Genomic DNA, 72,089 nt, shown 5'->3' with positions numbered 1-72,089 from the left:
TGAATTGAGATTTTGGGGTGGAGTTGCGGATTGATTTGGTGTGGGAGGATTTTGATATGTAGGTTTTGTGTGTTTTGGGGAGGTGCTGGGTTCTTTGTGTTCTGTTGGTTGATGTCGGGGACATTTAGGGTGAGTGACAAGTTTGTCAAGTTGCGAACCTGCTCAAGTTCTCCTTGTAGTTCCAGTATCTTTTGTTCCAGTCTCAAGACTTGATCATTTGGGGCCGGAGTACTACGGCCATCTGAGGTTTCTGCATTCTCAACATTCTTCTTTTGGATACCACTTAAGTCGTCCATTTTTGCTTTTTCTCTACCTTTTGTGTTGCTTGGAGGAGGAGGAGGTGGAGGGCCTCTAGATCTGGTATGATACGCTGACGAGGCCAGTATGAGTGAACCAACCTAAGGGGATGGGAAAAATAAAAATAAGGAAAAACAAAAAAAGGTAACAAGTTAGTGAGGGTTTTGAAATGTTTGCATTATTTAAACACATATTGCGGAAATGTAAATTCGTGTCTTAATTTGGGAGCCTCGTTGTGCCCGAGGTAGGCCTAGCGACAAATAGATTTGGAGAACTTTAAATGCCAATAAATGCTTTATTTCATAATATAAAAATAGATGAATCCCAAAACGACACTAAGATAATGGAAAAATAAGTCACTACTGGCACTTGGCCTTATTACATTTTAGGAAGCAAACAAATCTAGCCTATTTGGTCCCAGAAGGACCTTCCCCAGATTCGATCTTCCTGACTCCATCATATAGGTCCCCCAGCTCGCGCAGACCCAGCAGCAAGTAGGCTCTGGCCAGATGTCCTCCTTCAGCTCCTTCAGCGTTCTGGCAATCCTCGATCCTCTGTATGACTTTACCTTCCAGGTCCACTATTCCTCGCTCCAGATATTCCAGTTTCCTATTGGAAGTGACTGCCATCTCTTTCCATTCTTCAATCAACCTCACGTTCCTCTCATGTATTTCCTATGCTCATTCTCAGAGTCGTGGACCCTCTTGCGCAACCTGTTGTATTTGACTTGAGCTCCGGCTTCTTTATCTATGATCCTATTCCCTCGACCGACTCCTGGCATCATCATTCCTCTTAGATTTTCCTCCAACCATGTTGGGTAGAGAGGCTCACACCCTACATGATACCTTTCTAGCTCAACGGTATTCTTTTCCACAATGATTTTGCAATGCCACATGTGCTGAGCTTGGCACTTGTAAGGGACGCCGTCGTCTTGAAAGTCTGCCTTGAAATGACTTATCTTGGCAACCCTTGGTACAACCTATTTCCCACCTACTTGCCTCATAACTCAGATAGGGACATAAGGGTATTCAACCCAATCAGTACCAAGTGTGGAGCGTCCCTAGATCTAATAATAAATTCGTCTGTTGGGAACCATTCAAACATCCATTGCACTTGTTCCTCGGTCAGATTGTCGAAGAACTCTACCCATTCTTTGGCACTTTCCAGCTGAGCAAATCTGTCCAGAATGTAAGTCATCCGCTTGGGGTGATGGAAGGCAATATGGTCGTTCCAAGCCCTTCGCGACAATTCTTGGCGATAGTGACCCTTTTGAAAATGTTCTAACAACCACAACTACAGCAACAAGTTACAACCCTCGAAATTCTTGACCCCTCTTTGACAGCGCTCCAGAGCCCTGTAGATGTCGGCTATGATCATGGGGACAATAGTGTATATCTATCCATTGATCCCTTCCATCAAAGTCTTGGCGACCATGGCCAACCTAGTGTGGATTCTTTCCCTTTTCATTGGGAATACTATCAGACCCAAGAAGCATACAATGAACACGAACACTCTGCGGTGGATGTGGCCCAGAGAAGTGAGAGAGATCTCGTCATGGTAGGTATGGCAGGACTTGCTATGGCCATACCTCTCATACAGATATTCGAAGGGTATGTAAGATTCCTTCAAGCATACCAGGTCAGCATTCTTCTTCAACCCCATCATCTTTAAGAACCCTTTACCGATACGGTTCTCCGGTACCAATAACTCGGGACTATCCCAAGTCAATCCCGCAAGTCCTCCAATTTCTTCTAGAAGTGGTGTCATTTCTATGTCGCCGAAATGGAACACAGACCTCTCACTTTCCCAGAACAAAGTAGCAGCCTTGATCAACTTGTTGTTAGGCTCAATGTCTAACAGGGAAGGCAAGTTACCCAGGTACTTTTTTACATGTTTCTTGTCACTTGAAGAAAGGTCCTCCCACCAATCTAGCAGCAATGGTGGAATGTTGCTAACCATACCGAATTTGGGACCTCATGCCTCATTTTTCTGCAAAACAAAAGGGTTAGGCCTTTCTGCCCCACCAGACTCGATTATTTATACATTCATGATTAGCATTTTGGCATTTCGTTCTCCAAATTAATGCACATAACGTGGTTGTGTCCTTTAGGATTATGGAAACCCCGGTGGACTCTTGGATAAGGCTCATCTTAAAGGATCATTATGTGGACAATATAATTGATCCGACTAGGTTTGACCATGATGCATGCACATCTTTTATCAGAGTAAGGTTACTATGGGGGTTTAGACTGGTACCCTCAAGCGGACAACTTGAGGGGGAAAGGCACAGAACCGTCGACTGCACCGCTGATTGACTGGTTTTACCGCAAATAAGCCTTTCCGAATTTAAGGGTAATAAATAGGAAGAGCGCAACCACTCATCAAGCGTTGCTATAGGATTTGATACGCACTACTAGAATATGATGTGTAGCATAATTTATGCAGCAATTAATAGCATGTAGTCAAGTATTTGCATGTAGGAAAAATAAATGCGGTATTTAAATAATTGAAATACAGTTAAGGAAAAAGAAAACAAAGAAACAAGTCAGTTTTAGGAATAAAAGAATCATAAATGCTTAAAATAGGTAGTTAAATTCAAATAGGGGAAAGGATACGGGATGGAGCATGATTGGACTAATTCACAAAAGATAAGTTCGTTATGGTAAGAGCCTAAAGGTATCTCCAGCAGAGTCGACATACTGTTGTACCCCCCTTTTTTTCTCTGTGGAGAAAGGTCCGGGTTCCGACGTTCATGGGGGTAATAACTCATTTCCTTTTGGGATTTATGTATTTGAAGAGTCGCCACCTAACAGATTATGGTGCGTTAGGGCACCTAGAGTGATTAACTCTTAGACTAGTTTGCATTACCAGAGATTTAGGGTAAGGGCTCGAAATAACCTTAAGGGGAAGGTGTTAGGCACCCCTCTTGGTCCACAATGGTGGGTCCCAGCTGAACTTATACTTACAAATTCCTTTAACAAATAATTAGTTGAAACACATAATTGCAAATAAAAGTATGTCGGACATTGTATGATAGTTTACCGTGAAAATGGTAACAACCATTAAATTTGTAAATGGGATTCTAAAAATACGTGATCTATCTTTATGCTAGTTGTTAGAGCAGATGATGCTAGGAATATGAAGTTTAATGATGAAACGCAAGCTAAAATGAGGCAGTAATCAAACCAAGAGGCATGCTTCCCGGGTATAGGACTGGTCGATGGAGGACCTCGAGGTCGATACCTGGGCTCGATCTCGAGCTATCGGGGGTGGTCAGGAATGGGATAACAGTTAAGATATGATTAAGCAAGGATCTTTATGGCCAATACCAAACAATAAAGGAAGAACAAATGGGAGAGTAGTAAGTGCTAAAGTCGCCTCGAGCCAATAAGAACAAGCGAGTTAGAGAGAAAGGAGAGAGAGAGATATATTATTGCACTTGAATAGAAATAGTTGGAGCAATATCAGCCCTTTACAAGGTGGTGTGGGTTCAATTTATATAGGAGGAGAACCCGGCTATAGTACATGGGCATTAATTGTAAAGTATGGTGATGTGACGTCTAGACGCCATGCTTCGGTGTAGGCTCTGGATAGGCCGGCCCTGTCAGACTCAGCCGTGTGCCTAGGGAACTTCCCTTTCTATTCTAGCCTTGTCCTCCGTCTTCTTCGAGTTGGGCCTCAACAAGCCCCGAGGGAAGGAACTCAGTCGTGGCTTCACGTCCTCGAGGTCTCGAGGCATTCTTCTGAAGTGTCCTGATAGCGAGAAATCAAGTCCTCTGATTTCACCGCATATAGATAGTCTCTATGTTTCCCAGTACGAAGCGATGGAAAATGATTTTGACACCTGACTCCTTGAGCTTCTTATGGTGACGTGAACCCAATGATGCAACCTGTGGCACGAGCTTTTATGGCAACTGGGGTGCCCCACGACTTGTGCATTTGTCATCATTTAATGTGCTGCCAATTCCCATTCTCCGAGGTGAGTGTACCGTCGTCGATTCGATTCCTTAAGAGCGCAGTAATTGCATCCATCGGTCAGTCTCCCAAAGCCTCGATGACCATGTCGTTACCCCCTATAAATGGGGGTGCCTTGGCGCTGATTTTTCTATCCCAGTACCTCTGTTGGCTTATTTACCCATTTCTTCTTGTCGTCTTCCTCCATCCTTGAACATCATGTTTGGGTCTCACGGCCTCAATGTCGTTCGGTAGAGCTCACACAGGCCATGTTGTGGTCTGTTGCCGGAGCTTCCCTTCGTCGAGCATGATCATGCTGTCTTGTTGTTGTTGTGGTCGTTGCTATGTTCTTTGTTGTTGTTATCGTTGGCCCGAGATGATGTCGGATAGGGAGTCGGTCTTCCCCTTTCGTAGGCAGTCATTCGGACTATGCATCGCTGCTCACTCTCCTACCTGGGCCTATTGCGACACTTCATCCCTTGAGCTTTTCCTTTCCCAAGGGATAAAGCGGCACTACAGGTCGTTGTGGCTGGGTCCCACCGAATCTTTAACCTTTGTCTTTGGCGGGTCATGTCTCTTTTCTCTGCCTCCTCTGTATCCCCTCCTTTTCCTCTTCTTCATCTTTTCCCCCAACGGGGACCCCCCAGGGGATTGAGCTGGAACCTAGAGGAAGTGGCGGTAGAAGGAATTGCCCTCGAGGATGCGTGCTCGAGGGGGTGGCGCCCGAGGATGCTAATATCGGAGATGGATTTTTGAGGATGGACCGAGCTCTTGGGTTTCATCACATGTACATCCTTCCGGTCCTCCATTTTTGGTGTAGAGATCCTCTGTAGGCATTTGTAAATGTCTGTAAGGACCCTTCGAGGGCCGTTGTATATGGATTTTTATGAATATGAATATACTTCCTTGACTTCTGTTTACGATTCTTGCCTTATTATTGCATGCTCTTGTGCCCTTCGAGGTCTTCGAATGTTTTCCTTTGTTGTTGACCGCTGATTTCTAACTCGGATGCGAGCGTTCTTTCCGATCCTCTGCTGATTGACATGTCTCTTTTCCGAGCCCCTCGTCGTTCCTTGGACCAAACCTGAATTGATCTGATTGGTTTGGGTTGTCGTGCCCTCTGAGTTGCATGGAGATAGTATGCTGAGTTTTGGAGCATTCAAGAGCGGTAACCTAAGCGAAGGTCATCTTTGGGTACCTAGGGCTCTTTTTTGAACTTGACGCAGATAGCTTTTTGAAGCGTAGGAGATAAACTTCTATTGAGGGGTTACCTATACTCAGGTGCTGCCTCGAGCCTTCCTGGAGCCTTCGTGATCGGAGCTTCACGTGCTTATTTTTCTTTTTAGAAAAGGAAAATATGATATCGGGTACTGCCTTGAGTCGAGTGATGGCGTTGAAAGCTTCTCGAAGCCCGACTTCTTTTTTGGCGGAGATCCTTGAGGTAAGATGTTGCCTTGAAACTAGAGACAACATGGTTGACTCTTTGAGGCCTGGCTTCTCGTCTACGGACGCCTCTAGGGTCGGCTATCACCCTATTGATCTGTATCGAGGTCGTTCGCTTCCCGGGGATCACTTTGGATAGGTGAATCGTTGTTGTTCCCCGCATATATATGGGGAGGCTTCGGCTTCTTCAAAAGGCCTCACTATTTTAGATAGCTACCCTTCCGTCTTGGCATAGGGTTTTTCATTTCTTCAGGCAAAAAAAAGCGTTGGCGCACGTTCTTGCTTTAGTTTGTAAATCTACCATAGCCATGGCAACTACTTCGGGCCGGCCCGGCAAAGAGTAGGGAGTGTCACTCCCGGCGCTCAGGATCCGCAGGAATTCGCTCTGAAGACCGTGTCTTTTATAAAAGAGGAACATCTGGAGATGGTGAAGAGATGTTGCGGATGGAGCGAGGGGGTAACGCTGCAGGTGCTTTCCCCGGATGAGAGTATTACGGATTTTGCTAATGGATTCTTGAGCGAATACCTATATCCTTTTGCATTTGGCCCCCTTGATAGGGTCGTGCTTGATTTTTGCTTGAATTATTGGGTTACTTTGGCTTAGATACATTTGTCATTTTGGCAAGTGGTGCTGATGATGAGGTCCTTTGCGGAAAAGGCTGGGCTTGAATTCATGCTCAGTCACCTCGTCAGGCTGTATCGGCCCTTCCATCACCGAGGCTTGATAACCCTATGGTGCCGTTCATCCACGACCTTCATCATCGACGATGAAGAAGATGGGGATCAGGAGTAGGCCAATTGGTTCATCCGGGTCCGGACGGCTAACATCATCCCCGTGGAGCTTATTCCATTTCCTGAGGGATGGAATTACGCACGTGAGTGGAGTGTCTGGCGCTTTCTCAGATTTTGCTTATAGTAAAAAATTAGTTGAGTAATTGTGTTTCTCCCTTTTTGCAGCAACTTCATGGACGCTGGGTGAAGTTCTCGATCTACCCGACTGGGTCCGGAGGTTGGTGACCCATTTGACCTGCGATGAGCATAGGTGGCGAGTTGTATTCCGTATCGGATGGGGAGTGAGATACCAAGGTATGCGCGCATGCTGCCCTTTCCTTGGCCTTCGTATATTTGAGATGACATTTTCCCCTTTCTTTGTATCGGCTTTGCCGTTGTAGGTACCGGGCGGTTCCTTGGGATGAGGCAATGCTCTTTCGAAGAAGTGGAGGAGTCATAGGCCTCCGAGCTGGGGGATGATGGCGATAAATGGGATTTGCACCAGCAATGTGGTGGAGCTTTTAATGGGGCTCAACGGGCCCGTATCTTGGAGGAGAGGGCATTGCCCGAGTCTACTATTCCCGGAGTGTTTGATTCCAGGATGGTGGTTCCTCCGAGTGGATATGCTTTGCCCAATGTTGATTCTTCCGGGGCAGAAGAGGCAGGACCGATAGGAGTGTGATCCGCCTTCGAGGAAGTCCGCCGGCTTCACTTCATGGTGAGTTTCGGCGCAGTCATCCCGGTATTTCGCGTCTTCCATTCTTTATCGAGTTTTTCTTTTATAGGCCTTTGATAGGCTCGGATCTGAACTATTCCATCAAGGGACCAGGCTTCGAGAAGCTCTGGATGAGGGTGAGTCCTTTAAGATCCTTAGCGAGGAGAAGGATATTGAGTTGGAGCATTGGCGATATGAGGCGTACCGGAGCTCGAATTACAAGAGCTACTTGATGGAGCAGGTAACCTTTTATAGTATGTGTTTCGCTCCTTTTGACCCTTAAGGTAAACCCTTTTCCTATCTCAGCTGCAGAAAAAAACGGAGGCTTTAGAATACCTTAAGGGCGAAGCCGACCGCATCAGGAATGCTTGCGGTAAACTAAGGGCTCAAGCGCAAGCTCAAGCTTTAGAGGAGAAAATCGCCTCGGCCAAGGTTCCTACCTTCGAGGTCCAACTCCGTTTGGCTCGTCACAATGCTTTAGTTCAAGCATATATGATCGCGAAGCTCGAGACCGATCTCTCAAAGTTCAGGGCTGAGATAACCGATGCCCGGGCTGAAGCGTCGTTGAGTCGAACCAGGGCTGATCAGGAGATGGAAATTCACGTGAAAGATGTTGTTGATGCCTAGGCTGAGTTGAAGCGGGCCCTCGGTCGTAAGAAGAGGATCAAAGAATATGTTCGTTGTAGATCCCGCAGAGAGGTACTCGAGGAGGTAGGGGCTAGGGGCTTCAATCTCTCGGAGGAATTGGCTCGTGCAAGGACGGACGAGCACAATGCTCGGTTACTTTTTTCTAATGTCTCGGAGAGTGAATCTGGGTCTGGCAAGCTGTAGCCTTTTGGAGCAGAGCATAGATTTCGTCGTTTTTCAATTTTGTATTTGATATCTGCAGAACATGTTTGTAGATGTAGAGCGCGCATTTTGCGTATATAAAATAAGGGAAAACTTGAAGCTTTATCTATTTCGTATCCCTTTCTACATTGTTTTTGACCAGGCGGGCTGGTTTCGGTGTTTGACGGGAACCTCGTGGGTCCGGAGCTAATTAGGCAAGCCCGGAGGCTTTTAAGTGCGACTTTTGTCGTAAGTAGGCGTTGGGACCTCTCTGTTTTGCTCAGCTATTTAACCTCAATATTTAAGCCCGGCCTTGACTCGAGCTTACCAGACCTCCAGTCTCATGTGCCTGGATGAGCGGATGATAATCATTTTTATTTCTCGCCCTTGGTCATTTGTTGTTTCAACTATTTTGTGTCTAGTCTCCGAGACGCGTTGCAACTTGAGCTTCAATTGACCCTCAAGTTTTTTCGATTGTCAAGCTGGCGACAGTGGCTTTTACACTGTTTGGTTATTGAGACCTTTTAATATGCGGCCCGGAGGCTTGTATAGTTAACTATTTTGAATCCGGTCTCTGAATCGGGTTATGACTCGAGCTCATTTTAATCCTCAAGTTGTCAATTTTCAAGCTGGCGATAATGGCTCTTATGTTGTTTGGTCGTTGAGACCTTTTAGTGTGTGGCACGGAGGCTTATTTGGATGGCGACAATGGCTCTTACGCTTTTGCCCGTAGGCATTTTGTAGGCTTTGTATTCCTCTCGTTAAGGTCTTTTTGAAATAATTTTGCCTGACCCGTCGTCGGTTCGAGAAGAACCTAGATTTCAAGTCGTTAGCGGCGATGTTCGAGCACCTCGGAAGGTTTTTAGCTCATAGGCTGAGTAGGTTGAAACCTTGTGATTTGGATCTGACATGGTCGAAGCTCATTTGCCTGTTTAGGGAAGCTTGTTTTAACCGGTTCTTTCCGAAGTATATTCGAAGTAATGGCCTGCGATTTTGTTTAGCGACGGTCGGGTGTCCCCGAGTCGCGTTATTTTGGCTGGATCAGCCATTTTGACAGTAGTCATATGTTTTTGGCCGGAGCCATTTTTGATCCCGAGTGATAGTTTAGGCGTCTACACCGAGGGTATGCCCTTTTGGGATTCTTACAAATACAACGTATAGCCTAAACTTCGGGATTTTGAGTTTTATGCCTGTAGTAAGGTCTTACAAAATTGTTCATGCCTGTTGAGGTCTTACAGTTTGTCATGCATGTTGAGGTCTTATAGTTTGTGTTTCTATGTAGAATAGATCTGGTTATGCCGAGTCTACCTGCTTGGGGTCTTACGGCCCCGGGTTTCCCAGTGTAAGGCGATTGGCGATAGTCTTCGAGTCATTGAGTTTGCTTGGGCTCGAAGGCTGTTATTCGTGAGCTCGGAGTTACCTTGTTGGGGCTTTATGAGCCCAGATCTCCGACCCTAGGGTCGTGCGGGTGCCAAATTATCGACGTCAAGTCTCCAAGTACTTCGGGACGTATTCGGTGGAAGGATCCTTGCTGAGAGTATACTAAAATTTCCTCTTTCGGAGTATGAGATGCTGAAAGATGTTCTTTTATTGCTTGGCATAAATGCATATCGTTTCGTTGTTGTGAGCTCGGCCCGCGCGGGCACGGATTCTTGGACCGTTTGGTCTGGTACATGATTCCCCATTGAAACTCAGTCTGTCATTCCCCGGCCCTTCTGAGCGGTCGGCGCTTTTCAGAGAGAGGGGGGTGTCCTTCATCGTTTGATTGCAGAAGGAAGGATTGCGATCTTGTCGGATCCTCCTCAAGGGGTACGCTGCTCTACTAAGAACCTTGCTGGCGAGACCTCCTTTGGGGCGGAAGTTCAGTCGAGAGGAAGGAGAGCGACGGGCTCTATTAAGGCCTTGGGGTCCTCGGGTAGAGTTAGCACTTCCGAATGCCCTGGGTGGATGTCTGCGTACAGGTTAGTAAACAAAACAATGAAGGAAGGGGTATTTTTCTTTACCGCGGGGTGTGTAGGCGATGTTCCGGGGTTTGATAGGTTCCTGCTGTTTCGGAGTGTGGATTCTAGTACGTCCCTCCGCCGTGTTTAATCGAACTTGGCCGAAGATGTGGTTCGCTTACCCTTTGATCATTCGAGAGTGGGGGTATTGATGACGGCGATGTGTCATATGATGAGGAATTTCCTCTTGCCGCGTATTGCTTTCCGCTCATGGTTTTAATTCTATCCCTTGCATGGAATTTCATCCCTTGGGCGAAGCGAGGGCGGCGTTGTCTTTGTGTTGTGCGCTCGTGGTTGTCTGAATAAGGCGTCTGTGCTTTGACGGTATAGGACTCAGCATTCCCGTCTGACCAAGCCGTGCGGTATCGAGAGAATGGTCTTTCTCCTTGCTGTAGCGATCGCCGTCTGGAATTTGTTAAAGATTCTAGGGGTGGTCGTGTTTTGACCCGGCGTTCCAAGCCGCAATATTAACCTCGGCCCGATGATGTTGATGTGTTGATCGAACCACCTGAATTTATGAGCACATGTTTTATTTGAAATACATCAAATGAGGGAGAAGGTTACCAATGTGTTAGTGTGAGGCCGAGGCAAAGTCTCAGCATCTTTTTTGCTGGATGTAAGGGTGTCCTCTGGAACATATCCCCGGAGCCGCCTTTTCCTGGTAACGAGCATTCTTACTTTCCATTTTATGACTCCTTGGAGGGTGTCGCCGCTCCTCTACTATCGTGACGATACGTCGCGGTCCATTTGCTTCGTTTTTCCTGGTTGCCTTTCTCCCTCAGGGCTGAATTCGAGCATGATCGCTCGACAATACTTGGCGGCGATTTTTATTGAGTAGCACAGCTATTTTCCTCCTGAGCTGGTGGCCAATTTCGATCATGTGGTCGTGCGCGCCATGCAGTTCCCATGTCGGGTTGTGATTCCTTTGAGGGGGATTCGGTTAAATAGATCTGAGCCATTTGGCGTCCCTGGATTCGCTTACGGTGAACACGATGTTTGGTATAGCAATGCTAAAATTGTACTCTAATGGGCGAGGTGCCCCTGCCGGCCGTGCGTCCTCATCGATTCTAGCATTGTTAAAGATTCCTCATGGATGTTGCCCTCAGGCCATTTCCCAACCGTCACGAGGTATATTACATCTTGGGGCATTCCTCCTATCTGCGGCACATGGGTGGTACCTCTCTCTGTTTGGCATTAGTTTCTTTGCCGAGAGCCTCCTCGATAAGGCTCCCGAATGGTCATCTACGACCTTGATTCGTGGCTGGTGTGGGGCACGGGCATTCGACCAGATCTTGGTTGGGTATCTGATCAAGTTTCATTTGACCTGCCCCAAAGTCGTTGGGCTTGGTTTGTTTAGGCTTTGGGCGAAGGCCTGTGTTGCCCAGCCACCCAAGACCGGGGGCGATCTCGTTCATTCCTTTGGGGAATGAGGTGCGAATTCCCGTGGCATTTCATTTTCCCTTTGTTCGGCACTGCATGTGCCGGGCTCTCCCATTGCTGCTTCGATGGCATCGGTGCATGTCTCTATGGAGGAATCTGCCAGCACGGTGAGCGAGTTTGTGGGGTCGGGTTCTAGGTCACGACGCCACATCATGGTTCCTTTTGAGAGTGTTTCCCCAAACCTTTTCGATAAGACGGGCTCGGACTCATCATCTTGAGGGTCGTTGCTTTTATCCGTGCACGTATAAGCGATGATGTGACCGTCGGGATCTGAGGTCCCATTGTACATAGGGAGTTTTGGCGTTCCGGACTTCTTTGAAAAGGGTTCTGGGACCGCTTCCTCGGGGGATGGCCGTTGCATGAACTTCCACGAACCTGACTCGATCCTTTTGGAGAGATCCCCAAGCATCTTTGTTATGGCAGGGTCGGTTGTCGATCCGTTATTGCTTGATATCTCGGGTACTTGTTCGGCGGGGGGAGCTATTTCCGGTGTTACTGTACTGGGAGTCTCCGGATGGCTTTGCAACTTAACGATAGCCAACTGCTATGCCTGCAACATTTCAAAATTATCGTGAAGACTAACTTCTTGTGTTTCCCGAATCGGGTTTTTTTGGGCTTCTTGTCGGTCAATATGTTGTATACTCCCGTTGGTGTGCGAGGTTTCGTCGACCTGCTGCGCATCTTGCGAACCAGCGTCTGCTAGAATCGGCCAAGTATGTTATCGGGGTTATACGACATCGCGCCAATGACTGGAGTAGCCACACCTTCGCCATGAACTTCGAGGTTGTTGTTCTCGACTCTGTTTACCGAGCCAGACATTTTGACCTGAAATCAAGAGATATTGGACAAGAAAAAGTGTGAAAGATAACTTGTGTTTGAGCAATGAAACTAGCAAGAAAATAATCACTATTATTTTTAGCCCCACGGCGGGCGCCAAACTATTTACCGTGCAAATGGTAACAATAATTAAATTTGTAAATGAGATTCTAAAATTACGTGATCTATTTTTATGCTAGTTGTTAGAGCAGATGATGCTAGGAATATGAAGTTTAATGATGAAACGCAAGCTAAAACGAGGTAGTAATCAAACCGAGAGGCCTGCTATCCGGGTATAGGACTGGTCGATGGAGGACCTCGGGGTCAATACCTGGGCTCGATCTCGAGCTATCGGGGGTGGTCAGGAATGGGATAACAGTTAAGATATTATTAAGCAAGGCTCTTTATGGCCAATACCAAGCAATAAAAGAAGAACAAATGGGAGAGTAGTAAGTGCTAAAGTGGCCTCGGGCCAATAAGAACAAGCGAGTTAGAGAGAAAGGAGAGAGAGAGAGAGATATATTATTGCACTTGAATAGAAATAGTTGGAGCAACATAAGCCCTTTACAAGGTGGTGTGGGTTCCCTTTATATAGGAGGGGAACCCGACTATAGTACATGGGCATTAACTGTAAAGTATGGTGATGTGACGGCTAGATGCCATGCTTCAGCGTAGGCTCTGGACAGGTCGGCCCTGTCAGACTTAGTCATGTGCCTAGGGAACTTCCATTTCTATTCTAGCCTCGTCCTCCGTCTTCTTCGAGTCGGGCCCCAACGAGCCCCGAGGGAGGGAACTCGGTCGTGGCTTCACGTCCTCGGGATCTCAAGGCATTCTTCCGAAGTGGCCCGATAGCGAGAAATCAAGTCCTCTGATTTCGCCGCATACAATGACCCAAATAATAAGACAAAGAATTTGAACAAGTTGCATATAAAAAGTAAAGTTTAAACATCGGGAATTGGGAAAAGGGGTCCTAGGTTGGTTAGCCTACAGGATCACCCCACACAATGCCCGGTAAACACTCCTTAAGAGGGGATACACGTGACATTAGTGCGTAGCCATCATATCCTTACTACCCAATTTCCCCTGGTCATAGCCTAAAGTGTTCTAGCAACCTTAACAATGTCATATGCGTGCACTACCTGTCCCTTCCTCGTGGCCTTAGAGGTATTTTAGGACCTCTACTTTTGGACAGTTCTAGACCCTCCTAAGGTTTAAAGGATAAAAATCTAGGCGTCAATCAAGAACAAGTAGGACTGCATTTAAGAGAACAGATTATAGGTTCACAGTCACCTCCACAAATAGAACAAGTAAATGCACGTCTTCAAACAACAGGCAGGTATTTAAGAGAAAATTCTAGAACATGATATCTAGGTGAGCAGGAACTATGCAGTATTGACTTAGGACAAAGTGTCAAAATCCTATTTAGCTTGCTTACTGATTTAAACCTGTTAAATCTGGACAATTTTAAATAACCAAAGCACAGTTTCAGAGTTGTAGAATTTAAATCGCCCTATAGGCCTACCTAAATGCAGAACAATGTTGTACTAAGAGCATGGTATCTACATTGATGCAATAAAACAGTGAACAACCTTTTAAACGGACACTTGAGATCCTATAGACATGCTTTCTAATGATAGTAAATTAGGGCAGTGTTTGAAAACTCATTAAAGAAGCGGGCAGTTTATTAAACCAGTTCAAAAGGAACTAATATGAATTAGCCTGACTTGTTTAACTACATTGATTTTAAACTCTATAGGCAGGATTTCTACTAGAACTGATTTTAATTCCTATCGGCATGGTATCTAATTGTTAAGAGCTGATTTTGGAACTTATAGGCATGATTTCTAGTGAAACAAATGTAAATAGATGTTACAACAGAAACTTAATCAATTTACACTCTATAGGCATGATATCTAATTATAAAGCCGTTTAGATCCTATAGGTATGATTTCTAGTTATAAAGCCAATTAGATCCTATAGGCATGATTTCTAATTATAAAGCCATTTAAATCCTATAGGCATGGTTTCTAGTATGGTGGAAGTAAAGCAACCATAGCAAATGCATTAACACAAATCCTATAGGCATGGTATCTACCCGATTTATCCAACATATATAACTACCCACCCCTTTTTCACTAATCACCCCAATGTTGTTTACAAATAATTATTACAGACCAGTTGAATGAATTACTTAAATAAATAAAGAAAAAGAAGAAGTTAACTATAAGGAGCCTGAAGCAGGCCCAAATGACTTCCCAAGCCTCCAATAGCCTCAAATGCCAAAGTTCCATAGACAGTGTCTTATCTAGGTATGTCAGAGTTCCCTAAGGACCTCAAGGATCCCGGGCAGTGCTCACACCTAGACTTCTTCTCAAACAAGAACTGATTTTAGTGCAGTGTGGAAAGGCCAGCTCTGACATGCCAGAGTTCAGAGAAATCTCAAGGATCTCAAGGCAGTCACATGCCAGAGGGGCAGAACCTAACATTCTAGGAGTAGTGTGGGAGTGCTTGACATAGTTTTGTTTTGAAAATAGTACAAGGATGGCTTCAGAAGTAGAAAAGTTTTTTTAGAAACGGGAACAACTTAGTGGTAAAAGACAGTTTGAGAAGAGTACCAAAATAGCAGACAATCAGTTGATCATAAGAGACATTCAGATTCAGGAAAGGAATACTTAACAAACAGATCTCACATGAGAATGGTGGCATATAAGAATCACATTAGGGCACATGGATAGGGATAAAGGAAACATATACTCACAAACTGCATACAGCACTTAGGATCTTGGGGACTCTAATAGGTTAGTCAAGCTAGGCAAAGAAATAAGCAGGAAAGAGTGCATACATTGAACAGGACAGAAATTTAGACATGCTAGGCAAGAAAGTAAGCAAGAAAGAGTGCAGAATGTAAAGAATACATTGAACAGGCAGATTTTAGACATGCTGAGCAAAGAAGTAGGCAGGAGATTGAACTCATAACTGATGAACTAGTGCAAGAATGAAAACACATAGGGTTTGAATCTCAAAACTTAATTAGAGACATACCAGTTGAAGAAAGGTGCAGAATATGAAGCAAATAAAGTTCCAATATCTAGCCTTGGCTTTTAGCCGGCTAGATCAGCAAGTATCACAAATAGCAGAAGAGAAAGAGAACTTTTAGCATGTAAGTGTGCTTTTTGTGAACTCAATCTTCTGTCTAATGAGAGTAGAAGAAAGCATATAAATAGTAGTTTGAAAGCTAGGTAAAGCATATAAATAGTAGTTTGAAAGCTAGGTAAATAAGGTAAGAATCAAATTGTTCAGTAATTGGAGAATCTCGGAATCAATTAAAGTAAAATCAGTTCAAGTCTTCCCTTAATTAAGGGAGTCCCTTCAAACGCTAAAGAACAGGTGCCAAATAAGGAAAGAGTTCAAAGACCTAGGTACAGAATAGGCAATTAGGGATAGATACATAAAGTTCTAATTAAGGAAATAACAGTAAGAATCATGTAATAATGCAGACAAGGTAAGGCAAAATTAATTAAGGCAAGCAAATCAATCAAATCGAGTAGAAAGGTAAGAATCGAAAGTTTAAGGGAAAGTGTTCAAACTAACCCAAGACATAAGGAATTCAGAATATTCAATGGTTCAATCAAAGAGAAAGTCATGAAAAGAGTCAGCATGTTTAGCATATAAATAAGGTAAAACATGGATGTCACACCTCCTTTTTCCGCGCCCGCGGCGCAGGGGGAGTTTTTTCCAATTAAAGGACAATCGAAACGGGATTTATTTGTTTATTTCAGAGTCGCCACTTGGGAGATTTAGGGTGTCCCAAGTCACCAATTTTAATCCCGAATCGAGGAAAATAATGACTCTATATTACAGTCTGCGTACCAGAAATCCGGATAAGGAATTCTGTTAACCCGGGAGAAGGTGTTAGGCATTCCCGAGTTCCGTGGTTCTAGCACGGTCGCTCAACTGTTATATTCGGCTTATTTATCTGATTTTTAATACAATTATGAACCATGTGCAAATTTTATCTTTTACCGCTTTATTATTATAATTATTATTTTTTAGGAATGTGAACATCGCTTAAAACATATCTTTGGATTGTGTCACATGAAATGCACCCACAATACGAAACATATTTTATTTGATGTTTTAGGATTTAGATTTGGGTCGCATGAAATGCGCATCCGAGTTTAAGAAGGTAAAATTAATTAAATCGCGCCTAAAGAGTCTAACGCGTCATTATCTTTGGGGAAGGAAGTGAAATTCACTAAACAATCCATCCCAAATTCTAAGTAATTTTTTTTAAATAATAAATGAATAAATGAGATTGGAGAATCCTGTAATTCTTATTTTTTTTTAAAAAGAATTTGCAACGTCATGAAAATGCATCTCGGGCCACGCCACAATCAATGCGCCCGTGACTAAAGACATATTTCGACTCCGTTGAGATTTGAATTTGGGTCACATAAATGTGCACCCGAGTTTAGGGAGATAACATTATTAAAGGCGCGCCTAAAGCAACTAGCGCATTATTATTTTGGGGAGGGCCGTGAAATTTGTTAAACGGCCCATCCCGGAATCTAAGTATTTAATACATATATTTTGTGAGGGCCCCGCAATTTGTCCCTTTTATTCGGCGAGGCTAGTCTCATTTTATTCTTTATTATTACTATTATATTTTTTTTATATTTTTATTTTTTTAAAAGGATGCCATTTTTATGTCTTTAACAATACTAAAACTTACGGCCTCTTTACAACTAAAATCCCACGACTTGTTAAAAGTTTAATAAAAGGAGTTTAGTGAATGAGTGTTTCGGTAGTAGTAACAGCATGCACTAATACTATTTTTCGAATGACCTAACCGAAGGAAAGGACGAACAGATTAACGTCAAACTTGTGTCATAGAACGACTAGTCCAACTTAATTAAACGACATCAAATAAACAAGAATAACATAACATGAAAATGAACCAAAATGCAGACAATGAAACATAGGCAGAAAATTTCCATACCAATTTTTATATTGCATCTCAAACATTCAACGTAAGTTTATTTATCTAATACATCGAGGTTTACTAACCTTTGCACCTCGACAAACTCAGAGCGACAAACACGATTCCGACGGAACTTAAGCCGGACCTCTCTGACCGAAGAACAACGACGGAACCTCGGACAGCACCTCGATGTACCGAACCTCGACGAACCAAAGTCGACCTCTACGGAAAACAGAAAACTCGGAAACGCCACAACGACTGCTTGGTACTCGGCGATGGCTGCTTGTTGGACTGAAAATAGCGGACCTGTTGGTTCTTGTTCGGGCTGTGCGTGGGGATGACGAACTGGTGGTGGTTATGGCGGATGACGGAGAGGGTGTTTGGACGATGCAGTAGCGATGGCTACTGCTTGACGGGTAGTTGTCTGGGTGTTGCTGGGGTGCGTGGGATGGCTGGAACTGGTGGTGGTGTTTGGACGATGGTCGTTTGGTCGCGGGGGAAAGTGACTTGGTGGTGCAGCTGTTCCGGCGAGGAAGAAACAGCAGCTGCTGCAATGATAGCAGCGGATGTGGGGGTCGTTTGACTTGAAGAAATCGGAAAGGGTGGTTTCAGCGATGGTTGTGGTCGTTTGAGCAGTTTGGTGGTCGACGGACTGGTGCGGGAGTTTGACGATGGTGGGGGGCTGTTCGGAGGTTGACGATGGTGGGGCTGGTTTCGTTTGGATGGTTTTGGCGTTGGGCAGGTGGTGTGACGACGAGGGGGGGTGCTAGGACTGGTCGGAGGTGGTCGACTGGTTTTCAGTAGGGTTTGCTTTCTTTCTTCTTATGAAGAAGAAAGCGGAACAGTACCCCTTTCCAAAAATTCCCAAGTCCTCTTTTTCAATTCAAAAATCCTCCTCCTTTCATGTTTTGTCCGTGTATTTGTAATGTTTTGCCCTCAAAAAATGAGCCCCACGCGTGGTGGGGTTCAAGGCATATGTCCCCCACGCGTGGTGGGGTTCCCCACGTGTCCTGGACACGGTTTATTATGGGCTCGGTCCGAAAATTAGGCCTAAAACCGGGTAGTTTAAACCCGAATATTATTCTTTTGCCAGGACCCGAGAAATAGGAACACGTTGCTTAACTAGTCCTATGTAAGCAAAATAACTACCAAAAATAAGACTAGTATTTAAACAAAACTATATCTTTTTGAATATTTTCCAAGATTTAAAATAGCTACAAAATATTAATAAAACTATATTTTTTGTAATTTTCGTTTTTTAAACATTAAGATAAAATATGAGATAATATTTTTGTATTTTTTCCAAAGTTAAAAATGACTATAAAATATTAATAAAACCATTTTTTTGTAATTTTCGAAATTATATAAAGTACAAAAAATAAAGTACAAATTTTTTGTATTTTTCAAGTTTATGAGAAATACATAAACTAAAATTTATATATATATTTTTTGAAATTTTCTTTTTGCAATGAAATAAAGTAAAATAGTTAAAATAGCTATACTAGACCCAATTTCACATATTCACGCTAAAAATGTGAAAATTCTCGGGGAGGGTCAAAAATCACGTGCTTACAGCTGCCCCTCTTTGACTGGAAACACGAAGAGTTTTCCGACAAAGAACGACTAGCCGTGTTTTTGACCCGACCATTACTTGGACGGACTACACTTCAGGAAAGGGAGGGAATGTGACCGAGCCCTGGTATCCGAGCTGCCTACATATCCTTGGTTATACAGGAATCAGGCCACGTGTAGTTCGGAAATGAGAGAGATGGTAGAGTGTACCGAGGTGAAGAGCCGATCGAGGTGCCGTTCCGTTGAGGTTCCGGTCCGCGGTCCTGTCATTACAACAAAAATGAAAACTGAAAAAGACTAACTAAGCCTATCAGCTACTTGTTACAAGGATTCCTATCTCTTAAGTCTTCTGAAACTTGGTCTTGAGTCTTGAATGGTGCTTCATGCAGACTTTGGATCTGAACCTTGATACTTGCTAGTTGTAGGTGCTAGTTCTTGAGCAGACCACATTTGTTCTCCACTTCCGTAATTTGGGTTCTTTTTTTTTTCTTTTTCTTCTTGTTTTTTTTTTGTTTTTTGGTGACCAGCTTTTGTTGATCATCCCAGACTGTTGACTTGCATTCTTGGGGCGAGCTTCTTGTTGCTTCTATCTTGGATTGAGTGCTGGGGATTTTTGTTGTAACCTTCTGCTTTCCAGTGGGTCACTGCTTGATCTTGAAACATGCTTCTCCGTTCTACAGGCGGACTCCTGACTTCTTCTATCTTCGACACGCAACAACCTCCGTTCTACAGGCGGGTCCCTGACAATCAAAACAAACAAAACAAACAAAATTTTCTAACCCAGTTTGTACTGGGAAGATTTGTGAGTCGTTAGCAAAATTGTAACTCACTTACACTACTGATGCAATGATGAGAGTAAACTAAAGACTAGGCTAGGATGTGCATCTCCTCTGAGTAAAACCAAAACTCTTGCTAGAAAATGTGTCTGCAAAAATAAAAACCTCAATGACTCAAACTAGAAAGTGTGTCTTCTATGGTTGAATCGGAATGAGCTAAACTAGGAAGTGCGTCTCCTAAGGGTGAAAACTTCAGTGACTAGAAACTAGGAAGTGCTTCTCCTATGAATAAAATCTCGATTAGGAAGTGCGTCTCCTACGGGTAAAACTAAACTTTGAGGAAGTGCGTCTCCTGTGGGTACAATAAACTTAGGAAGTGCGTCTCTTATGGGTACAATAAACTTAGGAAGTGCGTCTCCTATTGGGTGAAACTGTTCTTAGGAAGTGCGTCTCCTACTGGGTGAAACTATTCTTAGGAAGTGCGTCTCCTATTGGTACAATGGATCTAGGAAGTGCGTCTCCTATTGGTAAAACTTAGCTTAGGAAGTGCGTCTCCTATTGGTGAAATCAACTTAGGAAGTGCGTCTCCTATTGGTGAACCTATTCTTAGGAAGTGCGTCTCCTAATGGTAAAACTGAACTTAGGAAGTGCGTCTCCTATGATAGAACTAAATTTTTAGGAAGTGCGTCTCCTATTGGTACAACTATTCTTAGGAAGTGCGTCTCCTATTGGTGAAATTATTTTTAGGAAGTGCGTCTCCTATTGGTGAAATTATTTTTAGGAAGTGCGTCTCCTATGGGTGAAATGAACTTAGGAAGTGCGTCTCCTATGGTGAAACTGAACTTTAGGAAGTGCGTCTCCTATGGTGAAACTGAACTTTAGGAAGTGCGTCTCCTATGGTGAAACTGACTTAGGAAGTGCGTCTCCTATTGGTGAAACTGAAACTTAGGAAGTGCGTCTCCTATGGTGAAACTTGCTTAGGAAGTGCGTCTCCTACTGGTGAAATATTTCTTAGGAAGTGCGTCTCCTACTGATAAAACTTGCTTAGGAAGTGCGTCTCCTACTGGTGAAACTTGCTTAGGAAGTGCGTCTCCTACTGGTGAAATATTTCTTAGGAAGTGCGTCTCCTACTGATAAAACTTGCTTAGGAAGTGCGTCTCCTACTGGTGAAACTTGCTTAGGAAGTGCGTCTCCTACTGGTGAAACTTGCTTAGGAAGTGCGTCTCCTACTGGTGAAATATTTTTAGGAAGTGCGTCTCCTATTGGTGAAACTGAACTTAGGAAGTGCGTCTCCTACTGGTGAAACTTATCTTAGGAAGTGCGTCTCCTACTGATAAAACTTTCTTAGGAAGTGCGTCTCCTACTGGTGAAACTTATCTTAGGAAGTGCGTCTCCTACTGATAAAACTTGCTTAGGAAGTGCGTCTCCTACTGGTGAAACTTGCTTAGGAAGTGCGTCTCCTACTGGTGAAACTTTCTTAGGAAGTGCGTCTCCTACTGGTGAAACTTATCTTAGGAAGTGCGTCTCCTACTGATAAAACTTGCTTAGGAAGTGCGTCTCCTACTGGTGAAACTTGCTTAGGAAGTGCGTCTCCTACTGGTGAAACTTGCTTAGGAAGTGCATCTCCTACTGATGAAACTTATCTTAGGAAGTGCGTTTCCTACTGATAAAACTTGCTTAGGAAGTGCGTCTCCTACTGGTGAAACTTGCTTTAGGAAGTGCGTCTCCTATGGTGAAACTGAACATTAGGAAGTGCGTCTCCTATGGTGAAACTAACTTAGGAAGTGCGTCTCCTATGGTGAAACTGACTTAGGAGGAAATGCATCTCCTATGGGTAAAACTAAAACTTAGGAGGAAATGCATCTCCTATAGGTAAAACTAAAACTTAGGAGGAAATGCATCTCCTATGGGTAAAGATGTGGAATGTATGCCTCTGTTATCTGGGCGGGCTCCCAATTTCAACACTTAAAAGTAAAGATTGAATGTATGCCTCTGTTATCTGGGCGGGCTCCCAACTTCAACACTTAAAATAGAAAAACTGAATGTATGCCTCTGTTATACAGGTGGGCGCCTAGTTTCAACACTTGAAAGTAAAGACTGAAATGTATTCCTCTCGTTATACAGGTGGGCGCCTGGTACATAAAATGCAAATACTGAAATGTATTCCTCTCGTTATTCAGGTGGGCGCCTGGTACATAAAATGCAAATACTGAAATGTATTCCTCTCGTTATTCAGGTGGGTGCCTGGTAGTAAAGATATGAAAATGATATGCCCGCATTATACTGGTGGGTGACCTAGAACAGAAAAAGACAAAAATATATTCCCGCATTATACTGGTGGGTGACCTAGAACATAAATGAAAAGACAAGAACGTATTCCCGCATTATACTGGTGGGTGACCTAGAAAAGAAATGAAAAGACAAAAATGTATTCCTCTCGTTATTCAGGTGGGCGCCTGTCTTCAGCGGATGAACCCGACAGATCCTATTTGAGGGCGGATGAACCCGACAGATCCTATTTGAGGGCGGATGAACCCGACAGATCCTATTTGAGGGCGGATGAACCCAACATATCCTATTTGAGGGCGGATGAACCCGACAAGATCCTATTTGAGGGCGGATGAACCCGACATATCCTATTTGAGGGCGGATGAACCCGACATATCCTATTTGAGGGCGGATGAACCCGACATATCCTATTTGAGGGCGGATGAACCCAACATATCCTATTTGAGGGCGGATGAACCCAACATATCCTATTTGAGGGCGGATGAACCCGACAGATCCTATTTGAGGGCGGATGAACCCAACAGATCCTATTTGAGGGCGGATTAACCCGACAGATCCTATTTGAGGGCGGATGAACCCGATAGATCCTATTTGAGGGCGGATTAACCCGACAGATCCTATTTGAGGGCGGATGAACCCAACAGATCCTATTTGAGGGCGGATGAACCCAACATATCCTATTTGAGGGCGGATGAACCCAAAATATCCTATTCGAGGGTGGATGAACCCAAAAATATCCTTAAGACCCGAATACTTGCTGGGGATTGGGATGGATTTCCCTTTCTACCTTCCCCATTTTATTATTTATTCTTTTTTTTTTTAATTTATTTATTATTATTATTATTATTATTATTAGCTTCCTCCTTTGAAGTCTAACCGCTGAGGATACCGACTTTCCAACCTTGTGTTGGACCCCTCGCAACCGCTAGGGATAACACTGTTGAGGAATTATTTACTTACCTGCTAGGGATAACACTGTTGGGTAAAATGTTATCAGCTGGGGGTACCTGACTTCCAGAAAATTTTCTAAATGGAAGGAAAATTTTCTGCCCCAGTTTGATAATATCCCTTGTGGCATGCAGTTCTGGCATCAATGCCATTTCCTTTACCTGTTTCAAATCAAACAAAATTGTTAGTTTAAAACATGGTGGTTGGTTGTGATACTCCCAACGGGATGGCTTTTCCTCTTTTCCTTCCTTGCTTTGCGTTGCACAACTTGTTGGGGACGATTTTATTTGCTGGGTACAATCCCTTTCTGATGGGGATATCCCTCTTCTTTTGTGGCATAGCTCGGAAACTGGCATTTCCCCGACCTTTTAGTCTAGTATGGATTTCGCCAAATCATGCTCACTGCTCTCCTTCCTCTGTTCATGGGCCTTTTGCTGGGGATATATATTTTGACACTGGCCTCGCGCTTGTTCCTCGCTGACTACTCTCATTTTGGAAAGCTGATGGCCTATTTTGAAGTCATTTCATACTTGTTCTGATCGGACAGACTCTATTGGGAAAAACATTTATGAAAGGAGAAAGATAACACATGACTTTTTAACAAAAGAAACTATAAATAAAAACCCTATCAAATGCAGACACCGATTCTAATGGCCATGACATGCGTATGTGGCCTATCCTCTACCGTCAATCATCTTTTAAGATCTTCAATTGGCGATTCCCCCTCTGACTCTCAATCTTATTTGACTTGTAGTGCCCGAAGGGTTTTCACTATCAAGTCTCTCTCATTTTTGGGTTCTTCTCTCAGCTTTCATCGCCTTATGGTGCCTGTGAAGGTTTTCACCAATAAGACTCTCTCATTTGTATCACTTTCCAGCTGGGGATTTGGAGTGTCGTCGGTATGACTCTTTCTGCTAGAGATTAGAGTCCTTTCTGCTGTGGAACAGAATGTTATGTTCGCCGGTAAGACTCTTCATTTGTCTGACTTGACATCTTTTAAAGACTGATCGGAAGGTCTTTCTTTGGACCGTAATGTGGGTTTTGGATAGGGCTAGAAAGAAAGGGTATTAAAGGCTCAAAAGATGCATTAATTTTGGGTTATTAATTACAACCTTCGGAATTAGATTTATTTACAACAAACGCAACTTTTGCCCCAGTTTCTTGCTTGGGGATATTTTAATTGATTTTTTTTTCATTTTTCAAAACTATGACCGAGCCGTGAAGCGCCTACGTATCCTCTTTGAGGAATCAGGTCAAACGTAGTTCCCAATTCCTCTTTTCATTTGATTTTTTTTCTCTTTGTTATCAATTTTCTTTTCTCTTTTTCTTTTCTCATTTTCTTTTGTTGTTTTTTTTTTCTCTCTTTTTCTTTTATTCTTCTTCTTCCATTTTGTTGTTTTCTTTTCTCTTACCCGCCATGCTCGCGTATTTTATTCGTTGCTGCTAATTCCGAACGAGGGGTATGAAAGAAAAATAAATAAGGCTCAAAAGGGGTAACGAAGGATAAAGTGTTTAGGTAGTAGAACAAAATGCCTTCGTCATTCCAGTCTTTAAAACATGGCAAGTGCAAACAACACAATTTAAACTTGTAGTCCCTTCTGATGGTGCTGGACTTGACAATTATGTTCATCATTTGATTGTTCATTTGTCACTTCTAACGCACCGTTGGGCGACACTCTAACTCTCATTGTCTTGAAAAACCCTCATGCCAGCTTGGCGAATCTTGCTTTTAACGGTTTTCTTTGTGCTTAACTTGCCCCTAGTTCCACATGACTCGGGCCCTGAATAATCTCAAACCGTTCTTATTTTCTTTAAATGGTCTGATCGCCTTTACAGGGTTTTATGATTAACTTTAAAGACTAGGCCCAAAGTGTGTGAGCATGTCATGTCGCTAGAATCAGTGCTGAAAAAAAATGACATAATGACTAAACAGAAAGATGACTGGGAATAATCAAAGACTGAATTTTTCGCATTGGACTGAACAAATGGTTTTAAAAACAAAGCAAACCGGAATAAAATCCTAAACAACTTGGACAAAACTTAAACAAAATCGCTATGACAAAACGGAAAGATAAGCGGAAAGACATTGACACAAAACAAATCCGAATTACAATCCTAATAATCCGAACAACGGAAATGACAACAAAATAGACCATCAAAGATCCTCTCCGGTTGACCCAAAATGGAGTGTCTTTCCAACTATCCAAGCACGGCATCTCCGGCTGACCCAAAATGGAGTATCTTCCAACTGCAAAGCATGACATTTTAGCCATTGAGCTCTATATCAACATTGCCAAGACCATCCCCAACTTCAGTATTATCAACATCAATCAACAAGTTCTCAAGATGATTCGCCTGCTCCCTGTCACTGTCGTCGATCACAATTGCCCCTTCCTGAATCATTCTTTCGATTTCCTTTTTCAAAGAACGACAATCTTCAATGCTATGTCCTTGGACATTAGAGTGGTACATGCATCGTACAGCAGGATTGAACCCTTTTGCATATGGATCTGGAGTATAGCCAAGGAGCGGCTCAATCAGTCCTGAAAGCTTTAGCTTTTCAAACAAACTTGCGTAGGACTCCCCAATTGGCGTGAAATTGTTTCCTTGCCTTTGTTTTCCCCCATGCCCCTGTTTTCTAGGGTCGTTGGGTGCTTGAAAACGTTGTGAAGGCAAGAATGCATTACGTGGTGCTGGCTCTCGCCAGCGGGGGTGACCTGATGGTTGACCCTGCGACCGGACCTTGTTCGGAGGATAATATTGAGGCGGATTATATGGAGCTCGGGGGCAGGCTTGGGCATGATGGTCTGAAAAGAGTGGCTCTGATGGTGGATAGTAGGGTTGTGGAAGGTTGTATGGAGTGTGGGGCCTGGGCTGGTAGTGAGGGGAAGGACCTCTGAATTTGGACCCAGTACCTGCTTCGACTGATGCGACCTCGAGCACACCTCCCGCGCCGCTCTGAATAGCTTGGGTCGTTGCCTTGAGCGCTGAGTAATTTAGGATTTTGTCAGACCTTAGGCCCTCCTCTATCATGACCCCTATCTTTACCACTTCATTGAAGGATTTCCCAACCGTTGTCACCAAGTGACCAAAGTAAGTTGGATCAAGTGTTTGCAAGAAGTAGTCCACCATTTCTCCCTCTTTCATGGGAGGATCAACTCTGGCCGCTTGTTCTCTCCAGCGGAAACCAAACTCACGAAAACTTTCCCCGGGCTTCTTTTCAGTCCTCAGCAATGTGAGACGGTCAGGGACTATCTCGAGATTGTACTGGAAATGACCTGCGAAAGCCTGCGCCAGATCATCCCAAGTATACCACCTACTGGAATCCTGCCTGGTATACCATTCTAGCGCAGATCCGCTCAGACTCTGGCCGAAATAAGCTATTAGCAGCTCATCCTTGCCGCCTGCCCCTCTCATTTTGCTACAGAATCCCCGCAAATGTGCCATGGGATCACCGTGCCCTTCATATAAATCAAACTTAGGCATCTTGAACCCAGCCGGGAGTTGGACGTCTGGGAAAGGGCATAGATCTTTGTATGCTACGCTGACCTGGTTGCCCAAACCGTGCAGGTTCCTGAAGGACTGCTCCAGGCTTTTGAACTTTCTCAACACCTCATCCTGTTCAGGGGCTTTAACCGGCTTTTCGATCTCTGCCGGTACCTCCAAGTGTGGATTGTGAGCATGTGGTTCGAGGGCATGGAATGTAGGCTCAGGGGGATAGTATTGCGTATCGTGAGCCTGAAACAATGGCTCGCTGGTCGTTCTGTGCAAGGGGGCTGATGTGGGTCCCACAAAAGTGGGAATATCGGGTGTGGGGAGAGGTTGATGGGGTGGTGGAGCCTGGGAATCATGAGGGCTTCTTTCTTGATGGTAACGGGGATTTGGGAGGCTTGTTGAAGGGCCGGAGTGAGGGTATTCCGGCATGTGCCCCAATGGCTCAGGGCTCTTTTGTGCTTTGGCTAGAGCTACCTGCATTGCATTCATATCTAGTCCCATCCTTTCTATCTTTCCCATCGCTTCCTTTAACAACTGGCTCATCGGCCTTTCTTCCTCGGTACTATTCTCTGAAGTAGCCATGCTTGTTGTTATCGGTCCTTTGGATATAGTTTGGTAAGGGTGTGTTGCCAGAATTCTTTAACAACTAACTGTTTGAGATTCGGAAAACAACAAACTTGTTAGCGTTTAGAGTTTAACAGATTTGACAACAACACATTGAGGATGCAATGCCCCTAGGCAGTTAACCGTTTCTAACATGCTTTGCTTTAAACAACATGCGTCACCCCGACTTGTTTATTTGCCCCTTTGAAGTACTTTGGGAACCCCTGTATTTTATTATTTTTGGCTATTTAGCAAAAAGGTGGGTTGGACATCACCCGACTTATTTATGACAAGATTAAAATTTTGATTTTTGGCTATTTTAGCAAAAGGTGGGGTTGGACCCGATGAGGGTTGCCTACGTATCTCACATCCGGTGAGAATCAAACCCGCGTAGTTCGGGCGAATAAACTATTTTTGAGAGGACCCTTTTCCATTTCTATTTTTTTTATTATTATTATTATTCTTTCACAACAATCAAATAGACTATTATTTTTCATTCATAACAAACAAACAAATTAACGAAAAACATAAAACATTCCTTCTTTTTTGAGAAAGTGGGGTTGGACCCGATGAGGGTTGCCTACGTATCTCACATCCGGTGAGAATCAAACCCGCGTAGTTCGGTCCAATGAACTACTTTAAAAGAAGAAAGGAAGTATTTTTTTTTTTTTTGATTGATTTTCTTTTTAAAAGAAACATTTCTAAGATATATTTTTGAATTTCATTTGCTTTTTTATTCTAAAGAAGAAGAAGAAAATATTTGTTTGGAATTTTACCTTTAATAAAAGAAATGCTTCTAAAAATGTTTTTTTTTTTCTGAATTTTCTAAAGAAGAATCAAAATATTTTCGGATTTTTTTTTTTTTTATCTATTTTATCTTTTTGAATTTTGAACTTTCTTTTGATTTTTTTTTTTGGATTATATATATACTTATTTTTGGAACAAATAATAAAACTCTTTTTATTTTTATTTCAGGCATTTTCATAGACAAACAAAAATAAAATAAAATAAAACATTTTTTTTTAAAAAAAAAAAACAAACTCTTTTTCATTTTCATTTAATGGCAAAACAAACTATTTTCTTTAATATTTTTTAAAAAAACAGACAGAACAATGGTGATTTTTTTTATTTTTCCTTTGCTTTTAATATAACAAACTAACAAGACATTTTTTCATTTTTTAAAATTTCGGCAGAGTTTCGACTCTACTCGGACTTCTATGCTGTTATTTTCTCCTCTTTTTCACGATTTATTTTTAATCTGTGGAAAATAATGAAAACATACAAAATCTTTTTGAATTTTCATGCTTTGTTTTATTTGTAATTTTTTTTTTTATTATTATTTCTTTCAAAAATGTGGCATGGGAGACATAACGATTTCCAAGAAGCCTTGGAATTCCCTATGTCCCCCACGCTTGCTTTTTGGGAAAACACATGGGGAACATTTGTGGAATCCAAGAAGTCTTGGAATTCCCATATGTCCCCCACACTTCATATGTTGGAAAAAGCGCATGACGGCTCGGTCATAGTATGCATCATAGCAAATATAGGATGCATAATGTACATAGTGTGCACAATATAGCACAATGTGCGTAACGCACGTAACTCAACATAAGCGTAAAAAAATAAATTCCCCAAGCAAGAAAACCGGGGCAGAGGTTATGTTTTAAATTCCAACAAAGGTCTGATTCCAAAAGTTGTAACACATCACCCTTCAAGTTGTTTTCAATTTTATAGCCTTTCTTTAACCCCACACCAAAACCAACATCAACGTCCAAAAGACCTCCCGATCGATGTTCAAGAGATGTCGAGTCAGGCGAATAAGACCGAGAATAATACACCAATCCCCAGCAAAGAAGAGGATCGTAAGACTGGGAACGAATTGATAGTCAAAGGAATCTCCAGAAGAGAGGGTCGTATCTACAACGCCCCGATTCCTCGAAAGAAATAAAATGAGAGAGTCTCATCGGTGAAAACCTTCGCAGGCACCGAGAGGCGATGTAAGATGAGGGATATGAAATGAGAGAGTCTTATTGGTGAAAACCTTCACAGGCACCATAAGGCGCCGGGAGATGAGAGAAAAGAGAGAGTCTCATTAGTGAAAACCCCTCGAAGGGCACTATGAGGCGACAAGATAGAGCAGCAAAAGCTACCACATTCGCAACAAGATGAACATCCATTTATCATCCCCAGCAAGTCAGACCATCGGACAAATCGTTTTTCCGCGCCCGCGGCGCAGGGGGAGTTTTTTCCAATTAAAGGACAATCGAAACGGGATTTATTTGTTTATTTCAGAGTCGCCACTTGGGAGATTTAGGGTGTCCCAAGTCACCAATTTTAATCCCGAATCGAGGAAAATAATGACTCTATATTACAGTCTGCGTACCAGAAATCCGGATAAGGAATTCTGTTAACCCGGGAGAAGGTGTTAGGCATTCCCGAGTTCCGTGGTTCTAGCACGGTCGCTCAACTGTTATATTCGGCTTATTTATCTGATTTTTAATACAATTATGAACCATGTGCAAATTTTATCTTTTAACCGCTTTATTAATTATTATTATTAAGAAATGTGAACATCGCTTAAAACATATCTTTGGACTGTGTCACATGAAATGCACCCACAATCCGAAACATATTTTATTTGATGTTTTAGAATTTGGATTTGGGTCGCATGAGATGCACACCCGAGTTTAAGAAAATTAAATTATTAAAGACGCGCCTAAAGCAACTAGCGCATTATTATTTTGCGGAGGCCGTGGAATTCGCTAAACAACCCTCCTGAATTCTAAGTAATTTAAACAAGTATTTACTGAGGGCCCCGCAATTTGTGTTTTTATTTGGCGAGGCTCATCTCATTCTTATTTTTTTTTTTAAAAAGAATTTGCAACGTCATGAAAATGCATCTCGGGCCACGCCACAATCAATGCGCCCGTGACTAAAGATATATTTCGACTCCGTTGAGATTTGAATTTGGGTCACATAAATGTGCACCCGAGTTTAGGGAGATAACATTATTAAAGGCGCGCCTAAAGCAACTAGCGCATTATTATTTTGGGGAGGGCCGTGAAATTTGTTAAACGGCCCATCCCGGAATCTAAGTATTTAATACATATATTTTGTGAGGGCCCCGCAATTTGTCCCTTTTATTCGGCGAGGCTAGTCTCATTTTATTCTTTATTATTACTATTATATTTTTTTTATTTTTATTTTTTTAAAAGGATGCCATTTTTATGTCTTTAACAATACTAAAACTTACGGCCTCTTTACAACTAAAATCCCACGACTTGTTAAAAGTTTAATAAAAGGAGTTTAGTGAATGAGTGTTTCGGTAGTAGTAACAGCATGCACTAATACTATTTTTCGAATGACCTAACCGAAGGAAAGGACGAACAGATTAACGTCAAACTTGTGTCATAGAACGACTAGTCCAACTTAATTAAACGACATCAAATAAACAAGAATAACATAACATGAGAATGAACCAAAATGCAGACAATGAAACATAGGCAGAAAATTTCCATACCAATTTTTATATTGCATCTCAAACATTCAACGTAAGTTTATTTATCTAATACATCGAGGTTTACTAACCTTTGCACCTCGACAAACTCAGAGCGACAAACACGATTCCGACGGAACTTAAGCCGGACCTCTCTGACCGAAGAACAACGACGGAATCTCGGACAGCACCTCGACGTACCGGACCTCGACGAACCAAAGTCGACCTCTACGGAAAACAGAAAACTCGGAAACGCCACAACGACTGCTTGGTACTCGGCGATGGCTGCTTGTTGGACTGAAAATAGCGGACCCGTTGGTTCTTGTTCGGGTTGTGCGTGGGGCTGACGAACTGGTGGTGGTTATGGCGGATGACGGAGAGGGTGTTTGGACGATGCAGTAGCGATGGCTACTGCTTGACGGGTAGTTGTCTGGGTGTTGCTGGGGTGCGTGGGATGGCTGGAACTGGTGGTGGTGTTTGGACGATGGTCGTTTGGTCGCGGGGGAAAGTGACTTGGTGGTGCAGCTGTTCCGGCGAGGAAGAAACAGCAGCTGCTGCAATGATAGCAGCGGATGTGGGGGTCGTTTGACTTGAAGAAATCGGAAAGGGTGGTTTCAGCGATGGTTGTGGTCGTTTGAGCAGTTTGGTGGTCGACGGACTGGTGCGGGAGTTTGACGATGGTGGGGGGCTGTTCGGAGGTTGACGATGGTAGGGCTGGTTTCGTTTGGATGGTTTTGGCGTTGGGCAGGTGGTGTGACGACGAGGGGGGGTGCTAGGACTGGTCGGAGGTGGTCGACTGGTTTTCAGTAGGGTTTGCTTTCTTTCTTCTTATGAAGAAGAAAGCGGAACAGTACCCCTTTCCAAAAATTCCCAAGTCCTCTTTTTCAATTCAAAAATCCTCCTCCTTTCATGTTTTGTCCGTGTATTTGTAATGTTTTGCCCTCAAAAAATGAGCCCCACGCGTGGTGGGGTTCAAGGCATATGTCCCCCACGCGTGGTGGGGTTCCCCATGTGTCCTGGACACGGTTTATTATGGGCTCGGTCCGAAAATTAGGCCTAAAACCGGGTAGTTTAAACCCGAATATTATTCTTTTGCCAGGACCCGAGAAATAGGAACACGTTGCTTAACTAGTCCTATGTAAGCAAAATAACTACCAAAAATAAGACTAGTATTTAAACAAAACTATATCTTTTTGAATATTTTCCAAGATTTAAAATAGCTACAAAATATTAATAAAACTATATTTTTTGTAATTTTCGTTTTTTAAACATTAAGATAAAATATGAGATAATATTTTTGTATTTTTTCCAAAGTTAAAAATGACTATAAAATATTAATAAAACCATTTTTTTGTAATTTTCGAAATTATATAAAGTACAAAAAATAAAGTGCAATTTTTTTGTATTTTTCAAGTTTATGAGAAATACATAAACTAAAATTTATATATATATTTTTTGAAATTTTCTTTTTGCAATGAAATAAAGTAAAATAGTTAAAATAGCTATACTAGACCCAATTTCACATATTCACGCTAAAAATGTGAAAATTCTCGGGGAGGGTCAAAAATCACGTGCTTACAATGGATAGTCAGGAATCGACATATAACTTTAACAAACAAAAGTTAAACAATACTGATTCGATGAGAAAGATACAGGTTTTGATGTGAATAGTCAAGATGAACACAAGCACATAGAATCAGTGAAAGCTCAAACTAAGAAACTCAGTAGAAGCATATTAAGGAAAGATAGTTACGAGAAATGACAAAAATTCAAAGCAAGAACCAGTCAGATATACTAATACTCAGAAACCAAACGAAGAACCCTAAAAATTAGGGCTTTCAGCACAGGCTAGTTAAGGTTATAGTAGACTCATAAAATTAGTCAAAATGTGTGAGAATCGGAAGTTTAAACCAAAGAATCATTAAACAAAGTTCAAAAAGAAATTCCGAAAACCCTAATTTTAGAAAAAGATGAAAAATCACTTGAAATCATATGATTCTTGTAAAGAATCTCAAGGCTATTGTAAAACACACAAGAAACAAACTCAAATCATCTTATATCTGTATAGATCTAGGAGGTTTGGAAAAGAAATTAGGGTTTTGAAGAGAACCATACAGAGATGAAGAAACATACTGAAAAACCCTTAGATCGTAGCTAATATAGAACGATTTCACTCGAAATCACACTGGAATGGCCAGGAATAGGCGAGAGATGAACCCTAGATGCAAGTCGACATGGCCCTGGTCCCTTGAGGGCCTTAGAGATGGCAAGAACGACATGAGAGAGGTCATTGGAGGCCTGAGAGATGGTGAGAGGTCACCGGAGATAGCCATAGATGGCTGACAGTGAGATTGGAGATTAGGGTTTAGGTAGAGAGCGTTTGAGAGCAGAGAGGATTTCAAGGTGGCGGGCTAGGGTGTGAAATAAATTAGGTTTGCGGGGGGGGGGTATAGGTTGGTTTAATTAGGAAAGGGGAAACCTGGACCATTGATCAAAATGATCAACGACCAGGATTTGGCCGGGTATTTGGGTTGGGCAGATGGGTATTGGGCTTGGGTAGATTTAGGTTTAATAATTGGGCTGATTTTGGGGTTGGGTTCGGGCTAAAATTGAAATACAATTAGGCTAGATTTTAAATAGCCATTTTCAGTACTATATAATTTATAAAAATAATAAAATAATTTCCAAAAAAACATATTTCATGTACTAAAATGATTAAAAACAGTTGTTTAATATTTTAAAAATATAAAAGACCAGTTTATGTATTAATAACGTAACTATGCATTAATATGGCTAGTATTGCAAATATATGCAAATGAACTAAAAAAATGTAAATGCAATTATAAAAAATGTACTAAAAATATTTAAACAATATTTTGACATAAATATAGAATTTAGATGACTAAATCACCACAAAAAATAATTTGAAGGATAATTATTGGAAATTTTATGAGTAAAAAAGGAGGAAATAAATCAATTTGAAGCCTTTAAAAATTATAGAAACAATATAAAAATGCTTATGCATGCTTATATATGCATATATGCTATTTTGAAAGTATATATATATGTATTAAAAATATATATAAAAAAATTGAGTATCAACAATGGGCATCGGAGCCGCACTTTGAGGGAATAGTTTTTGTATGAAATTTTTGGCATCTAAACCTTTCAAGACCGGGGGTGCCCCCGATATTTGGTCGACACGGGAGTTATAAGTCTCCACCTTTTTATCATTGTCCTCAATCTTCTTTTCCCCGGACTCGATCCACTTGGTGAGCTCTTCGAGCATCCTCATAATGGTGGGGTCAGTCCCCGAGCCATTTTAGTTTGACCTTTCTGGTGCTGGTTCAGCACGTCGAATGTTTCCTATTTCAGTTGTACTTGGAGCTTTATTCTGGCTCTGAAGTTGAGCGATGGCAAGCTGTTAAGCTTGCAGCATCTCGAATATCACTTGGAGGCTAACTCCCCCATCTCATATTCCTTGTGTTCCTTGGCCACCAGATTGGGCTTCCCTGTGTACAGTTCCCTTGAGGTATGTGCCCAAATGCGCGTTCAAGGCAATTTGTGAACTAACATCAACTGGTTCCATATTTAGCACTTCCCTAGGATTTATTGGTGAACCCCTATATTGTTGTTTTCCCCATGAAATCCCAGACCATCGTTGTCTTGTACAAGTGCATTTTGCGAGTTTAACATGTTTCAGGCTGAGAATAAAAAATTCTTAACAAGAAAAAGTGTAAAAATAACGCGTGTTATGAGAATCAGTAATGAAATAATCACTATTATCTTTAGCCCCACGGTGGGCGCCAAACTGTTTACCTCGAAAATACGAGTAACAATTAAATTTGATTTATGGTTTTAAAGATATGTGATTTAATTCAATACCAATTAATAATCAAGAAGTATAAAGTATAAATGAAAGAAATGAGTGAATCAAACCAGTGTTACTTAAGCAATATCGACTTCGAGCCCGGTGACCTCGAGATGGGTTAAGAATAATAAGGTAAGAACAATAAAGCAAGAACAATAAAACTAAAGGACAATTTTGATGAACAATGAGCGAGAAAAGTAGGATAGTATATTCTTTGCCAATGATTAGATCATGTTCACAAATGATTGGGGTACCCTTTATATAATAGGGGAACCCTAAATAAGGTATTTACGTCATGATCTTGGGGACGTAGCGGGAATCTTGTCCTTTTGTAACAAACTCATAACGGCACTGTCTCGGAGTTGGTCGTACTTGGCTCCGATGTTCCTCGAGCACTTAGGTCTTCGAGCCTCTTAGTCTACCTTCGAGCACGAGCTTGGCTCCGATGTTCCTCGAGCACTTAGGTCTTCAATGCGACCTCTCGAGCCTATAGATCCGAGGTATATGATTTTGACCGTATACAAATTAATCTACCAGATGTTGCAGGACTTCCATCTTTCAACGGGTCAGTCAGAGGTGTAAGCCTCCCATGGAAAACCCCGTTTTTACATCATTGATTGACAAAAGTTAGCCAGCTCTTTTCACATATTTAACGAGCTTTTCAAGGACTAGTCCGTCGTAAAAGGCCAAGCTTCTAAAATAAGCTTACTTTAAAAAGTGTTTTTCTCAAAAGTATTTTTTCAAAAATAGTTGGTGAGAAGCAGTTTGTGTTTGGCTAATTAATTTGAAAAGTACTTTTGAGCAGCAATTAGTGTTTGACCAAGCTTTTAAATGATTCTTTTAAGTATATTTTTCTCAAAAGTGTATTTCAAAATAGTACTTTTAGGAGAAGCTATTTTTCCTACTTCTCAAAAACTGCTTTTGTTTTTACAAAAAAGAACATTTTTTTCTTCTGAAGTTTGGTCAAACACTTTTAACTTTGTAAAAAAGCATTTTTGATGCAAAAAAAAAGTACTTTTAGCCAAATAAGAGCTTGGCCAATCAAGCTATAAGTTCCACAATGTAGCAAACAGGTATAAGTTTTGCCTTTTGAACAATGTCGGATGCAAGATATGGAACCGGCCATGTTTCCCTCGTGTCTATTGCATGAACTTTATATATTGATGACAAATACAACCATCGCCCTATGGACAGGGCAACGGCAGCATCAACTCACTCTATGTCAACAACAACAACGACAACAACGGCCCAGTATAATCCCACAAGTGGGGTCTGGGGGGGTAATATGTACGCAGACCTTACCCCTACCCCGAGGGGCAGAGAGGTTATTTCCAGGAGACCCTCGGCTCAAGAAAGCAACAAGAGACGATATATTAGTACCATCAATAGAATCATAATAAAGTAACAACAATATAAGAAATACGAATTAGATGGAAGGTATAATAATAACCAGCAGCTAAAGCCCTGCATCAGTAGATGACCACTAGAATCCTAAAACTAACTCCTAACTGGCTAATCTCACTTTAGTGCGCTGTAGAAATATTCACAACTTCCCTCTAGCCTTCAACCTTAATGCTCGACCTCCACAATTCCCTGTCAAGGGCCATGTCCTCAGCAATTCTAAGTCGCGACATGTCCTGCCTGATCACCTCTCCCCAATTCTTCTTAGGTCGCCCTCTACCTCTCCTCGTACCCACCACAGCCAGTTTCTCACACCTCCTCACCGGTGCATCAGTGCTCCTCCTGTGAATGTGCCCGAACCATCGGAGTCTTGCTTCCCGCATCTTGTCCTCCATGGGGGCCACACCCACCTTCTCTCGAATTTCTTCATTCCTAATCTTATCCATCTTTGTATGCCCACACATCCACCTCAACATCCTCATCTCTGCTACTTTCATCTTCTGGATGTGTGAGTTCTTAATCGGCTAACACTCAGTCTCATACAACATGGCAGGCCTAACCACTACTCTATAAAACTTACCTTTTAGTAACGGTGCCACTTTCTTATCACACAAGACTCCCGATGCTAACGTCCACTTCATCCACCCCACCCCTATACGGTGTGTGACATCCTCGTCGATCTCCCCGATCCCCTGAATAACCGACCCAAGGTACTTGAAACTACCCCTCTTGGGAATGACTTGAGAGTCAAGCCTCACGTCCACTTCTGCTTTCGTTGGCTCGACCCCAAATTTGCACTCAAGGTATTCCATCTTCGTCCTGCTCAACTTGAAACCTTTAGACTCAAGGGCATGTCTCCAAACCTCTAGCCTCTCGTTGACGCCGCTTCGTGTCTCATCAATTAGAACTATGTCATCAGCAAATAGCATGCACCATGGCACCTCTCCTTGAATATGATGAGTTAGTGTATCCATCACCATGGCAAATAGGAATGGGCTGAACGCAGACCCTTGGTGCAACCCCGTAACAATCGGGAAGTGTTCGGAGTCTCCTCTTACTGTCCTAACCCGAGTCTTAGCTCCATCATACATGTCTTTAATCACCCTAATGTAGGCAACCAGAACCCCTTTAGCCTCCAAGCAGCTCCATAAGACCTCCCTAGGAACTCTGTCATACTCTTTCTCCAGATCAATAAACACCATGTGGAGATCTTTCTTCCTATACATGTATTGTTCCACCATCCTCCTAATAAGGTGGATAGCTTCTGTGGTAGATCGCCCGGCATGAACCCGAACTGGTTTTCTGAAATAGACACCGTCCTTCGCACTCTCATTTCTACCACTCTCTCCCAAACTTTCATGGTATGACTCAGTAATTTGATACCTCTATAGTTGTTACAGCTCTGGATATCGCCTTTGTTCTTATACAACGGAACCATTGTACTCCACCTCCACTCTTCAGGCATCCTATTAGTCTTGAATATAACATTAAATAACCCAGTAAGTCATTCCAAGCCTGCTCTACCCACACACCTCCAAAGTTCAACCGGAATTCGTCTGGTCCGGTAGCTCTACCCCTTCTCATCTTACGCATCGCCTCCATGACCTATCGACCTCAATGTCCCTATAATAACTTAATTCATGAGGACTGTCGGCATTCCTCAATTCACCTAGTACAATATCCGGATCCCCTTCTTCATTTAGAAGTTTATGAAAGTAGGTCTGCCACCTCCTCTTAATCTGGTCATCCCCCATCAAAACTTTGCCGTCCTCATCTTTTATGCACCTCACTTGGTCCAGATCCCGAGCCGTCCTCTCTCTCACCTTAGCCAGTCGGAATAACTTCTTCTCCCCGCCTTTTTTCCCCAGGTCCTCATACAGACGAGCAAAAGCTGCAGTCTTAGCCTCCGTGACTGCCATCTTCGACTCCTTCCTAGCTACCTTATACCTCTCACTGTTCGCTCTCCTCTCCTCCTCGCCAGTGCTCCCTACTAACCGCAGGTAAGCTGCCTTCTTTGCTTCCACTTTACCTTGGACAACTGCATTCCACCACCAGTCTCCTTTGTGGCCACCGGTGCGGCCCGAAGAAATCCCTAACATCTCTCTCGCCGCCTTCCTTATACAGTCTGTCGTCGTCGACCACATAGTGTTTGCGGCCCCACTACTTCTCCACGCTCCCATTGCTGATAACCTTCCTTCCAACTCCTGAGCTTTATCCTTAGTCAAGGCGTCCCACCTAATCCTCAGACGGCCTCGTACTGGCCTCTTCTTCCTCCTTATCATAATACCAATGTCCATTACTAAAAGTCTATGCTGCGTTGCGAGAGTCTCACCAGGGATAACCTTGCAACTCACTCTATGTCTATCCATTAAATTCCCTAACTGATGCTTGCTTCCGTCTCCTTCTAACTCAAGTGTCTATGATATGTAAGCCCTAAAACTAAATAACCGTCAGAGAGGCAGTGAAGCAGGCTGGTGGAGAATGGAGATATAAGTGAGAAAAACTTGGGAAGCAGTGAAACACACTAAAAAGAACCAAGTACTAACCCACTCTGAGTAAAAGGTTTAATTAAATGCACCAATCCCTATCATAAAGTGAGAAAATTGTTTGTTGCCAATTACGAATGTGATTTTAGTTATATGGCTCTTTAATGGGTTATTGATAAAACGTATTACTGGAGATCAGTAAATAGAATACAGGAAGAGTTATTTTCTTCTATTCGAATTGTACTATTACAGGACATCAATTTCCTCTCATAAATACAGTTCGATAATCTAATGAAACATTAAGCCTACGTATGTCCATTTATATCCCAATCGTCTCTGGGATGGATAGTTCCTAGTTTAAGAAACAACTCAACAGTCAAGAAGTCACAATTCTAATGACAATCTACAAGTTCCAATCCTGAGATTTGTTGTCCAGTTGAGAAGAAATTAAACACTTTAGGAAACCTTGCTATGACTGACCTGTGGGAGGAAGCAGTTGAGACGCAAGACAAGGCACGGGGATCAAAATTATACAGCAGAGCAGGCTCCAAGCCACAAATGCAGTACACAAAGTTCCAACAATAAGAAAAACAATATTCCAAGTATACATAAAATTCAACTTTTAGGGGAAGTTTCTGCACAGTTGAAGGAGTTTGTTACACCTTCAAAAGAGTCAGTAACATGGTTTCATCTACTTCAAGACACACCAAACACCCTCGTATTATCCTATACTCAGTTGACCTCTCTCTTCAAAATTATACACAATGATTATAACAAATAAAAGAATGACAAAGAAAGCTTGTTTTCTTTCATGACCTCCAGAAAACATCAGGGTCGTTACTGTACAGTGTGCGATCTTGAATCTCAAGATTGGCTACATGATAATTGATAAGCTTTGCTTGAGCAACTTTAAATAGGAGAAGTCCAGTAGGCAGCATCCACCAACCACTATCGTCCCTGCACCCACAAACACAACCGCGTTCCCATATTAGTAACAGCAACCACAAGATATAATTAAATTTTGCCTCAGGGTGACTTGAAGCTCCTTACATGCTAAAATTCCAGGACTGAAAGTTTGGGTGTCTTTTCGTGGAGGATTGGCTATGAAAATGAACAAATCCACAAATGAAAGCTACTACCTGTTGCAAATATTTCGAGAAGAAAGAACTGCTCAGAAAATGAAGTATCATACCGAGTGAAAACTATCATTATTAAGCAAGCTGTTCAAGCCATACAATTGAATTAACAATGAGAAGGTGTATCTTGAAGAATTCTTAGTATAATGAAATGCCTATTAGACTCACCCAGAGCTATGATTAAAGGGACTAATATCGTTCACATAACCAGCAAGTTAGATAATTATATTGTTAATTATTTGTGATATGGATGATCCTTGAACTCTTACAATGGATAAAATCGAAACCCACTTGACTTCATGGGATTTGGAACTTCAGTAATCATAGGGTTCATACTTATAAACTGGACTTTTGATGTAAGAAATTCTTCATTTACTTTGCTATTCATTTGGAAGAAAAATCCGTTGCTAAGAAAAGGAGGAAAGGGTGGGGAGTTAACGTTGGAATCAGAAACTGTTAAAACGCATTGCTTTTCTATTCTAAACAAATAGCAATGTCTGCACAAATACCAATCAAATGAAGGCATAGCTGTAGCATGGAATATCAATTATTTATCGAGGTAATCTAGGCAAAAGAGAAAAAAAGGGTAAGGAACACGATGTATGGAAGCTTAAGAACAAGGAGCATTTTGTCATCTTAAGTGGTGGCACAGAGGCAAAAAGTAAAAAGGCGTGCATAAGGTCCGTGGCTACTTACAACATTAATTGTTGAAATGATATTCCACATAGCATAGACACGGGCAGGAACTGCTGATCGGGTAGGTCCATGACTAAATAAAGCATTGATTCCAGCTGGAAATGGAAGAAGTATACCAAGGGGAAGAATAGACAAAAAGAAAAACACATCTAGCATTGAGATTGAATACAGCTGTAGCAAGGTGAGCAAGACTAGACTAAAATCTCCTAATAGGAGTATTGAGATGACCAAACCAATAACATCCTGCAAGAATATAGAACATGCATCTGTGAGCAATTTGTAAGGCTGACAGATCAACAAAGAAGAGCAGCAAAAGCAGTTGAGATCAAACATACCTGATGACCAACTGGTCTTGTGTTACGAATTATATAATAGAAAGGATAGCAAAAAGTCAATTGGTCTTTAAGAGCCTGTAAGTTCTTGTCATTTAAAATTTCTCCAGGTAATCTTTTCTGCATCGCCACATGTTCATTGACTCTAACAAGATCAAATGCCTTTCTCCAACGATTAGCAGGTGTACTGCATCCAAAGAAAGAGAATGAACTCTAGAATAGATCGAAGCAAAAAATAACGCAACATGCAAATCATTACCATGGGTGCTTCTCGGGCAATAAAGATCTGTTCTGGCCTTCCGATGGCATCACTGGTTCATTTTCAACGGTGCATACAAGCAGTCCAAACTGGTTATAACCACTGGCTGAAGGTTGAAAGCGAGCAAGATAAACTCGTAAGCCATGGGCATGTAAAGAGGGATTAGCATGAGTCTCAAGCCAGCTAATAACTGGATGAAAATTGGCCCTTAGATGTCCACGGCGAACTAAACGAAGTTGAGCATTTAGACCGGCAACTAATCTGTACCAGATTGTAGGTGGCACTGACTGCAATGGCAAATAAAGAGAAGAACAATAAATTATCTAACAAATTCTTCTAACAAAAGGGAAGGGGAAGCGGAATTGCTAAAAGAAATGACTTAATCCTCACAAAATCCTGAACAGTCATCTACTTAGCAATAAATAGAAACCTGACTCATGATGCTGGTCAGGATATTATCACTTTGAAGAGAGAAAGGAGCCATGTAAGATCCATCTCCTCCGAAAAGTATAGACATTGGTAACCTCTGATGGAGATGAGGAGGAAGGTCATCTCTTTTCTCATCTCCCCCAAGGTAAAAGTCCACATATGCGAGCATCAGATCTGAAGTTGCAGCTACCTACACTAGAATTGATGATGATCAACATCAATGGCAGTAAAATCCACAAGAATGAAGCAAAAACTGACATAAAAAAGTTGCACCTAATATCAAGTCGAACCAACAGCACCAAACTAAATCTTAAGTGCTGTAACTACTTGTAAGTCGGAGGCAATCTTTACAACTCCAAAACTGCAACTATGTGCTTGTGCTTCATAGACAAGCTAATACATACCACAAGCATATCTCTAAAGGTTGGTGGAGTTCAGATGAAAATAAATCACATCCAGAAACTCAACTTACTGACTTTCATTTCCATCATTCAATCATTCAAATGCAGCTATCCAGAAGCAAAACCATCAATTACCAAGCTAGATACAGATAAGGCTGTGTCTCATTACATGGTAGTAGACTTGTAGTTACGCAATATAGAATAGCATCTCCTTAAACAACAACAACTAAGCCTCAACCCCAAGCAAGCTGGAGTCAGCCATATGAATTTCCTTAAAGTTTATTAACTCAAAAACATATTTTCTTGTTGGTCAGACATTTGTACATGCAACACATATCAAGGGATAACCCGAGCAGTGAAAGAGAAGTAGGGTTCAGGCCAACTGATCCCATTTCGATTATCCGGCTATGTTCTAAACCAAAAAGGGCATTTGAAAGCAGAACAAAAATATTACTAGCAAAACAAAAAAAACTTCCTTGTCAGTAATATCTTCCCTCGCGGCAATTGTGACCTCTCCAGAGGATCGACGACTGCATCAAAGATGCAGTGCTAGTACATCTTAGACTTCTTAATTGGCTAGTTGCAAATAGCTCTGCACGGAATATCATACAAAATATCTTAACTGGCATTTCAGAACTCTCTTACTACATCCATTTAATGGCATTTTCTAACCGAATACCAGATTATTCGACAAGCTTGTACAATTTTTGGGAGGATGATAATGTGGTAAAAGGTTAATGAAATAGACCTTGAGCCCTTCATAGAGTGCACGTGAGCGGCAAGAACGCAAGCACGCGTGATCATATTCAGAACGAACAAATTCACGCAGACGCTGTATTTTCTTCTTCCGGCGCCACTGCAGCCATGACCATGCAAGTGGGTATGAAAAAGCGCAAAGTATGCCATAAACTGATCCTTCCCACCACTGATATGAGGCCAAATCATTTATCTCATCTACAAATCTGTTGAATGCGTCTTCATATCTGAATATGTTTAACAATTTGATACTGTTATTGAATGTTACAAAATTATCAAAAACATTTGGATGAAAAGAAACTACAAACACAGACATTAACATATAACAGTGCCTGCAAATATGTTCTTAAACAACTAATATTAATGAGGAACCAATTTGAGTGTTCCTGCATGAAATGCATAAGCAAACCTTTAGTCTAATAGAAGAAGAGGGAAAACATACACAATTTCTGTTACTGCTTTAGGAGGAGAATGAGGGAGATGCCAAGGTTCACTAAAAGTGTTGTTCCCCAAAAGGTACATTCTATGCACGTGGGTTTGCGATTCTTCAGTTCTACTTGTCTCCAGCACCTAAAGTAACACACATGAAAATCAGACTACCCATAAAGAGGAAATTTCTAATATTCCAAGCGTAAATCTTGGTTGAATGGTAGCTGAAAAAAGAAATGATAGAAATATAGGTGGATAGGAGGACCTCATTTAATGACTCTAGAAATGGGAAAGAACGATCAATTGGAGATCCTCGGCGTGCTGCCACTGGACCAGGCAATTCATCGGCACTGACAAATTTTATCCGGGCCACACTAAGAACAAGAGCTAGAAGGATGAGGAGACTGAAAAGAAGGCAACCAAATAACCATGGTCCACCAAAGGTGTAAATCAACTCTTCGAGTGCTGTATAACACCGTGGCATGTGATATCTATCAGAAATGCACTTGTACGGACATGGAGTATCAGTGACACCACCTGCATTGTTAAAGCGCCATCAAAAAGTTCAGATAATAAAAATAGAACAATTAAAGTTCTTACAAATTATATTCTAAAGTAACGCTTAATGGAGCTATCGCGTTATGAGTTTAGGATTTACTTTTTTAATCATAGGAATCCGTTCCGAAGAAGTATGGGCTAATGAAGCGTGGGGGTCATACTGGGATTGGGACCCAAAAGACTTGGCATTTATTACTGGGATCATTTTACAATTTATGTACATACTCGAACAAATAGAAATTTGTGGGGTGAAAATTTTGCAATTGTAACCTCTATGGACTTTCTTATAATTAGGATATGCTATTTTGGGGTCAATCATTCAATTAGAACAATCATATTTCACCAATTCAATTACCAACATATACATTTCCTATCAATCAAAAAAGCCTTAATTCTGAATCAGTTGGATTCCCAAGAGAATCTACCAGTAAGAAAAATGTGAATATGACCGAACAATCAAAACCGAAATAAGTTGGCAAAAATTGCAGGAAATGAAATCACCACTTAACCATAATAAAGACTGAACATACCTCGTATAGCAATATATAAAGCCCGATGAGGAAGCTCATGAGATGGGCATTTAACACAGAGGGATCTATCAGATCCACTTACATTCTTATAAGTACCAATAGGGCATTCCTGCATTATTTCATCCACATAGTTAAAAACGGATAGGTTTAACATAGATTTCATGTTCTTAAGGATACAGATTAGAAGATGGTCCAAAATCATGGACAGCACACATTGAATGAGCTGACAAGAGTCTACGTTAAACCAGAGAGAGAGAGAGAGAGAAGTAAAAACAATGTAAGCCTGATCAAACCTTTTGATGCGAAACAAGCTGAGCCAACATGCAAATAGGGTTAACATGCATGATATTTTTCATTGGGTAACTGAAAGATAAGATCGCAATAAAATTAACTCTGAGGTGAGGTTTCTAGAGATATAGAAGAGGTGAAAGTACAACAACAACCCAGTAAAATTCCACAAGTGGGTCTGGGGAGGGTAGTGTGTACGCAGACCTTACCCCTACACCGGAGGAGTAGAGAGGTTGTTTCCGATAGACTCTCGGCTCATGAAGACGAGAAGAGACAATAGATAGTAACAACAACAATAGAAGATGTTAACGTATGAACCAGAAAAGTTTTTAGACCTAGAAGTTGATAAAACACACACACACACAAAAAAAAAAAGAAGAAGATAAAACACTTGCATAATGAAAAACCCTAGATTCAAAAAGTACAGTTAAGGGGTTCTTCTTCTCTCTAGGATTTCTGTGAATAGTGCCGCCGTCACTATTCACGCCTCATAACTCCGGCGTCCGGCAAGGTAACGTCACAAGATTAGTCTCAAAAGAACCCCCTTCTCTTTGAAAACAATCCCAAGTTGGTTTCATCCTCAAATCCATAGCCATCTGTAACAAATCTTGATTTTAAATCGAGCGTTACTGTAGCGTCCAGTCTTCCAGATTTACATCGCTGCTTCTTCTGTTTTCTTCGCGTTTTCTGTCATTTTGATGGAGTGCTGAAGAACCATGGATGCATCGTCCTCTCCCCAGCCTTTGGCTGTGGGAGAGATGAATTCAAATCCTAATCCAAAACAAACTTATGCTGAGCAACTTCATCCAAAACAAGCTGCCACAGTTTCGTCAAAAATAGAGTTGTTCCCTGTTAAACTCGATCATGGAGAACCTACAATAGAATTCACCATTGATGAAGTTAATGAGTTTACAAGAGAAGAAGGACTGCATCAAGCGGTTGTAATGAGGTTCTCATATGGAAAACCTGAGCTACAGGAATTTCGAAAAATATTTTCGTCGCAATTCGATGTTCAAGGTCGCTGCAATATTGGGCTGCTGGATTTTCGTCACTTATTGATCAAATTTGATCTTTACAGTGATTATGTTCTGTTTTTATCAAGATCAACTGGTTATGTCAAGGAAAAAGGTGATGAATTCTTTTTCAGAACATTCCCATGGACGCTAGGATTCAATCCGTAGGAGGAAACGTCCATGGCAGTCGTGTGGATCTCTTTTCCAGGTTTGCCGCCTAACTTCTTCGCTAAGAGGTCGTTACTGTCTATTGCTTCAGCTGTTGGTAAGGCTCTTGTTGTGGATAAGGCGACGCAAGAAAGAACACGACCTAGTGCTGCTAGGGTCAAGGTGATTCTTGATTTGCTCGACAAACATCCTAAGAAGGTTAAGCTTCAGATTATGGACAGAATTTCGGGTAAAATAATCGTGCATTACCAGGAGGTAGTGTATGACAACCTTCCAAAGTATTGCACTTATTGCAAGCATCAAGGACATGATGACAAGGTGTGTCGAATTATGAAAGAACAAGCTGGAACAGAGGTGATGGCAGACGAAGCAACAGAGGTTGTGTCTCAAGGTGGTCTTGTTTTGGTCGAGGCAGCTGGTCCAGTTATTGAAAAACTTCGAGGTGATGCTAGAGACTATCTCAATGCAAAAAGAGCTGGCCAAATAATGGAGTTAAATACAGAAGATACCAGAAATTGTGGGCAGCAGCAGATTTTCAACAACTCAGTTATATCAAAGAATGCTGCTACTGTTCCTGTCAATCGTGCTTTAGCTAGGATGTCTCAAGCTATGGCTGTAGATGCAAGAAATAGGGTGTTGAATGATAGAGGGAATAGCAGTAATTTGAATGATAGTGGGCAGCAGCAGCTATTAACTTTACAAGGTGAAGTTGAGGCAGCAACAACAACTGGACCAAAAGCAATTTTAATTGATGCTAACATTCCTACTGGTACACAGATTTACAACAATACTGTTAATATTGTCCCTGTAGATCGCGCCTTAGCTAGGATGTCTCAAGTTACGGTTATAGAAGCAGGAAATAAGGTGTTGAATGAACGAGGTAATGGCAGTGTTATTGTGACTACAGCAGAAGGTGATCGACCTCGTATTGCTACAACTAAACAACCTCATAATGCAGTAGGTTATGAAGTTGTTACTGTGAATGGCGAGGGACATGAACATGAAAGTGTTGAGGATTTAGAGAAGGAAAATGCTACAGCATCTAGGTTTGAGAAAATGGAAAATTCAGCTAGAGTTTTGCAATCCAATCGTGGAGCTTGGAAAACTACTATTGCATTGACTCCTACTGTTGATCAAGCAGCTTTTGATCCTTTGGTGACAGTTGCGGGAGGTTGTCGACCTATTACTGATGCAATTGATAAGGCCTCGAAGGAACATGATACAAGTATGGTAAAAAATATAGCATGTCCAGATGGTGATTGTCAAGAAGCAAAGTTGGAGACTAATGCTGCATTGCAAGCAACAGGTAACCGAGCTATTACACATGTTGAACTGTTAGAGATAGCTATGTAATTGTCCCACATTGGAATAGGAGTAGTATCCCCTTTGTATAGAGTAGCTATAAATAGCACCTCTTGTATTGCATCACAAATAATATCAATACATCATATTTTCTCTCGTGCTTTCTCACATGGTATCAGAGCTATCGTGAGAGATTTATCGTTGTGCATAAATTCCAGCGATTCCGGGAAGTAAAATCAGTCACCGGAACCCTTTTTTTCTGGCGACTTTCAAAGTTGTTTTGCGTCTGCTTTGTCTCGGTCAGTGTTGTGCACAAAATCCAACACTACCACAAGAGTAGTCACTGTCCGGCGATCAAATCCCAGTGAAAATCTCCGGCGGTACTGTAACTGTCCAAAGAAAATTTTCCGGCGAAGTTCCAACGTTGCGTGGGCCACCTTCCGGCCATTTTTTGGCGACGACTCTTCAGGACAGATTGTTTCCCTTGCAATTCCGAGCCTACCCATCCAGGTTACACCAAATTCCGACCACTTTTTTATTTTTCCGGCGTGAATAGTGATTTCAAAAAGTTGACTTCCGGCCATTTTTTGAAAAAGTTCCTTCAGAACAGTTGGGTCTTCTGGTAATTCCGATCCTTACCCCTACTGTTTTTATTTCATTCCGACCACTTTGAATATTTTCCGGCTGCAACAGTAACTTTCCAACTGCTACAGTAGTTTACTATTCTGGTTCAGTGTTCCTTACTCTATTTTCAGTGGATTACAGTTGATTATTTCTCTTATTTGGTAATAATTTACAAGATGTCTTTGGGAATTGATGTTTTTGGGTCTAAAAGCATGAGTTCTGGAAACTCTAATGTTATGATTACCTCGGAACCTTTAATGGGAGGTTCAAACTACTTAGCTTGGGCTTCATCTGTCGAGTTGTGGTGTAAAGGTCAAGGTGTGCAAGATCATCTGATTAAACAGTCTAGCGAAGGAGATGAAAAGGCGATAGCGCTTTGGGCAAAAATTGATGCTCAATTATGTAGCATCTTGTGGCGTTCTATTGATTCTAAGTTGATGCCTTTGTTTCGGCCATTCCAGACATGTTATTTGGTTTGGGCAAAGGCTCGTACGTTATACACTAATGATATATCTCGCTTCTATGATGTGATATCACGGATGACAAACTTAAAGAAGCAAGAATTAGATATGTCTACTTACTTGGGTCAGGTACAGGCAGTCATGGAGGAATTTGAGACATTGATGCCAGTTTCTGCTAGTGTGTCAAAACAACAAGAGCAGCGACAGAAAATGTTTCTAGTTCTTACACTCGCTGGACTTCCTCATGATCTTGATTCAGTACGAGACCAGATTTTGGCGAGTCCGACTGTCCCTACAGTTGATGAATTATTCTCTCGATTACTTCGCCTTGCTGCAGCACCAAGTCACCCAGTAATTTCATCCCAGATACTTGATTCCTCTGTTCTTGCATCCCAGACAGTGGATGTTTGGGCATCTCAAGCTATGGAGAATAGACGAGGAGGCGGTCGTTTTGGGAGATCTAGACCCAAGTGTTCTTATTGTCACAAACTTGGACACACTCGCGAAATGTGTTATTCCTTAAATGGTCGTCCACCCAAAAATGCCTACGTTGCTCAGAGCGAGACTACAGGTAACCAGGGCTTTTCTGTATCTAAAGAAGAATATAATGAGCTCCTTCAGTATCGAGCAAGTAAGCAAACATCTCCACAAGTAGCCTCAGTTGCCCAGACTGACACTCCTATTGCTGGTAATTCTTTTGCTTGTGTTTCCCAGTCTAGTACTCTTGGACCATGGGTCATGGACTCAGGCGCTTCTGATCATATCTCTGGTAATAAATCACTTTTGTCGAATATTGTATATTCACAGTCTCTTCCTACTGTTACTTTAGCCAATGGATGTCAAACTAAGGCACAAGGAGTTGGACAAGCCAACCCATTGTCTTCTATCACCCTAGATTCCGTTCTTTATGTTCCTGGTTGTCCTTTTAGTCTTGCATCTGTTAGTCGTTTGACTCGTGCCCTCAATTGTGGTATATATTTTATTGATGATTCTTTTATTATGCAGGACCGCAGTACGGGACGGACAATTGGTACAGGTCGTGAATCAGAAGGTCTTTACTACCTTAACTCGCTCAGTCCTTCCACAACATGTCTAGTTACAGATCCTCCAGATCTAATCCACAGACGTTTAGGACATCCGAGTTTATCCAAACTTCAAAAGATGGTGCCTAGTTTATCCAGTTTGTCTAGATTAGATTGTGAGTCGTGTCAGCTTGGGAAACATACCCGAGCTTCCTTTACGCGTAGTGTTGAGAGTCATGCAGAGTCTGTTTTCTCCTTGGTTCATTCTGATATATGGGGTCCTAGTAGAGTCAGTTCAACCTTGGGATTTCGTTATTTTGTTAGCTTTATTGATGATTACTCAAGATGTACTTGGCTTTTCTTAATGAAAGATCGTTCTGAGTTATTCTCTATATTCCAGAGTTTTTGTGCTGAAATCAAAAACCAATTTGGTGTCTCTATCCGCATTTTTCGCAGTGATAATGCCTTAGAATATGTATCTTCTCAGTTTCAGCAGTTTATGTCTTCTCATGGAATTATTCATCAGACATCTTGTCCTTATACCCCTCAGCAAAATGGGGTTGCAGAAAGAAAGAATAGGCACCTTATTGAGACTGCTCGCACACTTCTAATTGAGTCTCGTGTTCCGCTGCGTTTTTGGGGCGATGCAGTTCTCACAGCTTGTTATTTGATTAATAGGATGCCTTCATCTCCCATCAAGGGTCAGATTCCACATTCAATATTGTTTCCCCAGTCAGCCTTATACCCTCTTCCACCTCGGGTTTTTGGGAGCACATGTTTTGTTCATAACTTAGCCCCGGGGAAAGATAAGTTAGCTCCTCGTGCTCTCAAGTGTGTCTTCCTTGGTTATTCTCGTGTTCAGAAGGGATATCGTTGTTATTCACCTGATCTTCATAGGTACCTTATGTCAGCTGACGTCACATTTTTCGAGTCTAAACCTTTCTTCACAACTGATGTCACTTCTGCTGACCACCATGACATATCTGAGGTCTTACCTATACCGACTTTTGAGGAGTTTAGTAATCCTCCTCCACCTTCAACCACAGAGGTTTCACCCATACCAACTTTTGAGGAGTCCAGTGTTATCCCTCCTAGTTCCCCAGCCACAGGAACACCACTCTTGACTTATCATCGTCGTTCGCGCCCTACATCAGGCCCATCTGGTTCTCGTCCTGCACCTGACACGGCTCCTACTGCGGATCCTGCTCCTAGTACACCGATTGCACTTCGAAAAGGTATACGGACCACACTAAACCCTAATCCTCATTATGTTGGTTTGAGTTATCATCGTCTGTCATCTCCCCATTATGCTTTTATATCTTCATTGTCCTCGGTTTCCATCCCTAAGTCTACAGGTGAAGCATTGTCTCATCCAGGATGGCGACAGGCTATGAGTGACGAGATGTCTGCTTTACATACAAGTGGTACATGGGAGCTTGTTCCTCTTCCTTCAGGTAAATCTACCGTTGGTTGTCGTTGGGTTTATGCAGTCAAAGTTGGTCCCGATGGCCAGATTGATCGACTTAAGGCACGTCTTGTTGCCAAAGGATACACTCAAATATTTGGGCTAGATTACAGTGATACCTTCTCTCCAGTGGCTAAAGTGGCATCAGTTCGCCTTTTTCTATCCATGGCTGCAGTTCGTCATTGGCCCCTCTATCAGTTGGACATTAAGAATGCCTTTCTTCATGGTGATCTTGAGGATGAGGTTTATATGGAGCAACCACCTGGTTTTATTGCTCAGGGGGAGTCTCGTGGCCTTGTATGTCGCTTGCGTCGGTCACTTTATGGTCTAAAGCAGTCTCCTCGAGCCTGGTTTGGTAAGTTCAGCACGGTTATCCAGGAGTTTGGCATGACTCGTAGTGAAGCTGATCACTTTGTGTTTTATTGTCACTCTGTTTCAAGTCTATGTATTTATCTGGTAGTCTATGTTGATGATATTGTTATTACGGGCAATGATCAGGATGGTATTACTAATCTGAAGCAGCATCTCTTCCAGCACTTTCAAACTAAGGATCTAGGCAGATTGAAGTACTTTCTAGGTATTGAGGTTGCTCAATCTAGCTCAGGTATTGTTATTTCTCAAAGGAAATATGTGTTAGACATTCTTGAGGAAACAGGGATGACAGGTTGCAGACCTGTTGACACGCCGATGGATCCGAATTCTAAACTTCTGCCTGGACAGGGGGAGCCGCTTAGCGATCCTGCAAGCTATAGGCGGCTGGTTGGTAAATTAAATTATCTCACAGTGACTAGGCCCGACATTTCTTATCCTGTGAGTGTTGTAAGTCAGTTTATGAATTCTCCCTGTGATAGTCATTGGGATGCAGTTGTCCGCATTATCCGGTATATAAAATCGGCTCCAGGTAAAGGATTACTGTTTGAGGATCGAGGTCATGAGCAGATCGTTGGGTACTCGGATGCTGATTGGGCAGGATCACCTTCTGATAGACGTTCTACGTCTGGATATTGTGTTTTAGTAGGAGGAAATTTGGTGTCCTGGAAAAGTAAGAAACAGAATGTAGTTGCTTCGGTCTAGTGCAGAAGCAGAATACCGAGCAATGGCTATGGCAACATGTGAACTAGTCTGGACCAAACAATTGCTCAAGGAGTTGAAATTTGGTGAAATCAGTCGGATGGAACTTGTGTGCGATAATCAAGCTGCACTTCATATTGCATCAAATCCGGTGTTTCATGAGAGAACTAAACACATTGAGATTGATTGTCACTTCGTCAGAGAAAAGATACTCTCAGGAGATATTACTACGAAGTTTGTGAGATCGAATGATCAACTTGCAGATATTTTCACCAAGTCCCTCACTAGTCCTCGCATTGATTATATATGTAACAAGCTCGGTACATATAATTTATATGCTCCGGCTTGAGGGGAGTGTTAGAGATAGCTATGTAATTGTCCCACATTGGAATAGGAGTAGTATCCCCTTTGTATAGAGTAGCTATAAATAGCACCTCTTGTATTGCATCACAAACAATATCAATATATCATATTTTCTCTCGTGCCTTCTCACATGAACCATTGGAGAAAATGGCAGTAACAGGTGTTGTCCAAAATTCTGGGGCTACTGCACATATCTCCAATGCAAAGGATGTTATGGCAGAAGGAGATCAACCTAATTTTGGACATGGTCAGGAAGGTGTTATGGCTAAAGTTGTTGTGGCTAAAGAGGGGGAAAGTCAGGGTGCTGGAGTTGATAAAAATACTGCTGCACTTGTTGATTTCGCTGAAAAACGAGCAGCCCTTGTAGCTAATGCTGTGCAAGCTGGGCAGATACTTCCCAAAGGAAAAACTGCATGTGATTTCGATGGCAAAGCTGCTACAACTCAGTTGAACTCACCTACTGAAGCTTCCAAGGATACAAGTGCAGCTACCGTTCCATTGCACACAACTACAGAATTTGCACACTCAGAGGGGCAGGGGAATATTCGGATAACTGAATCTGTATTTGAACAGGCAAAGGAACAGGTTCAAGTAGCTTTTAAAGCTACTGCTGCCAACAAGGAAGTACAACTGAAAAAAACAAACATTGACACTGAAGATAGGAAGCTGCAGCAAGCAGACAAAAAACTAACTCCAAAAAAAGAGTAAGCTGCAGCAGGCAGACAAACACATTCCCTCCAACGATACAGTTACTCTTTCAGAAGACTCAGTGCACCCAGCACATTTTCTACAGGATGTTTCCATGAAATCTTCTGTAGTATCCAAAAGCTGGGCAGATCAGTTTGAAATGGAGAAAGATAATCACGCCGATTCAGCGGACAGTTATCGGGCAATTGTTACTACCAGCGTACAAAAAGTCAGTACATGTAAATCTGGGCAGCAACAGCATCGTCAAGAAGATGCTTCTGCTGTTGGTCAATCTCCTGCGCAGCAACACCAGCCTACAGGCACACAAGGTGATGCACTGTTGCATCCAAATGCAGGACAACTTAAACAACATCACAATGCAGTCAATTCAAGCGATGCAGCAGTAGACTTGGAGATTTCAAACCATGACCGGGCATTATTGGATGTTTTGGACAGTCCTAAACCTCATAGATGTGCATACTCAGCTGGCTCAAAAACAACTTCACAAAAGCTGAAAGTTTCAGTGGCAAAGAGACATGAACCATGTAGTGCAAAGAGATTGAAGAGGCATGAACCATTGTGGATGGTTATACAAGAAGAAGCTTATCAAAAACTTGAGGCCAACTTACGTGTTGCCATTTCCGACGAAGCAAATGAAGATGAATTGATTGAACCTTGTCCGGAAGAGGCGGCTACAATTGGTGATATCTCTCCTAACCATAGTGAAAAAAAGAAGGTCACTCAAGAAATAACACTCAGGCAACTCCCAATGAGAGCTGCAAAGCAAAAAGGGGTTGCAACCTCCACATCTACGAGGTCCAATAGATCCGAGAAGAAATGAAGAAAGAGGATTTTAAGGAAGTTCAAATTGAAGAACTCACAAGTTTGATAAATGAGGGGCAAGACTCTAATTTCTATATTGTTTTAGTTTATCATTTTCAAAGCATCATCACTTGTAATAGCGTCATAGAGTGTGTTATAAACTCTATGGCGATCATAGAATACTTGGTACTTTCAAGTTCCTATTTTTTACATGCTTGCTAGTACGCGGGGCTCTTTAAAGCCTCAATAGGATTAGTAACGTAAGGTTTAGCCCGGTTTGTGTTGTCTTGGTCCGATGCCTCTGGAAAAATATCCACACGGCTATGAGATTATATGCCCTCGTGAGACTTTGCCGGCAGCTACACCATGAATCCTCTACATAAGGATGCCATCATAAGGCAATGTGAGGCGCAGAGGAGTGATTATATAGCCAAGGCATATGGGTAACAAGACCGGTGCTATTGTCCCCCTTATTTGTACTTTTCCCAATTGTTGTATTTTTCTTTTCTTTTATTAATAAAAACTAGCCCTAGGCGCTTGCCTAGTGGATTGTCAAAAAAAAAAAAAACACTTGCATAAGTCATTTTGGTCTACAAAATGCAATGTCAAAGCATATATGGTTGTCTATAGCCTTGCTGATCCATAGGAGACAAAAGCTACGAATTCTTCAGGCCCCAAAACAAGTAATTTCAACCATAAATAGAAATTGCATGTTACCTGACAGAATATCCCATAAAGTCCCTTTGGGCAAGGTTTGCCACTAAGAGTTCCATTTTCTCCATCTCGTCCCAGACCTCTACCAATTCCACCCCTGCAGTTCCATTATCAGAGAATGAACAACAAGATCCAATAAGGATTGAAAGTAAATAGACGACAAAAGGTTAATGGTATAGGAGCTAGATCTCAGGTCCGTTCTTTAATTCAGAGACAACATGATTGAAACTCCTCCCATTTACAGTTGAGAAAAGCAGTCTTACCCTGTTAGGATGCACATTATCTGGATCAATATAGATAATGCAAATGAAATGGCAGTTTTCTGGATGGACCTATAGAAATGTGCTTCAGACAAAGTAGAGAAACAGTGTAAAATTCAGACTAGCTATAGGCATCCTCTCACATGCAATACTCACAGCCCTATGATGAATACCTACTCACAGGTTGGTAGAAACACTTCAACTTTGTATATATCATCACTTTTATCCTTCAAGTGCCTAGGTCACAGCCCAACAGAATCAAGGTTACGGGGTCCAAAGAAACTACACAATTTTAGATACTGCATAACTTCTCTTTATTACTTAATATTTCACAAAACTAACTTACCCAGCAAGTAAATTATAGCTACTCAATGAATGTGTACACTAGATTAGATACGAACCCAACATTGATGGTCCCTTTTACACTTGTTATAGGCAGGTATTCATCTCCAATAGGAATGCCCGACCAATGAAAGTGAATCCTTCCACCACCGCCACCACCACCATTAGGACTACCATGCCCTCCAATAGTTGATATACTAGAAGAATCACCAAGGGCCAAAGACTGAACAAAAAGAAGAATTGTTCCACCAGATCCACCACCAGGACCTATGTTTGAAAGAACCCTGCTATCTTCCTCTTTACTGTACTTGCCAAAGCTTTCTCCATCGGCTTGTATTGAACCATAGACAGACAACCTTGACAATGAATGCTCCAATGAACCCATTACTGTTTCAGGAGAGACATCACAAACAATTACTCTCTACTCAAAGCAAGTTTCGAAGGAGGCAATGTTCATTATGCAAGGATTATCAAGAAAAAGCAATGAGAATTATGAGCACTGCATTGTAGTACAGATGAATCCACATTTCACAGCAAATAAGCAAGACTATTTCAATTAAATATGAAAGATTTGAAATTTGACCACTGCTCAACTGCAAGATTTGTGTATGTATAAGCTTCCCTTCAATGTCAAAATTTGAATAAAACATGAAGATCCAGGATGGTAAAATGTGTAATCTGTCACCATGTATAAAAGAACATATGTTCTATGTGAGTGACTTTGTTTTTATATAGGAGATAGCTCAAATAGCATAAGATACTTTGGCCCAATGGATTTATATTTGAGATCTGTTTTTTTGCAGGTTGGTTTGGGTGGTCTAAGCATAAAAACCGAAGGATAATTTAAGTAAACAAACAAAGAGATTAATGTGATAATTCTAAACGCTCACCAATTATGCCACCGCCTGCAGTTGAACTAGAGAAACTATGGTTACCACTTCCGCTACCAAGTTCACAAGGCAAACCTGCGTCACCATATGAAATACCACCACTTATATAGCTGCCGTTATAATATGCATCACCACCCCTTCCACCATGTCCGGCACCACTGCTTAGGCCGTTAGGTAAGAGCACACCACTGCCCAACCCTCCAGTGCAACCTTTGTATAAAAAAGCTTCATTTAGCTCTGGATATGGACTATAAGATTAGAAAGGTAACTGAGAGAAAATTGTGTTCTTATAAGTTCCAGTAACATACCGAAATATTTTCTTGTTCAAAAGCAATATGAAAGCTTACAAGAAGGGCAAAGATAACAAACATGAATGGAAGGAAAAGGAAAAAGCATACCTAGCCCAGACGCACTTATTGACCCGGTAGGTTTTACAGTAACTGTTCTAACCAAATGGAAATGAACAACAGACCCTTCTAAGACGCCCTCGACAAAAACATCTTCAACGCGGCATACCTAAATGATTTTTTTGTTCAAATCATCTAGAATACAGAGCAAACTCAACGACACAACCTACTGAAACAATTATAGGAATAAAGATGGAAGAGATAACCCTTGAGTGATGGATGCGATTAGCACAAATACCTGAAGAGTAAAAGATAGTGAGGCATTCACATTGCAGTCTTCAGGGGGATATATCAATTCGATTGGGCAATCTGCACTTCCACAAAAAAGTCTTGGTTTCCTGCCATTGGCAATAATATCTTTTTAAAAAAGATCAGCAAATCCAGCAAAAAGAACTAGCTGTAGATAGTCGTGCCTTACGTGTGATTAACACCTGCATTTTGAAGGGGACCACGCAAAACAGACCCAGGTCCAACCTTCAAATAGAAACAGGAAAATACTGTCATTAGCATGCTCAGAAATCGTTACCTATAATGTATTAGGTTCAAGTTTCATAAGCAAAAAAGAATCTTCAAAATTAGCATCAAGACCCGAAGATGAAAGATTAAGGCAGGGAATTACAAATTACCATACAAATTTAAAAACCTGAGTTCATACTCCTCGTAAAGACATAAGCCCTTTACACGATGTTTGAAATTAGAAGATCAAGCCAAACAGAGTACAAAGTGGGTGTCTGATGAACCATAATAATCCCCACAAAGGTAGAATGCTTTGCGCCTCGTCCAACCACATGAAAGAACATCATGTTTTAGCCTTAACAGGTATTATATTCCTACTATTTTTATCCTACTCATACGTATCAAAATCCTATCTTATCAAAAAGTATTAATATTTATATTCCAGATAGAGAAAAAAAAATGATGCCTATGCCGCTGCTTCAACTCAAACCTCATAAAATTTGAATATTGGTAAGATTCTAAGATTAGTTTGCTACAGATTAATTTTGGATTCTCTGTAATATAGGTATTCATATATTTAAAAAATTCTTAGCTATAGATATGCAGAGGTACTATAGATATTATTCTTCTGTAACCACCATCCCATCTATTTTTAATCACATAATGATCTTTTTTACATATGTTTCTTTTATTATCAAGTTTCCAATTTAAAAATGCTTCTTTTATCATCAGTGAATCAATCAATCAACTATTCCTCAATCCTATATTAATTAGAGCCGGCTATATAAATTTTCTGCATCAATTATTCATCATAGTTGCACACTATTTTTACGACCATAATCTTCTGCAGCCCTCCTCCTTTATTAGGGTTAGGGGCTTCCTATGCTTGTGAATCTCACATAAGTAGACCTGTCTCTTTTATCATCGAAACAGAAAAATTTCTGAGGCGACAACTCAAGATGCAGAATCCAGCTTTTATTCATGCTCCAATCCACACATAGAACATTATAGATATTGCTTTTCTTACATAGTACACTACTAATAGTTTCAGAAATCATTAAATGTTAAAAACATTTTATAATTTGCTAAATATCCTGATTTCAGCTAGTTTGAGAGAAAGTATAATACCAAGATCTGATTGACAAAACCAGCCAGAAGATTTACATGAGGATAGTATAAACTTGTATTTGTCAGAACAAGACAAAAGCAGATGTTGAGCTTAAAAAGTGCAAGTATTAAGTAGAAAACCTTACATTTATGCTGTAGAACAGGGACAAAACCAAATGTTGCGCTTCAATAAGATCTCCAGGTCCAGTTAAGTTCAGGGAACCTTGTCCATGAACTCCCAAATTCGCATTCGACTGTATCACAGAGGATCCCTAAAAACCAATATGTTTTGATGGGTAATGAACGACGAAAATATAACCAAAACCATAGCAGCAAGGTAAAATGAGTTACCTTTAGCACCACTAAATTGCTCACGTCAAGTAAAGATGTTGCAACAATTGCATCGCCATCACCATCTATAAGCACCTTTGAGTTCAACATCAAGTGGATTTTGACAGACATTCGCAAAGACCCATAGATCTAGAAATTCGTAAGAATTTATTAAATATAACACCCAACAAATGAGGAATTCTAGAAGTATATTGAAAAGAAAAAGAGCAATTAAAAAGAAAATTTTGGGAGTGTGCCTCCTTTTTTACTGGAATAGAAAGAGGAGGGTCAAACACTAGAGAACATACTTGCCTTAATTACTGAGTCACTCATCAAGAGCTCTTCCGCCAATAATTCAAACTCCGATAAGGCATAATGTACAAGCCCAAAGGACAAAATGGCACCATGCGATAAACTAAGTTGTCCTCGAACCTAAACGACAAATAGCATATTAATTTCCGAATATCAACTTAGAGCACCACCAACTACGACTAACACTTAAATCTATATGTATGAAGGTGGAGGGAAGCCAAACCAAGATAGCAGACACAACTTTCACTTTATGAACTTAGGTTTCTGATCCTAGACTATGATACATGCCTAACGAACCAGAAAGGCATAAAATGGAAAAAACAGCAACAAAGACAAAAGGGAGTACTATAGAAACATGCAAGAAGGAGGGAGAAGTGGCAACACTAGTGTGATTTTTATTCTACTTCCAGATATTCATATCAATTCTACGCAAATTGGGAGGGGTTTTAAAAAACTGCTGCTGATAAAATGAACCCACCTTTGGGTTTTCTTCATTGAAAATAAACGGCAGCCCGGTGCACGAAGCATCCCGCGTTCACGCAGGGTCCAGAGAAGGGCTGCACCCCAAGGGGTGTGATGTAGGCAGCCTACCCTGATGCAAGCATCAATGGCTGATTCCACGGCTCGAACCCGTAACCTATAGATCATACGGAGACAACTTTACTGTTGCTCCAAGGCTCCCCTTCTATCAATGGGTTTTCTTTATGGGAAAAAGGCCAAATTTGTCCATGTACTTTGGATAATTAGTCATGTTTATACCCATTTCTACTTTCGGTCTAAAATTGTCCCTACCGTTAACAAAGTAGATAAAATCACCCCCAACCCTAACGAATTTCCAACGTGGCAATGGGACCCGTCACTTAAACTGCCAACTGGGCAATTTATCAACCCAAATTTCAAAGGCTCGTGCCCTTTTCTTTGACCCAAAGACCCGTGCCCATTAATGGCTAGTGGCCACCTCTCCTCTTTCTTAGAACCCATAAGTTAGACTATGGAAATTTTAGCTCAACATTGCTCAAGTAAGAAATAGTAAAAAAGAAAGAAACTTATTCAATACTTTGTTGGATTTGTTACAGCTTGTTTGGATAGTTGTTACACATCGTTTCATAATGTATCGTATTGTATTGTACTGTATTGTTTGATGAGTACAATGTTTGGATAGATTGTATTGTTTGCGGTTGTTTCAAGATATCTTGCACTAGCGATATGAAGAATAAATTTGCAATACTTATAAAGAAAAATTATGATACAGGGTAAATTTATTATATAAAAAGTAAGGTAAATGATAAAATAAAATAATTTAATAATAGTGAAGGGTGAGATGAGAGAAAAAGACAAGATAACGACGCAACCACACCAAATCGGTTGTTACATAAAATGGCACATTTCGTCATTACGTAACGACGGATTTAACGATACGATACAATAAAATTTAAATAACAACCAAAACAAACATCGTATTTAAAGTAACAATACGATACAATACAATAGGTAACGACCATCCAAACAAGTTGTTAGTTTAAAGTAACTTTGTCTTAAATGTTCAAGAATTTGTTGGGTTTGTAAAAAAGTTAAATTAATGGAAGAGAAAGGTTCGAACATCGCCTACAATGGCCGCTGCTTTTTTGAAATAGAAGATAGGGCAATGGAAATTACATTCCAAGCTATTAGATTTCTCCATTTTCTAGATTCTTGCTTAGTTTTATTTAAATCTGAATTTGTTAATTGATTCTTCACAGTAGGAGTTAAGGTTTATTTGGCAGCAACGATAATAATGGCGATAGAGGAGGAAGAGAAAAGGCGTGGATGATAAGGGAAAGGGGAGGGTAGAATGGTAGGGTAAGAGAAACCAACTATAGCAGTGATGAACGGAAAGGGAAGTCTTCTATGGAGGAAGGGAGATAACTGATTTGTGGTAAAAATAAGGAAGATGCTCGTAGGAGGGTTAAAGAGTTTGGATTAAGAATTAAAAACTAAAATTAAGCCACATGACAGTCATAGAAAGAGAAGAAATCCATTAGGGTTGATAATTGCCCAGTTAAGTAAATTGAGTACATTATTATTTTTTCAACCGTTAGGGTTGATAATTGCCCAGTTGGCAGTTTAAGTGAGGGGTCCCATTGCCACGTTGGAAATCCGTTAGGGTTGGGGTGATTTTATCTACTTTGCTAATGGTAGGGACAATTTTAGACGGAAAGTAGAAACGGGTATAAACGTGACTAATTATCCAAAGTATAGGGACAATTTTGGCCTTTTGCCCTTTCTTTATTTGGTTTTATCTATTTAACAGTTCCATTTAGAGCCAACATTTTCTTCAATTGATTTTTACACATACATTGCTTCCTTGGGGATTTGCTACTAAAACGACATCCCATCATGCCCAAGTTACTCGAGCAAGGTTTTCAATGAAAAAATATAATGTGGTCAATGGACAGTCAATCAACTGCCTCAACATCTGGCAAATCTCAAATTAGTTCTGACATAGAGGAAAGACATCCAATTATGTTGTAGTTAGAAGCACTGATTCACAAGACAAAAGGATATGATTGACCTGCAGACGACTCCAAAGTAGAGGAACAGTAGCCCGTGCATGATCTTGAATATAGACGTTTGTCCAAAGAGGGTGATTAGGAAACTCAAAGAGAAGTGTATCAGTATCTGTTGACAAGTTGTGATTGTTAACAACGAGTCTTCGAGGAACAGCATCATAGAATGTCCCCGCAGCACCTGCATTTGTGGGACAGCCAAAACTTCTTCCCCCTGTCAAACAATAAAAAAGAAAGGCACTGACACTCTACCCACAATACCACATAATCAATTACAGATAGGGAAACAAAGATTCCGTGGTCCAAAATTCCAAATGTGACATACAATATAAATTATCATTTTAAGTCGAGCAGAGTCCTGATGAAGTTGTCAACTTTATCAATGGTGCAATGCATGTCTCTACTATTCTTTACCAAATACAGAACTTTGGTGAGTTTCGAGTATTGAAGTCACTAGTCGTGTACAGATGGAGAAGGTCCTGATTGATGTATAACAAACAGAGAGAAAATTGTTGTTTTCTCATGAAGTGTTGGGAGACATGGAAAGGAAAAGAAGATATTTCAAGATCTTCCCGATGAGCAGAGCAAGATTGACAGAACTACATTTGCAAGATATACCTCTTGGGAAGACAATTGTTCTGAAATGCTCACATTTTCTATTTTTACTTAGTCACAAGGTAATGATAGCCACGTCTTACCCCTTGAAAGACCAACTATTGCGCATAATATAATTCAGAGAGGGTTTTTAAAAAAACATCTTGGAATAATTTGATAGAAAAAAGAAGAAAAATAAAAGACCACGTAGAAAGTGAAGTGGACTCGCATGAAAGTTGATTATTATTATAGAAAAAACAATAACTGTTAATGAAGTAACAAACTTGTGATATGAGACATGCCATAAGGTCATTTCATCAGCTAATTCTTTAAGAAGAGTTAGTAGAAGATACTTGTCAGTACAATAGAACACTTAAGTCATACAAAATAAAAACTCTAGTCTACATCGTGGGGGAAAAAGAGAAACAAGAATAAGAGAAGAACAGAAACAGGCCGTCACGTAGTCCTGAAATTGGCAGGGAAAGGATGTACATAGATGGAAGATCCGAAAATGCTTATTGATGGAACTTCCCTGATTTGGTCGTGCCAACGTTGGAAAAATAATAACAAATTATTCAAGTGTAGCTTTTGAAACACACTTAACCTAGTAAATAACACATCCGGAAGAGCTATTCTGTGGACTCTTCAAAAAAAAATTGCAGATAACTTTCTAACTGCATCAACTGTTAAACACTGGACTGACCTACAGCGACTGGAAATCTCTATAGCTTAGTATGGCAGAAGAGCAGATAGAGTGTGGCGCTGAGATTGCGTTTCTATTATTGGAAATCCTCACCATCCAACATGGGTAGGAAATTTGCTTCTACATTCCATTTAGCAAAGACTTAAAACCTCGATTATGTAGTCTTTCCTTCACATTCATAATTGGTCCAATAGGAGATATGCATGAGTTCTGCATCTCTCTGCATAATTGATTTGACAAACAAGTTGGCAAAATATTACTAATTCTCTACAACCCTATACTCAGTTGACGATTCACAATATTATAATGCTCTAAAACCCCTATTCTCAAATCGAAGATGGTGCTCAAACACAGAAAAATCCTCACAAACTCTTAGGAAGCAAAAGAGAAGTAATAATTTTCTTTGTTATTGGCCATACCATGAACCAAGAACACGGAGTCATCATGCCTGCTAAAGATTTCAACAGAAACTCTTCCACCACCTCCTCCAGCAAATCCATTGCCACCAGAAGCACTTATTTTGCCGCCTCCTGTCCTGCTCAGAAAGAAACATCAGCTTTGAATAAATGATTCTACCTTATAAAGATATGTCATCACTCATCAGATATTGCATGACCTAACCAGTACCGAAATGTAGCATATAGGAAGACCTCATCATAAAAGAATGACAATCTGCACTAGAATTTAAATCAGGCAACCACTGTAAAGATTGGCTGAAAGTAGAAAAGCTTACAATGGACACTATAGTGTGATTTCTAAGAGTATAATAAAAAAAAGGTACTCATGTAATCGCTTGATGATGAGTTTTCTTTTGTTGAATTCTTGCGAACCGCCTCATCTAAAGCTTAAATTGTTGGCGATTGGTTATTTGTTCAAGTCTTACTAAATCTTTTCTTGGGCCAGACATGCGAAAATATTTTGTTGATGGGTGGCATAATAGTCAAACTCGGGATTTTGCAACTTTATGTTATGTCAAATTATTCCAACACCTTAAGAGAATCAGTGAAGTAGCTTAAAATATTTATAAACCTCTGTGTATGTCACAATATCCTGTCCAAAAGGTGGCCTTCCACATCTTCTGAGAATAACTCTGATTTAAGCTCCAATTTAGGTGAAGGGAAGTATGACCCCCTTAAGGTGAAACTTAAGGGGAGACGTTTCAGTTTATAATCCTACTAATGTAATTGAACCTTCACTTTACAACTCCCTCTCTACGCAACTCAACCTCCAACCTAGCAGTTGGTGATGAAAGTCTCTATTACTAGAGTCTACAGCTAGAATCATTTGTCAAAGGAAGGACATAGGGACAACATTTATGTTGGGGAAAACAGGTATACCTTCTTAAGACAAACTTGGTGGTCTATAAGGTGCATGCAAGTAAAGACAACTTTTACGCTATCAGGTTATTTAAAAAACAAAATACATTTTTATAACATCGGTGTATGTAAGTCAAAAAAAAAAAATACAAGAGAAGTTAGTATTACGTTACATTTTCTTGGACTTGATGTAAATACTGCCACCAGAACCACCACCTCCTTTGATTCCACCATCCCCACCATCAGCCAAAAGAGTTCCCCGCGCATCCAAAACATCCATCACCTCCAACCATATCTTCCCACCCCCATTCCCTCCATAATCATCGTCCTTATTAGTACTCTGCCCTTTACTTCCATAGCTAAAAGGTTGTTCCAATGACTTCCAAGAATAGGTATCTCCTCCCCATACATCTTCTGGAAGCTTCTTATTATCCATTACACAACTCGCCCCTCTACCCCCATGACCTCCACCACCACCCTGGTAATCCTTAGGTGTCCCACTTGATTGCTCTGGCGGGTCACCAGCCAACCCGGTAACGTTTATAACCGACAGGCTAATTAAACTCGCATTTCCTGCCACTATATAAACCGAGCCGCCAATAATTCTTGCGTTACCGTTAAGCTTCAAATGACCTGTTATGTTAATCGTAACGGAGCAACCGGGAACCGGGCAACTGAGGACGACGCCTTGAAGAATGAATAAGTTCCCGGTTCCTTCAATGTACACGTCACGCGTGAAATTCACGTTGTAATTCAGCTCGCACGTTGTGTTTAGTGACCCGGTGCCGCGGAGTTCGTCGCAAGTGAGAGAGGGCGGGTGGGGTGGTGGAGAGGGGGGCGGTGGCGATGGAGGTGCGTAGTCGCCGTTCAATGGATCGGAATCGAAATTGTTGTTGTAATCGAGAATTGAGAAATCAGAAAGTGATGCTGAAACGAAGCAAAGGGTATGAAAATTAACGTAAACGAAAACGTGGAAGATGAAAAAGTGAATTAATGGAACGGCCATGAGAAAAACTCATCAGATATAAGAGAAATAGAACAAGAATTGGGAAAGAAATGAATATTGCAGTGAAATATGGAAGCAGAACTTGATTGAAAGTATTGAAATGGGAATGCGAGGAGAGGTGGAGGGGAGAGAAAAGAGAAGGCGAGGAGTTCGGGGGAGAGAGAAAAACTGAAAAAGACAGGCTGACACCTGCTGCGTTTTCCATTTTGTTTCTCTTTCAAAGAAATTTCCCATTTCCATGAAAGAGCTTTTGTCAACACCTCATTGGCCAACTTCATCTTACTCAAAAAAAAACATGCGTACTTTCAAGACAAATTATGTATTTTGTTACAAAGATATTATATTATGGATGATCATTTAGTACTCCGTTGTAAATAATCTTCCTGAAGAAGCTTATCCATATGAGACTCCACCGTAAATATGTTTATCTATTTAGTACTTTATTGGAAATAAGCTTCCTGAAGAAGCTTATCACTTCGGTATCCGGTTATGGATAAACATTACCCTAGGTAGAAGATTATCCATACCGGGTATAATAAGCTTATCCATTCAGTACTCCGTTATGGATAAACATTGCTCTTAGTAGAAGATTATCCATATCTGGTGTAGTAGCAGCTTACACAGCAGCTTGCAGTAGCAGCTTACACAGCAACTTGCAGTAGCAGCTTACACAGCAACTTGCGTAGTAGCTTACACAGCAGCTTCCTTTCTTCTATAAATAGAAGAGATTTCATTTCATTATGTACATCAGTTTGAATTCGAATAATATATCAGTTTCTCTCTATACTTGTCTTTACTTTATAGTCTTTATTTTATAACACGTTATCAGCACGAGACTCTGTCATCTCGAGCAAATACTTTAAAAGTATCAAAGGTACGAACTTTCTTTTTGTAAATAATGCCAAATCTTTCTAAACGTGAATTTGTAGTATTGGATATATCGGGCAAAAGCTATGTGTCTTGGGTGCTTGATGCTGAAATTCATCTTGATATGATGGGTCTAGCAGACACCATCAAAGATAAGTTATGCGTTTTACTTGCTATGTGTGCTACTACCATTAAAATAAAATAAAAAAAGGTACTTAGGAACCTAGTAAGTGAGCCATAATCATTGGACGAGATTCTGGAGCATTTTATGAATTTTAAAACACTATAATTTGTATATCTTTATGTTTCGTTTTTCACTTACTCGTTTTCGAATTAAGATTTTAATTTTACTCCAGAAGAGTAATATTGTATAGGAAACTATAAAGTGGATGACATTGTTAGATCCACTTATACTCCAGCAGAGTTTGCAAGAAATATACAACCACCAGAAGTGGTTATGTTTCACATATCTCGTTGTAACTAAATTTTTGTTAACCAGCAGAAGTGGTATATGTCTATGACCACTAGAAGTGATAATTTAGGCTTTCTGTGGTTACAATTGAAGATAAACTAGAGAAATATTCTCTATAGTACATGCATGCCTCGATTTGCTCTTGAAGTAGCATTATCGTAAAAGAGCTTCTAAGACATCACACGATTTGGTGTGATTAATGCACGTTCAAATAATTATGTTCTGTTCCCTGAAGGATGAGAACTTTTGATAAATATTAGCCTATTCCCGAAGTAAATGTGACAATATTAATAAAGGACGTAAATAGGAACACGTTTTTTATGTGAATATATTACAATTCACCTCCAGAAGAGGTAATATGATTGAAAGAATATATACTCAATATTTCGTATTTTAAATTTGCTTCTGAAGAAGTAACACAATTGAAATTTTCTCCTGAAGCAGGAAAATATTATGAAATTGTGTCTTTCTGTGCTTAAACAAAATAATAAGCTATTCAAAGTTATTTTTGAAGCACATTTTCATTCCCTAGAGTGAATGAAGAAATACCACAACTCACCTCCTGAAGAGGTAGAATAACAAAGGATATAAATTTTATTTTTGTGGCATAAAGATCATTACCGCACGTACCCATTGTACGTAAAATACTTGAATAATTTTATTAAATATCATTCTAAGGCAAAAAACATTCTTGTAGAATGCTTTGTACTACAACCACATTAATATTTTATGGTTAGTTATCGAGTTCCCCGAAGGAAATAACAACTCATGTATCTTTTCCTGAAGGATGTAATGATTATGTGGTTGCCGCTTTGATATAAAATATTCAGATGTTAATGGCGTTTCTCCCTGAAGGAGATATTTGTCACAAAGTTGGTGGTAAAAATACTGAAATTTTTAATTTCTTACATTTATAAATTTATAATGTTCATTTTATTAAGAATTTCTCTCATGATACCAGAAGTGTCTGAGCAATATTTGATAGTACAAAATATATCAACAACTCCTGAAGAGCTAACTGTTTGTCTAGAAGACATATGACACCAGTAGTGTCTGATAAATATTAAATTGTGGATAATAAATGAAGGCTCTCGAAGAGTTTATATACAAATATGTCATTCATATTATATGATTATGGTCAAAACATATGTTGTAGTAAACCTGAAGTTTACTAATACAAATGACTATCATATTGAGACTACAAATGATTGGAAGATTAAAAATCTTCATGTTTCCACAATCATAGGGGGTAAAATAATATGTATGTGAGAAGTTACCCGCCTTATTCTTCAATTTTGTATTATATCATGTATCAGAGTAAACCAGAATTTGTACTATATCATGTATCACAGTAAACCAGAAGTTTACTAAAGCAAAAGTTTATGCCATAGTAAACCAGAAGTTTACTAAGAGATAGCACATGACATGATAAACTTGAAGTTTTCATTTGCCATTTTTAAATGAGCTATTTGAGAATTCAGATAAGCATATACTAAAGAACTAGAAGATTCTTCAGGAATTCTCATGTGTTGCTTGTTCTCATAATGAATTGATTATACCAGCTAAAGTTGGGACTAAGACCCCTGATTCTGAAATATATAAAAGGTGAATATGGGCCCGTTCACCTATCATGTGAACCACTTATAGGTGCATATATGAGATGGTTACATGTGTAATTATTGTCAACCTGCAGTTTGGCATTTGGAATTGCTTTTCTCGATTAAGAGCATAATTTTCAGATTATGAAATCAAGACAGTTCATCTTGATAATGCTGGTTTATATCCAAGCTGGTTTAGCATTGAATACCTCCTATTAATGGCTAAACCATTGCTTATGAGAACAAAGCTTCATGTGTTGGTCTAAGATTTTCTAAATTGCATATAGCAGCACTTGTATGCATCAGATCAACAATATATGATAAGTCCTCCCTTCACAATTGGTTTAGGATCAGAAACCAAATATTTTTACTATCTTTTGTTGTGTGGTATATGATTAATTTCTCTACCATAATACACAAAGATATGTTTCCCAAAGATGATTGGGGATATATGTTAGTTTTTCTAACATTTGGGGGATGGAATAAACAGTTGAAAAATATGCTATATGAATCGAATTATCATGATCCTCACTTAGAAGATAATTCAAGTCGAATGCCAGAAGCATTTGCTGATCCAAAATTAAATATCATATTTCAGCTGCAAATGCTCCTATTAAAATTAAAGTCCTTGAAGGATAGAGTCTACTGTACGCATGAAGCGTGGTAGACCAATCGGTTCCAAAGGTAACAATCCTTGAAAAATAGTAGGAGCTAACGATCAAAATGAGGAGGAAATAAGCTCTAGAAGAGACCACGACATAACATTTCATGAAACTCACGAAAAAGTTCAGGTACCTGAAAATAAAGAAAGTGATGAGATCTCCACAAATTATGTCGCTGTGGAACTGACACAAAATGATCGTCGACGATATATTTAATACAATATAGTGCACAATATTGTAAAAGATTGCGAGGATCGGACTAGCAGTCCAGACACATGAAGATGTCATACCATTTAGATACAAGTCTTAACCTATATGACTTATTTGGCTAAATCTATATGAAGATCCTTGAAGGATTGAAAATGCACAAAGCATATAATTCAAAGTCTTGAGAAATGTACTCGATCAAATTATAAAGATCTTTGTACGGTTTAAAGCAATCTGTGCGCGTGTGGTATAATCGCCTCAGTAAATATTTGCTGAAAGAAAGTTACATAAATTATGTTATTTGTCCATGTATTTTTATAAAGAAAATGTCATCAAAATTTGTTACACTTGTTGTTTATGTTGGTGACATAAATCTTATTGGAACTCCGGAAGAGCTCCAAGAGGGTCTTAAAAATACTTTTACATGGACAAAGTGTACCCATTAAGTACACCAATGAATATTCAATCACTTGAAGTGAATAAGGATCCGTTCCAACCTCTAGAAGAGGATGAGGAGCTCCTTGGTCCTGAAATACTCTATCTCGGTGTAGATGGTGCACTTATTTATCTTGCTAATGCTAACAAAAGTGGTGCAGATCGTATTGGTAATGCAGATGCAGGTTATTTATCCGATACCCATAAAGCTCGATTTCAAACCGGCAAGCAGGGAGTGCATATGATTGAGATCAGTGATTCATTCGAGAAACATGTGGGTTGGAATGTGATAAAAGACCCACAATATTATACGGAGACAATGTTTCATGCATAGCACTATTAAAGGGAGGATTTATAAAATGAGATAGAACGAAGAACATTTCACCAGAATTATTCTACACACACGATCTTCAGAAAAGTGGTGACATTGATGTGCAACAAATCCGTTCAAGTGATAATCCAACAGATTTATTCACTAAATCTTTGCCAACTTCAACTTTTGAGAAGATGGTATACAAGATTGGAATGCGGAGACTCAAATATTTGAAACAAGGTTTTCATCAGGAGGAGTAAAATACCCGATGCACTTTTTTTCCCTTACTAAAGTTTTTTCCCATGGGGTTTTCCTTATAAGGTTTTTAATGAGGCACCTAGCAATGCGTATTACTAAATATGTGTACTCTTTTTCCTTCACTAGGATTTTTTCCCACGTGGTTTTTCCTAGTAAGGTTTTAATGAGACACATTATCTTTTAATGAACATCCAAGGGGGAGTGTTATAAATATATTATATTATGGATGTTCATTTAGTACTCCGTTGTAAATAAGCTTCCTGAAGAAGCTTATCCATATGAGACTCCACCGTAAATATGTTTATCTATTTAGTACTCTATTGGAAATAAGCTTCCTGAAGAAGCTTATCACTTCGATACCCGGTTATGGATAAACATTACCCTAGGTAGAAGATTATCCATACCGGGTATAATAAGCTTATCCATTCAGTACTCCGTTATGGATAAACATTGCTCTCAGTAGAAGATTATCCATATCTGGTATAGTAGCAGCTTACACAGCAGCTTGCAGTAGCAGCTTACACAGCAACTTGCAGTAGCAGCTTACACAACAATTTGCATAGCAGCTTACACAGCAGCTTCCTTTCTTCTATTAATAGAAGAGATTTCAGTTCATTATGTACATCAGTTTGAATTCGAATAATATATCAGTTTCTCTCTATACTTGTCTTTACTTTATAGTCTTTATTTTATAACATATTTTATATTGTTGATTTATCATATCCTTATGTATTAGAGCTTACATGGTTTAGTTAGTTTGTTCGATTTCGATTATTGCCAATTTATTTTAGTTTATGTCACGTCCTCACTGTTTTTCAGTTTTTTCAAGAATACAAGTGAGTATATTCGAGAAATTTTACTGTATGAGTCACACGACCAATATTATTTATGTGAATTTAATTTATTTCTTAATAAGTGGATTTATGTTCCTACTTACTTATTTTTAAGCATAAGATAAAAAAGGCAATGTTTAAGTCAATTTTTTTATTCATTAAAAGCTTAATTGGTAGATAATAAAAGCAAAATAAAATAGAAAAAGATCTCTTTCATTATATTATTATAATTTTAAATTAAAAAAAAAACAAGGTGAAAGAATGCATTATGATCTATGCCTTCAACGCAACAAACAAGTTGAGAAAAACAATTACACTAAGATCCCGTTTGGACAAAAGAAATTTTTCTTCTTTTTTTCAAAAAAAAATTTCTTTTTTTTTCGAAATCCGTGTTTGTTCATAAAATTTCCGATTTTTACTTGAAGATGCATTTTGAAATTTTTCGAAAATTTGAAAAACTCCAAAAAACTGTTTTTCAAAATTTTCATTCAAATCACTCACAAAACTTCAAAAACAACCAAAATTATATTCATGTCCAAACACAACTCTACATTTCAAATATCATTTTCACTTGAAAAAAATTTCACTTTTTTTTTTAATTATTCTTATGTCCAAACGCCCACTAATATATCTCTACTTGTATTTTCTAATATTCTAATCACTTAGTACGAGGAAAGAATAACTATGTCAAACTAGAAAAAAAATGAGTTTTAAATTGAAATGGATGAAGATGCTAACGTCGACAGTCACACACAATCGATATATAATGAACAATTTGTATGCTTCGCAGAAACTTTGATAAGAAACCCATTACATGCAATCCAACCAGTCACCACTAACCAGCCGCAATCATCAAAAGTTTCAATCAATAAATCATCAAACTATTCACCGTCAAAATTCACATCTTCAACAAATTAAAGTGATACTCCATATTTTTAAGCACAAAGTGTATGTTTTCTTCTTCACCTTAGAAATGGATCCTAAGAATTAAGATTTTCAATTTTAAAAAAAAATTATCAAAGAGCAGACCTAGAAATCGTTGATCCTGGAAGATTTTTTTTTCTTCTTTTCCTTTTATTGTCCACCAGTTAAGCCTCTAATTAGAAAAAAGAATAAGACTTAAACATTACCTTTTTTAGCTTATACTTTAAAATAAGTATGTAGAAACATGAGTCCACTTGTCAAGAAATAAACTAAACTCACATAAACAATGTTGGTTATGTGACTCACATAATTAAATTTCTCATTATATTCATCCAAATTCAACATAATCTAATGAACTAAAAATCTAAAGGAGTCTATTTGTACGAGTCATTATAATGGACCTAGGTAAATAACCCACATAACCCTTTTAGGGTAAGACTTAGGAATTAATAACTAGTTGAGCACCTTTATTTTGGCTTGTTCTCCTATGGACCTTAAGGTCTTTTTATTAATATCCTTTAAAGCATTCGAAGCTCTTGATGGTTGGAAGAATGCTCCTAAGTCCATGATAGCTACCTTGGTGCTAGAATTATTCCAGATGACGTCGGGTTAAACAACATCTAGAGAATACTTTTTAATTTATTTTTAATATTATTATAGCACCCTAAATATACTCCTCGATCTTATTAAGTTGGAGGTAGTGGATTTCAATGTCATCATGGTACGAATTGGCTATCTCATGCCATACCACTTTAGGTTGCTACTTCAAGGTTGTCAATTTCGAGTTTCTAAACGAAGCGACTATTCAAGGTACTCTTGTTATGCTTGTGAGAAAGTTTGTTTTCTACCTTAAGGAGAAGAAGTTATTCTACAAGGGGTGTCTAGCATATTTGGCCAAAGGTATTAATAAAGAAGTTGAGCCACATACCCTTGAATATGTGATGGTTGTGAATGAGTTTCTGAAGGTCTTTCTGGATAACCTTTCGGGTGTTCCACCAGATAGAGTAATTAATTTTGGGATAAAAGTGTTACTGGGTACTCAACCTATATTTATCCCTCCATATTAAATGACTCCAGTAAAATTAAAGGTATTAATTGAGCACAAAATCTACTCGATAAAGGATCCATTTGGTCAGTGTATTATTATGAGGTGCATCGGTCTTGTTTGTGAAAATGGAAAGACGACTCCTTGAGAATGTGCATCGAATAATGGCAACTCGATAAGGTGAGAATCAAGAATAAATATTTGTTGTTATGGATAGATGACTTGTTTGATCAATTTCAAGGGATCATTTGTTTCTCAAAAATTGATATAAGGTTTTGGTACCATCAAATAAAGATAAGGGAGTATGAAATTTCGAAAAACGGCCTTGAGGATTGGCGTTGGATATCATGAGTTTATAGTATAGCACCCCATAAATTTTTTAAGTGTTCTAGGCCCTATTGGAAGGTTATAAGTGCTAGAATATTATTTTACGCGCTATCAAAGACTATGGATATAAACATTATTATTTTCATATGATAATATATTTATACCGTAGAT

At 40.3% G+C, this 72,089-nt stretch overlaps 1 protein-coding gene across 2 annotated transcripts; it reads right to left on the bottom strand.

Annotated features, from left to right (window-relative positions):
• Positions 1 to 38,741: 38,741 nt before the first annotated feature.
• LOC104248084 (uncharacterized) lies at positions 38,742 to 64,208 on the bottom strand. 2 transcript variants are annotated; one of them, XM_009804274.2, is made up of 22 exons: positions 63,145 to 64,206; positions 62,075 to 62,190; positions 60,364 to 60,572; positions 57,813 to 57,932; positions 57,522 to 57,650; positions 57,317 to 57,442; positions 56,026 to 56,081; positions 55,846 to 55,945; positions 55,599 to 55,716; positions 55,201 to 55,410; positions 54,370 to 54,697; positions 53,712 to 53,805; positions 43,709 to 43,817; positions 42,886 to 43,157; positions 42,634 to 42,761; positions 42,184 to 42,418; positions 41,036 to 41,224; positions 40,606 to 40,892; positions 40,350 to 40,533; positions 40,015 to 40,257; positions 39,233 to 39,321; positions 38,742 to 39,139 (listed from the first exon to the last, which is right to left on the bottom strand). In XM_009804274.2, exons 1-22 carry the CDS (start codon positions 63,975 to 63,977, stop codon positions 38,992 to 38,994), a joined length of 4,323 nt encoding a protein of 1,440 aa, XP_009802576.1. In that variant the 5' UTR covers positions 63,978 to 64,206; the 3' UTR covers positions 38,742 to 38,991. The 2 variants fall into 2 exon arrangements, with proteins under 2 accessions (XP_009802576.1, XP_070030537.1); XM_070174436.1 differs by lacking the exon at positions 41,036 to 41,224 and having other exon boundaries at positions 63,145 to 64,208.
• Positions 64,209 to 72,089: the final 7,881 nt, after the last annotated feature.

This window comes from Nicotiana sylvestris, chromosome 5, assembly GCF_000393655.2.
Source record: "Nicotiana sylvestris chromosome 5, ASM39365v2, whole genome shotgun sequence".
Lineage (NCBI taxonomy): Eukaryota > Viridiplantae > Streptophyta > Magnoliopsida > Solanales > Solanaceae > Nicotiana > Nicotiana sylvestris.
Note: the sequence above shows the minus strand (reverse complement) of the source record. Positions and strands in the feature narration are given on the sequence as shown.

Excerpts from the sequence above, each read along its gene's own strand:
- LOC104248084 (XM_009804274.2), bottom strand. The coding sequence starts at position 63,977 with ATGGCCGTTCCATTAATTCACTTTTTCATCTTCCACGTTTTCGTTTAC. Across the intron at positions 60,573-62,074 it reads CTCCGTGTTCTTGGTTCATG|GGGGAAGAAGTTTTGGCTGT; the intron begins GTATGGCCAATA and ends ATTGTTTGACAG. Across the intron at positions 40,258-40,349 it reads CAAGACCAGTTGGTCATCAG|GATGTTATTGGTTTGGTCAT; the intron begins GTATGTTTGATC and ends ATATTCTTGCAG.